We start from the raw sequence: 72,089 nt of genomic DNA, 5'->3' as shown, positions 1-72,089 counted from the left end.
AACAACTTTTGGAAGTCACAAGGCTTTCTTGAGGGGCCCACTATGGACGGTGGATGGATAGTAGCAACTAAAGACAAATTTTGTACCAAACTACACTACAAAAGATGAGATAATGACATCACTAGGAGGACACATGGCATGTACTCACTCATCCATGAGTTTCACCATGATGATGGAGTGATGTAGTTAGTTAACTATTGCTCGCACTATCACAATATCAAATGTTAATCTAAAAAATGCCCAAACTGCATGAAAAGCCTCATTTCATGCCATCACAAGGCTTGAATATAGTTAAGGAGAATGAGTTTCAATGATGTAAAATGGATTTAATCGCTAGGTTACTAGAGTTAAGTCATGGCTAAAGTTAAAGGTGAGAACTCACGAGGAGGTGACATGTGGTAGTGGCTCAAATGGTAGTGGTGATAGCTCCAACAAATTATGTGATGCCACATGGTAGTGATGTGGTGGGGCACCCATCAGGGTAGTGAGGTGCTCATGAAGGATTAGAGATGACCAATCATGTGATCACATGTAGCACTCAACAAATTGTCAACCAAGTTTGACCCAGTTTTAGAGATGAGGGAAAATATGAAATTTAGAATTAAAAAAAAAAAATTTCCTTAAAATTTTCACATGTATCCTTGAGTTGAAAAATTTAAACATATTTGAAATATTGTATATTTGAGACTATGTCAATTTTTAAATTTTAAATGTTTGAACATGGACTTGGGGATTGGATTTTCAAATGAGCACCAAAGGGGATATTTTTATCAAAAAGATAGAGTGTAGTATACCATTGTAATTAAGAGAAGACAATATTTCTAGATATATAGTCCAAAAATGCACAAGTATTCACTAGTAAGAGATACAAGAAGATTTGTAAAATGGGTGGATTCTCAATAGAATGAGCAATTTTCATGATGAAGCATCAAATTTGGTTAGAGAGAAGAAATGAGAGTTTGTTGGTTCCATATTTGGGGAAAATGTTTTGAAAGTCTCATTTTGCCTCTAAAAGTCATTTTGGTGGGTATTTTAGTATCAGATCTAGCATCTTATTGCTAATCAGTTACATATTTTTCCTCATTCAAGAGATATTTTCAAAGCATTCTTTAGCAACAAGGATAGAATTTGATTTTCAGTTATAGAAGGAAGGTAGAGAGATGTTTTTCATCAACAAGTGGAGGTTTTCCAAGTGGACAAATGGAAACATCAAATCTAATTTAAGAATTTTTTTTGTCTTCTTAATATCTTCTCTTCTCTTTCTGTAGGGTTGTTGATTGTTGATTGTTTCCATACTATTGACTAGAGCTCTAGCTATGATCCCACCATTCATGCCCAAAATATCTCTTGCAATGAACAATAGTTAATTAATTAAAAAGATAGTTTTAGTTTATTCAATTGTTTTTGAGTTGATTTCATGCATCCTTTATGTATTTATTTCAAGTAAACTACTTGTGTTGTTTGTAGTCTTTTATATTTTTTGAACAAAGAGCACAAAACTCAGTTGCAATATATTTTACGTTGTATGTGTTGATATTTTTTCTTGTGATTCAAGGAGTCATGTAAATGCTTAGTTTATTATTGTAGGGTTGTAGATTTCATGAAGGAATAGGTTGAGTATGAGATTCAGAATTGATATAGATGTCTAATTCACAAGGTGAAGGGATAGATCTAGAAGCCCTATTACATGAGATGTATCAATGATTTTCAAGGATGTGTGTTAGTGGTTTATGGGATTGCCCAATAGACAAGGCACTAATCAGCTACATGATTGATGTATTTTGCTGTTCATGTCTTGGTGATGCTGAAATCAATATTATAATCAAAATCCTTTTCCCTTGTTTGTTGAAGAGATGAAAAGAGTTTCCCTCACTTAGCTTATCTAGTTCAAAGCTCATGTTACTAGCTATTTCATGTCTATGTTGTTTTCATAAGAATAGAAGATTCAGGGGTTTATATCTTCTTTATAAGATTCACTTGTATGATTTTAAAATGGTACCATATGAAGAATCTATGGTTCACCCAGCCAAGTCTTATAGAGCCTGAAGAAGGAGGAGTATAACATCATAGTTGGTCCCGGTGTTTGAATGGGCATGCTGTAGATGGGAATTAGCTGTCCCTAGATGTATTATGTTCTCATAATTGGGTTTTTGGAACCTAACATTTTAAAACACCAATAGACCACACTCGAGGGTTATTCTAGTGCATATGCCTTGATAGAGGTGTAATATTGCTATACTAAACTTAGAGAATCTAATTGCATAGTCATCTTGAATTACATGTCTTTGATGCTTAGGTTGGATTCCCACATTTTTATCTAATATAGATCATATTCATATCCTCATAGTTATACTAGTGATGATTGCATGATCTTCCAATGTCCCTAACAAGGCTCGATGATAAAAACTAGGACCTGCTTATGTAACCCTTGTAATTGCACCTTTTCATACTAGCTTGCATTCTAGGGTTCATTCTAGCTTAGCTTTGAATTTTTCATGTTGAGAGAGCTCTCTTCCATATCTTTCATTGATGTGTTAGGTAACTGTGTACACATTCTCAATCTTATCTTATCTCTTCCTTCCTAATTCTTTCTTCTTTTCTCTCTTACCATCTTATCTATGCTTTTGACCTATCTTTTCTAATCCTGACATCCTAGATCCATTTTCAAGATCAAAATCCAAACTTTTATTCATCATGCTAATCAAGCATTAGATTTTATGTAGTCGGCTTACCTATTTAGGCTTAATCTTTGAATCTTGTTGGGCAATCATCATTTCTTCATTTCTTCATCATTTCTACTCTCTTCTACTCTTCACTTTCATTTGTATTTCATCTCATTTCTTCTTTCTTCTTTATTTGACCTAATTCTTATGCTTTATCTTTCTTGGTCAAAATTAGTCAAACTAGGGCATATCATAATTTCTTGTTGGTTACTCTTTGGTCTTAATCTCTTATCTATCATCATGAACTTTTCTTTGTTCTAATTTGAACAAATCTAGCTTATTTATGCATCTCCTCTATCTCATTTTGATTTTAATCACGAGGGGGTAGGAATATTCTATCATTGTTGCAAATTGCTTTCCACTACAACTATCTATTTTCTCTTGATCTATCTACTTTCTTTTCTTGAAATAACAATGCTTATCTTGAGTATTGATACTGTCTCCTCTCTCTCCAAATGTTTAGTGTTGCTTTTAATAGACTATGTAGTTAGGATCTTCTATCTCTATGTGCTTTGTTATTTAGAGTTAGACATCTCTATTATCTTGGCTTCTTCATTCTTTGATGTAATTTGTTCCTAGACCAATCACACATTAGTCAAATATGGAAAAATGCAATAACCCAAGAATGGTCATCTAGACTATGAGCCCTCTTTCTAGAATTTTACATAATTTATTTAATGCTTATCCTTGATCAAATCTTTGAAAATCTATTTATTTGATTTTATCCTATAGTTTGACCACTTTATTCTAAGTTCATATTTAATTAAAAGAATATGTCCCCCTTTTAATTAAATAAAATTCCCCACTCATCTCTTATCCTACGTTGCACACACATAAAGCATTATTCCTATTTTATAAATAAAAGAAAAGACATTTTTGTCTACACATGAATGCACAATATTTTGGGTGAGAGGAATCTTCTATTTTAAAAATAACTTTAATTCTCCTCCACACATTTCAAACCCTCTCAAAAGTCAACCATTAATTGTGATTGGTTGAGATGCTTGTGCACATGGATCACTCAAGATGCATTCTCCTCCCTTGATTATGTCTCTTTTGCCTCTTAATCTCTACCATCCATTTTTTCATTTTTATTTAAAAAGGAGGGCTCTCTCCTCATTCTAAAATCTTAGTCTCTCATGCGATTGTTATGTTGGAGGTTTTCTTGTTGATTTTAGAGACTTGGAGCATTCTTGAATTTTTGCATTTTTAGCTTAGCTCTTATTCTACTTACATTATGACATACATTTTAGCTTAGTTTCCTTTATTCTTTATCTTAGTTCTCTTTGTTAGCTTGCATTTTATTTAGAATAGCTTGCATTTGCATTGCATTTTATTCTAGATTCTTGGATATTGGTGCTCTTGCCTCTACTATTTGAATCTTCCATTCTATGGTGTACCTTGCAAGGGTTTTCATAGCTAAGTTCACTTGAGAGCCACTATCTCATAGATTTTACATGTCATAGATAGGAAGCTATAAGCCACCTCTTAAGATACTATCTTTCATGGGCATTCTTGAGAATAATAGTTTATAGAAGTATGAATTTTTTTGTACATGCACAAAAGAATTGGGAAATGTTTTATGTGACCTTTCTTAATAGTAACACCATTCTTGATATAATCATGCATGGCTTTGCAATCATACTACCAAGGTCTACCAAGAAATATGTGACAAGTATTTATGTCCACAATATCACACAACACTTGATCCTTATACTACCCAATCTAAAAATCAACAAGCTGTTGCTCCCTCACTTCCACAACATGATCATCTTGCAATCAATCAATCCTATAAGGACAAGAATGTCTCATTCTCTTCAAACCAAGTTTTTGAACCATTTTCTTAGCTACAAGGTTATCCACACTACCACCATCCACAATCACATTGTAGATTTTATTACTAGACTCACAATAAGTCCTAAAAAAATCACTCCTTCGACAAGGTTCTAGTGCCTTCTTACCATACAATACTCACCAAGTTAGTAAGTTCTTCCCTACTTTGGTTCAATGAATGAGCCTTCATTTACAACAATATCTCTCTTATCACCAGCCTTCTATGAACACTAATAAGCTCTATGACCTTCTTCACTATAGTAAAAATAATTACCTTTAAAGTTTACCTTACCCATCCTCTTCCTCAGCTTAACATTTTTTGGTTCATCTTCTCCACTCAATTTATCATTTTCTGGGTGATCTTGCTTCTCATTCCCTTGGAAATTCCTTGCTTTCTCCTCTTCAACTTATCTTCTTCCTTTAGAGCATACTGATAAGTATCTTCAGTTGAAGAAATATTCAATATACCAATCTAATCCTGAATATTTAATCTCAAATGATAAATTTATAGAGCTACCTTCTCCTTAGACAATTCTCTATATCTAGACTAAATATTCAGCTTGTAGAACTCCTTGGTATAATCTTTCATACACATATCCTTATGCTTCAGATTGTGCAACCTCTTAAACAACTCAAGTTCATAATCAACTAGAATGAACTTAACCTTTACTTTTTTCACCATCAATCACCAACGAGTGATCTTTATTTCATGTTCCTCTTCTCTATCTCTTTATAATTATGTCCACTAAAGAGTAGCATACCCTTTTAGCTTTTTCTATGTCAACCTCACTCTGAGTGGATCTCCAATATCCTCTAACTCAAAGTACTCTTCCAATTCACCTATCCAATCAATTAGGCCTTTAGGATTCAAAGTACCTTAGAAATTAGAAATCTCCATTATGTTTTAGCTTCAACTAAGATCCAAATCTATTTGGCTAACCAACTCTATCTTCCTTAGATCTCTCCACATGATCACTTTTGTCCTCACCACATGATCCAACAACCTCAAAGTCTTCAAAAAATTCCTTATAACTATCTTTACTACCCATATGTTGAGATACCCCAGAAATATCCCTCATGATCTTATTCTTCATTGATTCCATCTTAGATCTAAAATCTATTTTAACCTTCTCTTAGATCCTCACTTCCATAGAATCATAGAGGTCTTGAATATGTTAGAAATAAGAATTACTAAGGGGGGGGGTGGGATGAATCAGTATTCTACAAAATTTTATCACCAACTAGATACTATTAATTACTTTTTACCATGCATCAGAAAGAAAACAAGTAATGCTGAATAGAAATAATAAACAAGCATAAATAGAACTCACAACACCATATTTTGTTAACTGGGGAAACCCTAGCTAAGGGAAAACCTCGATGGGAATGATACCCACTAGATAATATACTAATATATATGTTCCTTGTTAGAGGATGGACCTTGTTAGGAGTCAATGAGAAAATTCAGTATAGAGAGTCCCTATTAGGAGACTTTGAATCCCTATTAGGAGATTTCAACCCTATTAGGAGTTGAAGTACAATAGATGCAAGAAGAACTCACTGCCCAAACATGCACTTCCAATTACAAGAAGAGCTCACTACCAAAACAAGTAATTAGTCTTCCAATATATAGGTGTTGTAACTTCTTTCTTGATTGATCTCTAACCTTGGCTTGGTCTCAGATCACAAAATTAGGTTCTCAAAACTTCACATAGATTGCTTCATAAAAAGTTCACATATCATTTATCACAATACAATTGCACACTTCTTTTCACAAGATGTCCTTTGCATAAATACCATGCTTTTTCACAAATTGTTTCTAGGTTAGCCAAGACCATAATATAATTTTCAAACTTAGAGTAAACATCTAGGATGTTGGCCCTAATTGGTTAAGTAATTATTTTGTAAACAAAATAATTCCTTTACCTTTGATTTTGTTGTTCTGTTTCACTGGTAAAATGCAAATATCTCTTTTCCATACTATCCGTACTGATGTCTAAGGTTATACACATTATTGTCAACATGTATACTATTTCCATATAGCTTTTCTAGTCATAATATGACATCAGTAACAAGTTTTGTACAAAATAATAGACTGTTGTAAACCAATTTTGTACGTAGACAATTTTTTGGGTACCAAAAACTAAGTATCTTTATTTTTGAGATTTTCTACAAGCATGTACATCATGGGTTTCCATAAATTCCAACAATTACATATCTTCATTAGCCAATTGTTAATAATATCCCCCTTTGGCATTGATGGCAACAAAATAGGGAAAATTGGATAAGTGTCAAAAACTTGTCCAAAACATTATAGTATCAATACATTAATCATCTTTTACAAACCTTACACATGCTCCACCTTTCTACATGATTTCATACCTTACCTTACTTAAAATTTTCTCATGTATCTTCTCCCCCTTTTTACATCATAGACAAAGGTTAGAATGTCAAAAACTATCAAAACTATTTATCTGTTGTCAAAAATTTTGTTCATCTGCCTTAACCTGATAACGTCTTCATGCAATCATCAAAACTTGCTTTGAGACTATTTATACATTTCACCCATGTGTCCTTGGTTGTTTTAGTAGAAGTGAGAATTGCACATAGGGCATATGATGCAATCTCAATTGCATTGAGATTAGACTATAAGAAATTTGAATAGGTGTCCTTGGCTTTGACACATTCCTCCAACTGTCTCTCAATAGTTGTTATCTTCAAAGCAAGACACTCTCCAAATTCTGATAATCTCTTCAAAATTTGTTCTTTCTCAAGTTCCAATTTCCTGATATCACTATGAACACTTTCCACTTGTCCTTAAAATTCATCAACTTTGTTGGAAGGTTTCTATATCTAGCTTGATAGAGCTTCTAGCTCACTCAACTTTCCTTCAATCTTACTATCAAAATCCTTGGTCAACTTATGAGATTAAGTACACTTAATTTACAATACCTTTCCATCTTGTTTACATCTCCAAAGTTTCTTGATACAAGTATCAAGACTTAGAAAATTATTCTTGATATTTTGACAAATGGTGCTAAATAGATTAGCATCATGAGAAATCTGGGCCTTAGACTCTGCAACATTCACCAAATTTGTAAATTCCTCATCAAAAGACTTTAACACTGCTTGTGCCCTCTATTTTGGATTTTCCTATGTATGCTTGACTTCTAGAGTACTATGTAATCTATTAGTTACCTCCATTAAGGTTCTTTGTAAGCTCTTTACTTTTATTCTTCTAAGTTAGTTTTTTCAAAGATGAGATCAAGTCGATTTGATCATCATCATCACTTGTTAGGCTAGCAAGTGAAAGTGGAGTAGATGAACTAGATGGTTTAGTTTCATCTTCCTTTTGTTTCTTCTCTTCTACCTCCTTAGTTCTTCTCTCCTCTTTCTCTTTCTCCTCCTTTTCTTTTTTTTCCTTCTCTTTATTTTCTTCCTCCCCTACTCTTTTCTTCTTTTCTTCCTCTACTCTTCTTTTCATTTCTTCTTCAAGCAATTCTACTTTGCTTCTTTGATCATTCTCTTTTTTGCCTCTAATTTCCTCTTTTCTTCTTCAATTTATTTTAATTGATCTTGAATGACCTCAACCTAAGATACAAGTTGTTTGAAACTTTCAAAAGGGTTAGTGTCATCAATGTTAATGGTAACATTGATATCGTCAATCTTCATATTATCACCACTTACTGACACTTTTAAAGTTTTAGGTACTAGTGTAGGTGCTACCTTTGACTTTGTCATCATCTGACTAATAGCTGTAGTTGTTTCACTACTTATTGTATCCTTCTCACCCACCATAAACAAAAATGGTCTTGTCATGTTCCTCAAATAGGGTGCTAGCCTGTTCAACAATTTCTTAACTTCTTCCTCATCATCTATTTTGCATATAGTCCTCAACATAGACTTTTGAAGTTGCATATCCTCTTTCCGAGTTGGTGCTTTCTTCTCTATAAGTCTTTCATAGACTTTCTAATTTACTGTGCCTTCAATATCCTCAAGTTTTAGATTATTAGCAATCATATATCTCATAGTAGGGATATCAATTTGATCTTTCTCAATATCTTTATATAAATTATAGAATTTTTTCATCTAAACAAAGTTCCCTTTATTTGCAATGGTTGAGTTGATCTTCTCAATTTTCAGCTTCCAAGGTTGCCTTGATTTTCTTACTACCTATTTTGAAATAGTAACTTTTTCTATCTATTTTACTTCATGTTCTTCTTCTTCTTCATTGGATTCCACAATTGTCAACAATGACTTATGTCTTTTTCCTGGACTAGTAGCTTGTTGCTTGACTCTTTTAGTCTTGGTAGTTACAACTTCTATTAATCTTTTAGATTTTCTCTTCGGTTCACATGGTTGTTCAACTAATACTACAACATATTGAATTCTTTGTTATGAAGGTGTTTTTGTGATTGACACACCATATGGTTGTCTAGATAATAATGGTTGCACATACATTATTCCTTGTTTCATTGTCTACCTAATTGCTTGTGACTCACTTTCTATCATACTGGCCTTAGTTAGAGCTTTTTTCATTCTTGTATCAATCCTTTTGTGACATGCTTTCTCTAAGTATTCTTGATAAGTTGACTAGGTAATCTCTTCATATGTCCCATATCTGTATTCAGCTTGGTCCTTTAAGGAGTTGAACAATAGATCAATATATCCAATTGCTACATCATCAGTTAACTCATAACCTAAGGGATCAAGGAATGTTTCCAAAGGTTCTACTACTTGAGTATGAGTTAAATATGTATCAACCATAATTTATATATCATTTTTGAATCTTTGTTTCATCCCATTCTAAAATTTTTTCATGATCAAATTTTTGTTGTCCAAGATTTTGTCTGCTAGATGTCTTCTACATACATCTGTAATATTTTCCATGGTACATCTCTCACTACTCATAATCTCTGTAACTGATAAGTATGGAAATCTCTTAAGTACATGGAAGAATATATGATTTATCAATGATTGGAATCTAAACACACCATTCTTGGTTCTCTTGATTTTCTCTAAGTTTTTAAGGAGTTACACTCTTAGAATTTTACTTAGGTTAACTTGTTCTTTCTCAACATAAATCTTATAAGCTGCTTACAAGGTAAACTTTAAGAAAGTCACCTCCAAAAAAAGATATAAAGTATTGGTGAATATTTCATTATTTTGAAAAAAAAAAATTATTTCTATTGGCAAATCTCTCAATTTTTTATTCTAAATATGATTAATATTGGCAATTATTTTCGAATCATAAATTTTCTATAAAAAATATTGATGAATCTCAATAATAATAGGAAGCTTATTAATCACTGTGGAATATTACAAATTAAAATTGAACAGTTCTTTTACCTCGTGGAATATTATGAGGATCGTTACATATACTTTAAATCAATAGTGAAAACTAAATATTGGTGATATAACCTTAAAGTAACTAATAATGATGTTAATTATTGGTCAATTCAATTTAATTTCTCAAATAATATATAATATTTAGGTGACTCAAATCTAATCATGTATAGAATACTATGGAAAATATTTGAGTTTAATTTTTATAATAAAATAAATTATTGAACAATTTTAAATATTCTAAAACTAAATTTTGTAAAACTATGGTGATTTGGGTTGTATCAAATCTTAAATTATTAGCCAAATTACTAGCCAATTTAAAAAAAATTATCCAATTTGCGAATATTAGCCACTAAAAAATACATTGGTTGCATAGATGAATGTTGCTGATAATTCATCAATCTCAGAACTTGCACAAATAGAATAAGCAATGATTCTACTTAGAAATATTATTTCATCTTGTTTAATGGTCCTAAACACCATGGCCTTCCCATTATAAACAACTTTAGTGTAGCTCTCAACCTTCTTCTTAACTAGTTTCTCACCTATAGGTACACTACCTTGTTTACTAAGACCAGTTACCTCATGATTAAGGTCGGCTGAAATGTCAACTACATTGTCTTCCATCCACAATTTTACATCATGAATTCTACTTAGTATGATCTGTATCCATTCCTTAGTATCAAGTTTGTGGTAGAAATGATATTTGAATAGGTCTAGTTCTTTTAAATGTTCAAATCTGGGACTTACAAACATATCATGGTTAAAGACAACTTCCATATCTTTGTTCATATACTTGCTCCCAATAGTTTCAAACTTACTATTAAGATAACTTCCTACATCTTCTAGATATACTACATTGTTCATAGTAATAGATAATGTTGAATTAGGGTTGCCTTCTATGGGTTTCATAGAAACAATGTTCAATTTTGGTCTCTCCTCATTCTCAACATTATAAACTACAAACATATCCATTATTTTATCAAATATAAACTTTATCAAAGAAATTTTGCAGAGAAATGACAAAATACCTCTTTCCAAAATAGGGTTTAGTTCAAAATTGAATTGTCAAGTCACTTCTGAGTGCTCTATGCTTCTGATGTGATCACAATGAAGTGGTAATCAATTTTGTACTCCATTTTATTCATTCAATTTGAACTTGCATTAAATTGCATACTTTGCAAATGCAAAAAAAGTTGTCAATTACATTCTAAAATCAAATATCTACTTGAAATCTTTGTTTGATCTTCAAATGTTACCTAAGGTTTACTATAGCTTCATTATATCATGAAAATGCTCCAAAGAGCTTCACTCCATGAGATTCACTATAAAAACATAGTTTTCATCTTCTGCTATATAATTAACTTTCTCTGTCATAACAGTAACTCTTAATTCCTTCGTAACAAGTTTGGATAAGCTCCAAATTGTAAGCAAGCTTAGCTACATTCTAAACTTATCTTGATACACCTTTTCCCAACTTTTCTACACATAGTTCGATCTCTAAATTAAGTTTCAAATTCTGGTGTTGCGAACAAGCTTAATTCAACTTGGTTTAATCAAACGCAATTACTGACTTTATCTAAATTTTCTTTAGAAATATCCAATCCCTTCACAAGTGCCTTATTAAGTTCTTCTTGAAGTTCATTGATTACATTTCTTTGATCTTCATTATCCTTGCTAGTTCTTGAGTTCCTTTCGTGGTTCCTTCTATTATTTTTGATGTTTCTTCCATCGTTCCTTCTATTTCTGAAGTTTCTTCCATTGTTCCTTCTACCTCAGAAGTCTTTGTCCACTCTACAATACTTTGGTGTATGTCTAAAGTTGTTGCATAACTGACATGTTGGGATTCTTCTTCTAGGATTCTATTAATCAATAGGTGCATTACAATTCTAGGCTATGTGTCCAAAGTTACACTTATAACACACAATCTTCCTTCTTTCTTCATAAGGTCTTCCTTCTTTTAGTGTCCTCTCATTATATATTCTTCTATCTATAGGGTTAGTATTTCCATACATTCTACTATTCCTTCTATCATTATCATATTTAGGTTTACTACAATCAATTGCTTTATGACCCATACCATGATAATTATGATAATAATAATCCATGACATGATTAAATAAATTATTTGTACAATTTCTTTTCATATGACCCATTTCATTACATGAAAAACACTCACCTCTAAATTCATACCTGGTTTCCCTAGGAGATTCAACTTGGTTTGGTTCATCCAATATCTCATCTTCTTTGTCTTGTCCAACTTCTTTAGGTTTATTAGAAGATTGACTGGATTCAATCTTATCATCAGATTTATCTTTCTCTTTTAGATCTGATTTACTTTCAACCTTCTGTGTAGACATGTTAAATAAATAACCAAGACTAGTCTTATTATAAGTAGGTTTTTGTATTAACATTGAGTCATCAAGATTTTATCTGCTAGAGTAAAGTTTTTCAAGTTGTTTCTTGTATTGAGTTAGTTCACATTTCACAGTAGTGTTGTACTTATGAAGTTCTTCACAATCTTCTTTCAATATTTCAAATTTAGATATCTTCTTCACTAGACTTTTTCTAAGATCTGTATTTTTAGTCTTCAAATTAGATTCAATTTTGCTAGGATCATTCTTCAAGGTCAGCTTTAGATTGGTAATCTTCAATTCATGCTTCAAGATCTTGTATTCTATCTTCAGTTTTAAATAACCATCATCACTAGTTTCAAATTCAGTAGATTTAGGCTTGGATTTGAGATGTTCAATGTTGTCCTTCAATTATGTCTTCATATCTTTCTTTCAACATATCTCTTTCTTTAGTAAGGAGATCAATTTGTTCAAGTGCCTCTTCAAGGTTTTTCATTAATAGGGTAAAAGTACAAAGCTATGTTACCTTTTAGGTTGACTTATTAGAATGACTGAATTTGAGTATTTCTATCTGAATTTTTTCTTTTTAAAACACATGATCTAGATAAATTTATTCTAGCTAAGTTATATATGGTCTCACACTTTTCCAATTGGAAATGTTTATTAAATGCATGTTTTATACTAGTTTGTATCCAATTACTAAAGTAATAAGTAGTGTTTCAATAACTCTTACTATTTTTTATGATATTTTTTTAATAACATATAAATACCATCTTATAGAGCTCAAAGTCAAGAATATTCTCATGTAGAGTTTATAGTGTTTTAATTAGATATAGTATGTTAAAATTAAAAAATTTCCAAAACCATGTATTTTAACACTCGAAAAGATGCTGATTTTGAGAAAGAAAAAAATATTAAATCATATCAAAAAAATCTAAAAATTATATGACATTCTAGAGAGAGTCCTCTTCTAGAATGTATAATTTTTCTCCACATTAGAATATATATTTTTTTGAAATATGTGGTGGGAGATGATAACTATCAATTTCAAGTAAGTTGAAATTTTAATACTTATAAAAGAGAAAATATAGTTCTAAAGCCAATTTTTATTTTTGATTGTTCTAGATATATATATGTTATCTATAACATCGTTTGAGATCAAAGGGAAATAAATTTATTTTCAAATAGTTTTGTGGTGGGAACTGAACCCATAATTTTTAGCATTTTTAGCACCTAAAAAAATCATCTATAAAAATTAAGAAAATATATCAATTCTTATTTCAAATAATTATTAAAAATTATAATCTTAAAATTCATCCATTTCTACACATTTCATTAGTTTACTTCATTGCCAAATTCAAAATAATAATACCAATTTTATGTCATTGAAGGTGAACAATTATACTTTTGATAAGTAGGACATGATTTCCACAGCTAGTCAAATTGTGATGTGAATATCAGGATTTAACTATGTGATTTTGAGTCAAACTCGATGACCCATGTTTCATGAGTAGTGATTCAACATGAATCCATCTCTCATGAGAATAAATGGAACACTTAGCACTCATTGGATCTAGGTGATGCTCACAAGGGTGAAGCACCGGGACTTCCCGGGAGGTCACCCATCCCAGTACTACTCTAGCCTGAGCGCGCTTAACTACAGAGTTTCTTCCATAGTTAAACCCAAAGCTTGCAACCCCATTTGCAAAACCTTCACCAAGTGTTGTGCCTTATGAACCATTCATTAGAAAGCCCCTTAAGCTCATCAATTGATAAGTAGGACATGATTTCCACAGCTAGTCAAATTGTGATGTGAATATCAGGATTTAACTGTGTGATTTTGAGTCAAACTCGATGACCCATGTTTCATGAGTAGTGATTCAACATGAATCCATATCTCATGAGAATAAATGGAACACTTAGCACTCATTGGATCTAGGTGATGCTCACAAGGGTGAAGCACCGGGACTTCCCGGGAGGTCACCCATCCCAGTACTACTCCAGCCTGAGCGCGCTTAACTACAGAGTTTCTTCCATAGTTAAACCCAAAGCTTGCAACCCCATTTGCAAAACCTTCACCAAGTGTTGTGCCTTATGAACCATTCATTAGAAAGCCCCTTAAGCTCATCAATTGATAAGTAGGACATGATTTCCACAGCTAGTCAAATTGTGATGTGAATATCAGGATTTAACTGTGTGATTTTGAGTCAAACTCGATGACCCATGTTTCATGAGTAGTGATTCAACATGAATCCATCTCTCATGAGAATAAATGGAACACTTAGCACTCATTGGATCTAGGTGATGCTCACAAGGGTGAAGCACCGGGACTTCCCGAGAGGTCACCCATCCCAGTACTACTCCAGCCTGAGCGCGCTTAACTACAGAGTTTCTTCCATAGTTAAACCCAAAGCTTGCAACCCCATTTGCAAAACCTTCACCAAGTGTTGTGCCTTATGAACCATTCATTAGAAAGCCCCTTAAGCTCATCAATTGATAAGTAGGACATGATTTCCACAGCTAGTCAAATTGTGATGTGAATATCAGGATTTAACTGTGTGATCTTGAGTCAAACTCGATGACCCATGTTTCATGAGTAGTGATTCAACATGAATCCATCTCTCATGAGAATAAATGGAACACTTAGCACTCATTGGATCTAGGTGATGCTCACAAGGGTGAAGCACCGGGACTTCCCGGGAGGTCACCCATCCCAGTACTACTCCAGCCTGAGCGCGCTTAACTACAGAGTTTCTTCCATAGTTAAACCCAAAGCTTGCAACCCCATTTGCAAAACTTTCACCAAGTGTTGTGCCTTATGAACCATTCATTAGAAAGCCCCTTAAGCTCATCAATTGATAAGTAGGACATGATTTCCACAGCTAGTCAAATTGTGATGTGAATATCAGGATTTAACTGTGTGATTTTGAGTCAAACTCGATGACCCATGTTTCATGAGTAGTGATTCAACATGAATCCATCTCTCATGAGAATAAATGGAACACTTAGCACTCATTGGATCTAGGTGATGCTCACAAGGGTGAAGCACCGGGACTTCCTGGGAGGTCACCCATCCCAGTACTACTCCAGCCTGAGCGCGCTTAACTACAGAGTTTCTTCCATAGTTAAACCCAAAGCTTGCAACCCCATTTGCAAAACCTTCACCAAGTGTTGTGCCTTATGAACCATTCATTAGAAAGCCCCTTAAGCTCATCAATTGATAAGTAGGACATGATTTCCACAGCTAGTCAAATTGTGATGTGAATATCAGGATTTAACTGTGTGATTTTGAGTCAAACTCGATGACCCATGTTTCATGAGTAGTGATTCAACATGAATCCATCTCTCATGAGAATAAATGGAACACTTAGCACTCATTGGATCTAGGTGATGCTCACAAGGGTGAAGCACCGGGACTTCCCGGGAGGTCACCCATCCCAGTACTACTCCAGCCTGAGCGCGCTTAACTACAGAGTTTCTTCCATAGTTGAACCCAAAGCTTGCAACCCCATTTGCAAAACCTTCACCAAGTGTTGTGCCTTATGAACCATTCATTAGAAAGCCCCTTAAGCTCATCAATTGATAAGTAGGACATGATTTCCACAGCTAGTCAAATTGTGATGTGAATATCAGGATTTAACTGTGTGATTTTGAGTCAAACTCGATGACCCATGTTTCATGAGTAGTGATTCAACATGAATCCATCTCTCATGAGAATAAATGGAACACTTAGCACTCATTGGATCTAGGTGATGCTCACAAGGGTGAAGCACCGGGACTTCCCGGGAGGTCACCCATCCCAGTACTACTCCAGCCTGAGCCTGAGCAAGCTTTGGGTTTAACTATGGAAGAAACTCTGTAGTTAAGCGCGCTCAGGCTGGAGTAGTACTGGGATGGGTGACCTCCCGGGAAGTCCCGGTGCTTCACCCTTGTGAGCATCACCTAGATCCAATGAGTGCTAAGTGTTCCATTTATTCTCATGAGAGATGGATTCATGTTGAATCTCTACTCATGAAACATGGGTCATCGAGTTTGACTCAAAATCACATAGTTAAATCCTGATATTCACATCACAATTTGACTAGCTGTGGAAATCATGTCCTACTTATCAATTGATGAGCTTAAGGGGCTTTCTAATGAATGGTTCATAAGGCACAACACTTGGTGAAGGTTTTGCAAATGGGGTTGCAAGCTTTGGGTTTAACTATGGAAGAAACTCTGTAGTTAAGCGCGCTCAGGCTGGAGTAGTACTGGGATGGGTGACCTCCCGGGAAGTCCCGGTGCTTCACCCTTGTGAGCATCACCTAGATCCAATGAGTGCTAAGTGTTCCATTTATTCTCATGAGAGATGGATTCATGTTGAATCACTACTCATGAAACATGGGTCATCGAGTTTGACTCAAAATCACACAGTTAAATCCTGATATTCACATCACAATTTGACTAGCTGTGGAAATCATGTCCTACTTATCAATTGATTAGCTTAAGGGGCTTTCTAATGAATGGTTCATAAGGCACAACACTTGGTGAAGGTTTTGCAAATGGGGTTGCAAGCTTTGGGTTTAACTATGGAAGAAACTCTGTAGTTAAGCGCGCTCAGGCTGGAGTAGTACTGGGATGGGTGACCTCCCGGGAAGTCCCGGTGCTTCACCCTTGTGAGCATCACCTAGATCCAATGAGTGCTAAGTGTTCCATTTATTCTCATGAGAGATGGATTCATGTTGAATCACTACTCATGAAACATGGGTCATCGAGTTTGACTCAAAATCACACAGTTAAATCCTGATATTCACATCACAATTATACTTTTGTTAGCCTTTTCCTTTACAAAAGGGTGACACAGGTTTGTGCTTTACCCATCAACTGTTATATATCCATAGGGATCTTACTCAAGCTATTAAGCCACTTTTGAGTAACTATGATTTGAGACCAATTGTTAGAAATAGGGAATACTGAGAAGAGCAAGTGAATCAATATTCTACAAACTTTTGTCACCAATTGGATACTATTAATTACTTTATACCATGCATAAGAAAGAAAACATGTAATACTAAATATAAATAATAACCAAGCATAAAGAGAACTCATAACACCATATTTTGTTAACTAGGGAAACTTTGGCTAGTAGAAAACCCCAGTAGGGATGATACCCACTAGATAATATACTGATATATATGTTTCTTGTTAGAGGATGGACCTTGTTAGGAGTCAATGAGAAAATTTATTATAGAGAGTCCCTGTTAGGAGACTTTGAATCCCTATTAGGAGATTCCAATCATGTTAGGAGTTGTTGTACAGTTGATGCAATAAGAGCTCACCTCAAAAACATGCACTTCCAATTACAAGAAGAGCTCACTACCCAAACAAGTAATTAGTCTTCCAATATATAGGTGTTTTAACTTTTTTCTTGATTGATCTTTGACCTCAGCTTGATCTTAGATCACAAAATTACGTTCTCAAAACTTCACATATATCACTTCATAAAAATTTCATATATCATTTATCATAATACAATTTCACACTTCTTTTCACAAGATGTCCTTTGCATAGTACCATGCCTTTTCATAGATTGCTACTAGGTTGGCTAATACCATAATATACTTTACCAACTTAGAGTAAACATCTAGGAAGTTGGCCCTAATTGGTCAAGTAATTATTTTGTAAACATAATAATTCTTTTACCTTTAATTTCACTATTCTATTGCACTGGTAAAATGCAAATATCTCTTTTTTGTATTGTCCATATTGATGTGTAAGGTTATACACATCATCATCTACATGTATACTATCTCCATCTAACTTTACTAGTCATAATATAATGTCAATAACAAGTTACATACAAAACAATACACTTCTATAAACTAATTTCATACTTAGACAACTTTTTGGGTACCAAAAACTAAGTATCTTTACTTCCGAGGTTTTCTACAAGCATGTACATCATGTGTTGCCATAAATGAAAAAAATCAAATATCTTCATTAGCCAATTGCCAATAGAATCACCCTAGGATCCAATCTTCTTGAAGAAATATTCCAAGATCTTCATAAACCCTCTAAAACAAATCCACTAGAAAGCTAGCAAGTAGCATGGGCAGCTAAGTGAGCAATTCTTTTGCAAGATAAGGAGAAAGTCAAATAAATATTCCAAGTGGCCATACAGGGATTGAAGGCAGCCTAGGACCAATCCATGGAGCAACACTTCTCCTGAAAGAGGTAGTGGAAGTTAACACATGGATGCAGAAAGATTTACGCATCCACACTGATCAAGTTTATGAGTTGTGCTAGTAGCAGAACACTTTAGGGATGCAACCTCCTCCCTAGTCTATATTGTTTCTATTTTTGTATGTTTTCTCCTAGTTTTGTTATTTTTTAGTCACTAGGAGACAACTTTTTTTTTTGGGGGGGATGATGTTGTCTGAAAAAATGGGTTGTTAGTCAGTTATTGGTTCGAACACGATTGTGTCATTTCATTAGTACCATATTAGATATTATAAATGTAGCTTTCACTTATGTATTTGGCATCAATAATTGTATGGAACATTATTTTTATGTACGGAAAGCATTTGATTAATGAATAGTATTTTACTTTGATAAGTTTTTGTTCACCTATAGGCTTAACAAACTTCTTTCTGTGTTGGTTTTTCTTTTCTTTTCTATTGTCATGATGTACTTCTTCCTCTTCACTTCTTCCCTTACAATGTGAACATTCAGCCACATAATGATCTATATCACCAAAATTAAACATTTAATAGTGTATTTTCTCTTGTGCATGTTGAATCCTTTATTGAGTTTCTTTAAAAAGTAGGGTTATTCCTGACTGACAAAACTTTCTCTTATTGTTGAAACTTCATTCTTCATCCTTCTTGATGCTTTAAAGGTGGCTTTTAGTTTTTATATTTATCAATTCTCGATATTCATTTTCTATGCTAAAGATGTAAATCCCATCCATTGTCATGTTATCTAGATCCTTCATTTCCTTGATGGCTAAAACCTTTGCATTAACTCTCATGGGGAGATATATTAATACTTTTTTACATAATAACCTCATCATCACTCTTTTCTCCAAGACCATGAATAGTCTTCACAATCTTATCCACACAAAGAAAATATGTAATAACATTTTTTTCCCTTTCTCCATCTTTAGGCTTTCAAATTGTCTCTTATGGTTTGGAGGTTTATTTTTTCCTCTTTTTAATTTTATCCCACATTTAATCCATTTAGGTGCAATGCATTAATTTGATCATTAAGATTCAATTAGGTCATTGAGAATTGCATTCATAGCTTTAGCATTGTTCTTAGTCCCCATTTTCTTGCTTTATTTTTAGGTTTGCTAGATGTGCCACATCATTTTCCAAAATTAATTGGCATATATCAATCCATGAGCCAAATCAGTGTGCATTCTAACACTCCAAAATGCATATTTGTTCTTACCAAAAAATGGTGCTTAGATTAGGCACAACCCTTCTTTACTTTTTATGTGTGTCCTTAAGATCATTACTTCAAGAGAAAAATAATTTGATACCAATAGAAGAAAAAACAAGAATAATTATACTAAAGGGGGGGATGAATTAATATAAGTACAACCTTTTTATCTTATAATTTTAGTAATCATAATAGCAACGAAAAAAGAATTTATGCAAATGAGATAATTAGAACACAACATGCATATGTGGTTTTATGTGGAAACTATTACAAGAGAAAACCATGGAAAAATATTGCACGTTATAAAGAAATCCATATAACTTTGTAGGCATCAACTCATGGAAGACACCAATCCCCTTAGATGAATGCCAACTTAATAAGAGAATTCAATCTCTTTAAGAGGCTACATCCTCCCCACTTCACCAAGACAAAGGCCACCCTTTGAGAAATATAAATATTATGATATTTTCAATATTCCCTAGATCCTTTAAAGGCATTCAAATCTACCTACAATTTGCCTCAAACTTCGATGATACATTATTTTTTTTTGATACTCATGACTCGATATGTCAGAACATTATTTGATGCACTAAACATTAGTATGCTATTTATGATGTGTAATGCTTTACTTCAGTTATTTGATTTCATCATTTAATGCTTTATGAACATGTTTAATAAAGAAGTAAATGAATGCAAAATTAACACTTTGATTTTCCAATTTTAATGAATAGAATGAGGTAAATAATTGAGTTGTAGAAAAATGGATGTTTTAATTTACATGAATTTCTTGATACATATTTTTACATATATACATGTGTTTCTTGAACTATTGATGTGTGCAATGAGTGTGTAGAAAATTTAGCTAGGAAATCCAATGGAAAGACAGAACTGAACCCGTTGTTAAATTATGTTGTCATTGTATTGTAATTCTTTAAAGGTTGTTAATTGGTCTTAATATTCTCCTAGCTTTTTTGGGTTCTATTAAGTCCTTAAGGCCTAAAAACATTAAATTTAAGTACCCTATGGGTAAGGATGTGGGTAAGGATGTGGGCTAGTGGTAGTTAGACAGGATGTCAGCTGGGAGGTAGAGTTACCCTTAGGAGCTAGAGTGTCAGTTAGTTCCATGGTGCATAGTTGCCCAATTCAAATTGAAGACATGGCCTCGATGTTTGATCTGCATATTACCCCCCTAGGTTCTTACAATGTTGTTCTTGGCATGGATTGGCTGTATGCCCATAGTGCCAAGATGGATTGTCGACAAAAGAGGGTGGAATGTGTGGATGACGATGGTATCTCTAAGGAGATCTTCGGAGTGAAGAGGCCAGTATCCCTTCGTATGATTTCCGCTATGCAGCTTAGACGGTGCATGCGAAAGGGATGTCAGTTGCTCACTATCACCATCAGTGACAGGGAGGGAGCCATCCCTTGATGATTTTCCTATATTGCAGGAGTTTGCAGATGTCTTTCCTTCAGAGCTTCCTGGTAGGCCTCCACCTAGAGCAGTGGATTTTCATATTGATCTTATGCCAGGAGTAGAGCCAGTATCAAAAGCACCGTACAGAATGACTACCCATGAGCTTAGTGAACTTAAGATTTAGTTGGAAGAACTCTTAGAGAAGGGGCATATTTGACCTAGTGTGTCACCTTGGGGCGCACCAGTCATCTTCGTTAAGAAGAAGGATGGATCACTTAGGTTGTGTATTGATTATCGACAATTGAACAAAGTAACCATCAAGAACTGATACCCTCTTCCTAGGATAGATGACCTCTTTGATCAGTTACAGGGCGCTCGGGTATTTTCAAAGATTGATCTCAAGTCAGGCTATCATCAGTTGATGATTATGGATAGTGATATTCCTAAGACTACATTTCGTACTAGGTACGACCACTACGAGTTCACTGTGGTACCATTTGGCCTCACAAATGCTCCAGCTATATTCATGAGCCTCATGAATGGAGTATTTCATACCTTTTTGGATAGGTTTGTGGTTGTTTTCTTGGATGACATCTTGATATATTCCCATAATGAGCAGGAGCACGAAGAGCAATTGAGAAAAGTATTGCAAAAATTGAGGGAGAACCAATTGTTTGGCAGCTTGTCGAAGTGTGCATTCTTTAGACCTTAGATACATTATTTGGGTCATGTCATATCAGGTGATGGTGTCTTAGTAGACCCATCGAAGATTAGGGCCATCATGGATTGGTTGGCACCCACCAGTGTCACTGAGGTGAGGAGCTTTATGGGGCTGGCAGGGTATTATCGACACTTCATTGCAGGATTCTCTAGATTGGCACACCCCATCACGTCTCTTCAAAGGAAGGGGAAGAAGTATGAGTGGAAAGAGAAGTGCGATAGAGCTTTTCAAGAGCTCAAGAGAGCCCTTACGAGTGCACCAATTCTTATAGTACCAGATCCATCCATAGACTTCGTGGTGTGCACTGATGCATCCTTGGAAGACATAGGGGCAGTTCTTATGCAGGATGGTCGACCCATTTCCTTTGAGTCTAGGAAGTTGAAGACTCATGAACTCAACTATCCTACTCACGACCTAGAGCTTGTGGCAGTAGTTCATGCCCTAGTAAGGTGGCGACACTTTCTACTGGGTCATAGATTTGAGCTTCATTCCGACCACCAGAGTTTACAGTATATATTCACACAGCCGAACCTCAATGCTAGGCAGAGAAGGTGGATGGAGTTCCTTTGTGAGTATGATTTTGATGTTCATTACATCAAGGGGAAGGAGAATGTGGTTGCAGATGCCTTAAGTAGACGGCGCCATGAGCTTTCATCTGTGACCACATGCACTGACTCGAGAGAGCGGATCTTGCAACACTTATCAGCTGATGAGTTTTATGCAGAAGTAAGTCAGTTAGTACATTCTCAGAAACCCTTGGAAGGGAAGTTTGCAGAGTATTCTTTGGAGTCCAATGGACTTTTGCGGCATAGGGGACATATGTATGTACCTTCTATTGTGGGTTTGCGAGAGTTCATTATACTTGAGGCTCACAGAGCACCTTATGCAGTGCACCCTGGTGTTAAGAAGTTGCATGCAGATATAAGGCAGTTATATCACTGGCCAGGCATGAGAGTGCAGATTGCTAACATAGTTGCGAGATGCCTTGAGTGTCAGAGGGTGAACGCAGAGCATCGGCATCCCGGTGGGCTCCTTCAGCCTCATGAGATCACGGAGTGGAAGTGGGATGTTATATCTATGGACTTTATCGTTGGTCTCCCCTTGTCATCTCATCGCCATGATGCCATTCTGGTGACAGTTGACACATTGACCAAAGTTGCCCACTTCTCCCCCATGCGTACTACATATACTGCATGAAACATAGCGCAGGTGTTCCTACAGGATATTGTTATGCTTCATGGTGTTCCCCGTAAGATCATCTCCGATAGGGACTCGTTGTTCACCTCATCTTTTTGGAGGGAATTGCAGTTGGCATTGGGCACTAAGTTCAATTTTAGTATGACGTACCATCCTCAGACCGATGGGCAGACCGAGTGAGTGAACCAAGTTTTGGAGGACATGTTGCATATGTACGTGATGGACCATCAGGTCAAGTGGGAGGAATACCTACATCTTGTTGAGTTTTCCTATAACAATGGGCACCATTCTTCCATAGGTATGCCGCCTTATGAGGTCTTGTATGGGAGACCTTGCAGGACGCCGTTGAGTTGGGACAGGATCGAGGACCGAGTATCTATTGGCCCTCAGTTGGTTAAGGAGATGGAGCAGCAGGTGGCTCTGATTAGACAACGCCTAAGAGAGGCACAAGATCGATAGAAGAAGTATGCAGATGCAAAGAGGATAGATCGGGAATATCAGGTGGGCGATAGAGTTTTCTTGAGGGTGCGGCCGCATAAGAGTTCGATTCAATTCGGAAAGGGCTCTAAGTTGGCACCCCAGTTCGTTGGACTGTTCGAGATCCTAGAGAGGATAGGACCAGTTGCCTACCATTTAGCCCTGCCACCTAGCCTGTCACGCATCCACGATGTGTTTCACATTTCCATACTCAGAGGTTATATTTATGATGAGTCTCATATCATAGATTGGGATGCTTTGCAGGTGGAGTCAGACGGCCAGCTAGTGCTACAGCCCATCCGTATTCTTGCTCGACGGACCCTAGCACTTCGAGGTCGAGAGCTAGACCAGGTTAGAGTCGAGTGGGATTGCTATGATGAGGTTATAGCTTCTTGGGAGGATGCAGCACAGATGCGAGCACAATAATCTTATCTTTTTGATGAACTCCAGGAGGAAGTTCATGCCTAGTGGGGGAGGGTGTGAAGCCTCACCCCGACCCATCCTAGCACCTATGATGCATTGTTATTTTTGATACTCATGATGACATGTTAGAAAATTATTGGATACACTGAAATTTGTATGCTATTTTGCGATGTGTGATTCTTACTTTAGTTAGTTGATTTTGTTATTTAATGCTTATAAATATGTATAATGATGAAAGAAAATGTATGCCAGCTAACACATGTGATTATGCAAGTCGAAAGGCTAGAAATATGAGTAGAATTAGATAAACAACTATTTATTAAGAAGTAGATGCTTTAAATTATGTATAAATTCCCTTAGCATATTAGTTCACATTATGCACGTGATTTTGGGCCTACTGATGTGTGCAATGAGTGTGTAGGAAAATCAGCCAAGATGACCAATGGAAGAAACAGAGTTAAATTTCTTGATAAAATTTGTGCTAAGTTTATATTGTAATTCTTTAAAAGTTGTAATTTGATCTTACTATGCTACTAACTTTTAATTATTCTTTATGAGCCCTTAAAGGCTTAACAACATTAAATTTAAGCACCCCTATGGGTAAGGGCATGGGTGGGGGTACTTTCCAACCCTCTAGCCTCCTAGGTTGGCTCTTAGGGTCTCTTAAAAACCCTATTATAGGCTGATTTCGAAAATGGGCTGTCCTTTACTTGGGTTAGTAAAACCAACCCCCATCTTGTGTTACTTGAACCCTAGTGGGGTTAAGGACCATACTTAGAGGCCATTTTGGGGGAGCTTTAGTTTTTTTTGGGGGACCCAATCCTCTAGTTTTGGAAGAAGCCTTGAAGATTGAAGGAAGAAAAAAGGAAAAAAGAAAAGGGAAGCTCTTCTCAAACCACCATTGCATAACTCTTGTATGAAGGTAGGAGTTCTACACTCCATGAATGGTTCCTTGTGTGTGTTCATATTTTGAATCTTGTTGCATCGTGTTGGAGATATTGTGTAGATATGCATTCCTTGTGTTTGTGTTGAGGGTGGTATTGGGAGGGATTTTACCTTGTTTTTCCTTGATGTTATTCATATGCCTTCTTGGTGTGTTGATTGTTTTTTTTTTGAGAGAGTTTTCATGGGGATGTATTTGGCAACACTCACCCTTGGATAGGGAAGAAGTGGCCATGCTTGGAGAAAGGGCATTAGTTGGACCTCAATGGTGTAGAGTCTCCTCTCATGGAGAGAGGAGGGAGAAAGGGTAGGGTGTATGGGCCCCTACTTGTTATCCCATACCTTGTTGCTATTGAGAATTCTTGAATGTGAAAAAAAAAGAATGAAAATCCTTGTGGATATAGCCTCGAAAGGGCCTTGTGAAAGAATGGAAATTCTTGAAGTTTTAAGCCCTGAAAGGGCTAAGTGAAGGTATGGTGATTGACTTCTCCCATTGAGAAAATCCACCTTTCCCCTATATTGGTTCATTGTTGGACCTATTGTGCAACCGGGTGGGAATGTATGTCATTTTTTCTTATCTCCTTGTGTTGTCATCTCCATGTTGTTCCTTATATCTCCCATGTTTACCCTTGAGGAAATGAAGATCTTTGATAAAAGCCTCTTGTGAAAGTCTTGAAGAAACTCAATGAAATGTAATATTATGTAAATTGAAGTGGAATTTTGATGTAGTGGCAAAGATATCGGGTTTTCTTACTGGTTCTTTCCCGATGGAGCCTTGAACCAGGATGAATAATAGAGGAAAGAAAAGAATAAGAAATTTTCCTTGAATTTCTCTCATGTGGTTCCAAATTTTGCATTATGTTGTGAGAAAATAGGTTGATAGATATTGTCACCAAATTATAGATCTCCAAGTTCTTCAATTATGTTATTACAATGCATTTGAGATGTGGGTGTTCAATATATGGTTAAGCAATTTGATGGATTAGAAATACTACATGGTGATCACCAAACTAATACATTCATTGTTATGCTCTATTAGTAATGCAATGGAATTTGAAATAATTGTTCACCACCTTTTGAATTCTGAATATATGATCATATCCCTTGTTAAGTTCACTTAGATCAAAACCAATTGATTAAGAGAATTTGGTATTTCATCAAGTTCAAATTAATTAGAACATGCATCTTGAGGTATGATAAATAGATAGCAACATGAATTATGAGATGAAAGTCAAAAGAAAAGATATTCTTATGTGCTTTTGTTAATGTGCTTGTTGATAAGAAATCAATGTGACAATAGAATTGATAAATTCCTATGTTGTTCCTCTTTAATAAATCCATATCTTGGCAACACTTAGTCAAATTGGCTTCAAAAAAAATTGCATCTCCAGGCTTAAAAGACCTCTTTGGAAAATGTATGGAACAACTTATTTTTCACTTTTGTGACATAGAGAATATTCCCTAAGATATTCTTCCTTGAATTGTAAAAAAAAAAAAAAAAAACATTGTTAATGCATTAAATAAAATGACTTCTGCAAAATTTAATATATATATAACACCTAAAGATATATATACTATACTTTTAAATTCTTCACCTCAACTATAAAACTTTTGGCATTTAATTCTTTGAAACTCATGATACAAGTCGAATCATGGGCGAATTTAAAATTTATATATAATATAACACTCTCCAACCACCTGTCAGCAAGTACAGGGGTTGGATCTCTTGAAGATGGCAAAGATAGTGTTCTTAATTAAAAATGTTTTTTTTAAATAGCATAGTATTTAAGGGGAGGATGGGAACTCAACCACCATCCCCCCTATTTCCCCCTCCTCCACGCTGGCGCTGACCTCGTTCATGAGGATGGGCGATTGAAGTGACGTTGACAGGAGGGACGTACGTCCTCCCCCGTCGCTGTCTTCTCCTCTCCCCTGCGCAGGACGTCCCTGCGCAACGTCCTTTCCACGCGGGATGGCAGGAACAGACCTGCCACGCGCAGGCTTGGACCCCGCAAGGAATCGGCCTAGGGTGGGCGGCGTAGCTTGGGTTAGGTGGGGTCGGGTTAGGTTTGGGTTTAGGTTAGTAGGTGTGTTAGTATGTTAATCTTGTTATTGTTAGTTGCTAGTTTATATTAAATAGAGTTAGGTTGTTTATACTTAGTGAATATTAGATTTAAATTTATGTTAGCATTGGATTTAGATATGTTAGAAATTGGTGTTGTAATTAGTAATTAATCTAGTTAAATCCTATCTTAGTTAATAGATATCTTTAATATAGTTTGAGTTTATTTTAAATTTAGTTAGTTAGACTAGTATTAATCGAAATATAATTTGATTTAACTTTGATATATCTTTAGTACTAAATTATGATAGTTTAAAATTTAATCTAAGCTAATTTGTTTTAGTAGTCATAGTTCGTTCGAGTTAATATTTATGTTTAGTTAGTTTGAGATGTATGTTAGTTTAAAATTAGGGCTAGTTGTTATTATTGTTAAGAAATGATATTAATGTTAAATTAGTTTATTTTAAAAGTTTTAATTGGAAATTGGAATACCTTAATTTGAATAACTTTGATGTTTTATTAATTAGTTAAATACTATGGTGAGCTTGATAGATTGATTTTTTTATGTGGATCCTATTAATGCTGAACTTCAATCTTGCAATAGTTATTTTAGAGTTTAGATTTAACTTATAGAATTATTGAATTAATTCCAGTCCTCAATTTTAAGCCCAAAAGGATAAATCAATGAACAACATTGTCATAGGTGTGTTTGGGGAGAATTGTAAAACTCAAATGTAGATAGTATCATCGCCAATAATGTCATCTCTATGGCATGTTACTTCAGGCTAGTTAGATTTTGATGAATGTAGTAAGCATAGTTAGCATGGTAGTATAGTTAAATTTCATTGACTTACTGGAGTTTTCAGAGCCACTTAATGTTAAATAAATTCGTCGTCTGAATTAAATAATTAAGTTACTAAGAAACTTAAGTTCATCCAACATCTATTTTATGTTATGAATCTAACCAAGTTGTCACTCCTCTAAAATTATTTGAACTTGCTTCTATCCTCTTATACTCTGTAGTCGTTCTGAGCTTCAAAACTACTTGATCAGTTAATTCCATTATAGTTAACCATCTGAACCTTTGTCGACCTTACTAACAAAAAAAAATTTGTGTGTGTTTTTGTCCTTATATTTTTGGGCATGACAGTTTGGTTGACTTTTAGGGTCACTCAAAAACCCTACTTTTGGTTGATTGCAAAAATTGATTGTCTCCTCCATGTGTTGGTGACTCAAACTCCATCTTGAGTTTGCTTGAAGTCTAATTGAGTTAAGTATCATACTTAGAGGCATTTTGGAGTAGTTTTGGGGTTGTTACCCAATCTCTAGTTTTGGAGAAAGTTTGAAGATTGAAGGAAGAAAAGGAAAAGCTCTTCTCAACCCACTATTTTTGCCATAAATTTTTGTGAAGGTAGGAGTTCTTCAATCCTTTTGAATTGTTTCTTCATGTTGTTCATGCTTGAATCTTTCTTGAACCATGCATAAGACATTTGTTGTTTTTTTATTGCTTGCTTGTGTGTTGGGGTTGTTTTGGAGGGATCTTAACTTGTTTTTCTTTTGATGTCATTCTTATGCTTTCCTTGATGTTTTGTTTGTTTTTGAGGGAATTTCATGGGGATTGTTTTGGTTTCACTCACCCTTGGATAGGGAAGAAGTGGCCATGTTTGGGGGAAGGGCCTTAGTTGGACCTCAATAGTGTAGAGTCTCCTCTCATGGTGAGAGGAGGGAAAGAGGGTAGGGTGTATGGGCTCCTACTTATCATCCCATACCTTGTATGAAAAGTTGGATTCTTGAATAAGGGAAGGAATGAACACCCTTGTTATATTGGCCCAGAAAGGGCATTTGTAGAAGAAAAAAAGTTCTTGAATTTTAGCCCTGAAAGGGCTATGTTATGGTATGGTGATTGACATCTCCTATTGAGAAAATCTACCTCCCCCCTATTTTGGTTCAATGTTGAATCTATTGTGGAAAATCGGGTTGGGAATGCATGCTTGAATTGTTCATCATTTTATGTTGTTTTACCTCCATGTCGGTTCTTGTCTTTCCATGGTTTCCCTTGATGCATTGAAGACATTCAAAAGAATCTCTTGTGAAAGCCCTTGAAGAGAACTCAATTGAATTGTAATATTTGTAAAAATGTATTTTAAATTTTGATGTATTGGCAAAGACATCGAGTTTTCTTACTGGTTCTTTCCCGATGGAGCCTTGAACCAGGTTAAATAATAGAGAAAGGAAAAGATTGTGAAAACCTCCTTGCATTGTTCTTATGTGCTTTCAAACTATGCATATGTATGTGAGAAAATAGATTAATGGATAATGTTATTGAATTATGAATTTCAAGTTTTCAAATATGTTAAGGAAGAGTAAATTGGATATGTTGATGTTTTCAATTCAATGTTATATGTATTAAGAGAAAATGAAAAATCCTACATTGCGAACAAAAAACTCATTCCTCTTCATGTTAAATTATATAATTGACAAAATCAAATTTGGTTAAAAATTATGCATCACCTTGAATTCTAAATAAAAGGAACATATACCTTGTTATATGATGATTAATAAAACATAAATTATAAATTATAGGGGGAAAGACAAAAAAATTTATAACCTTATACACACCCTTGTGTTAGTATGCTTGTTAAGAAGGAATCAATGTGATCACAATGATAGAGATCACTAATTTCATAACAACCAAACAATATAACTTAATGAGAAAAATTTTTTACAAAAAAAGGGAACACCGCCAGGAGAAAATTTGCTCTCTGGAGTTTGTATGAGAGTTGCAAAAATTTGACACAAAGACAACAGAGCATATTCTTGCTTGATGCCCTTCAGCTACAAATAAAAAATAAAAGAAAATTCTTTACAAATTTTGTTGATACAAATATACATTATAATATTAAAATATGGGTGGCAATAGTTATTTTTGTTAACACTTCCTATCAAAATCCACCTAATAAACTTTATGTCATTACTACCCTTACCATCTCCTAAATCCCCCACCTAAAACCTTATTCCTTTTACCTATCCTAAGCCCTGGTGCATCATTAGGACCCACTCACTTGCCACCTATGTGAGTACCCTCACTAATGAGTTGGTCATGTCAAAAGAAGTTATATATTAAACAAGGGGAAAAAAAAAACTTAAATATTTACCTACTAACTTCTTTTCCCCCTCCCATTCTCTTACCTTATTGTCTACTCCCCTTCCAAAGGCTAGGTGTGGACTTCACCCAACTACCTATTAGTATGTGTACTTTAACACTGACGACCTTGTCTTGTCAAGGGGAGCAAAAGAAAGTTTACAAACTTAATGCTCCAAACATTTACCCCTCATACCTTTACCCTATGCACTGTAATTTCGTGCATGACCATCACTGACGCAAGGGGGAGGACAAGTCTGCACTGACAGACCTGGGTCAACGCGCAGTTCTTGGGGGAGTGTGAGTAATGTTGAAGGGGAATCCAAGTGGTGGCTAGGCCACTTGGCTAGTAGGTGGGTCTAGGCTAGTTTTGTGTAGTTAGTTTATTATATTATTAAGTTAGTATGTCATTGTTTAGTTAGTAGATTATAGTGTTAAGTTAGTATTATATTTATTTTGTGGTGTAAGTTTGATAGTAATAATTAGTATGTAGTTTAGGTTAGTTTAGTAAATGTTTGTTAGAATTTAGATTTATGTTAATTTTAAATAAGATCAGCATTAACTTGATAGTTAGATAGTAGCTTTTTCTTTGACATTAGAAAGTAGTGTAATGTTTTCATGTGCTTGGTTAGTTTAGTGTTTATTGTTTTATATATGTATACTTAAGTTTGTTAGTTAAACTTTAGATCTAATGTTTAAAAATGATGTTAGTATAGAATAGTAACTTACTTGTTAGACAATTGATTAGTTCTAATTTAAAAGTTGCAAGTTGAAATTAGTATATTTTAATTAAAATAATTTTAGTGTTTTATTAATTAGTTTTATACTATTGTGAGATAGTTAGACTTACTTAATATTGGCATTGTTATTGTGAAGTTAAATTTATACTAATTTTAAATAAAGTTTAGATTAACTTGTAGATTTATTGAATTAAGTCTAGCCATCAATTTTAATTGTAAACAATAAATTAATAAATTAGATTGTTATAAGGATGTTAGAGAAAATTTTAAATTTGAACGTAGATAGTATAATCGATGATAAAGTTTACCTCTATTGTATGTGTATATCTAAGGTGAATTAGATTTTGGATTAAAGTTTTAAAGCGTAGTTAGCATGCGTCGAATAGCTAAATTTAATTGATCTTCTAGAGTTTCAAATTCTCTTAATGCTAAATGATTTAAATTGTAATGTCGATCAAGTCATTAAGTTAATAGAAGGGACTAGTTAATTAGTTCATTATGAGGTTAGTGACATATTGATCTTAATTAAATTGATGCTATACAAGGTTATGTACTTAAGAGATAGATGTCACTTTAGTTAGTAGGTCATTGTGATGTAGCGAATAAGTTGTTGTGTCAATCTATTGTCATCCTTAGGAGGTAATGTTTTAAGAATTATTAAAACAAATTGATGAATTAGGACTTTAGTTAAATGGAATTAGCCGTTTAATTTAATTAATTGATTTTTATAAGAAACATTAAGTACATCAAACTATCTCTTTTATGTTATGTTTCAAACCAAGTTGTCACATCTCTATATCAATGTGAACTTGCTTCTATCTTCTAGTACTATGGTTATCTGAATTTCAAACTACTTGAACAATTAGCTCCATCATAGTTAATCATATTAAATCTTTTACAACCATATTATCTTATTGAATCATAGTTCATATATATTTAAAAATAAAATAAAAAATTGTATGTGTTCTACCCATGTATTTTGGGCATAACAACTTCTTCTCCAATGAAATATGAAATATGATCGTTAAGTTAATCTTGCAAATCCACATGACATGTATGCCCTAATTCTTCCCAAAAAATACAAGTTAATGTCTGTCTAATATTTCTCATAAATACTTTAATTTCTACTCTAATATCCATGCTCTTAAACACCTGATTTTTTGATTTTATTATATTCTCTTTATTATAAATATATTTGATCAATGGATGCTAAAATATCCTTTAAAAAATATTTATTTTTATTTCCTCTCCAAATGAATGGTTGTCCCCTTTCTAAAAGGTCAGGCAAGACTATATTGATATAAAAAATTATCTTATAAAATTTGTATGTTTTTACCAAAAAATTTACCTCCTTAATTCTAGTCAGCCCAGATATTTATTCTAAATTTATAACTTCTTCCAAAATAGGTTTTTAATATGACAAGTTCAACCAACATAAGAAAAAAATAACTTTCATTTAACTCATTTTCTCTTCTAAGGGATTGCTTAAAATTACTAGGTCAACCAAGATAAGTATTATTTTTTAATTTATGCTAACCAGTCAACAAGCAACCAATCTCAAAATAAATATGAATTTGAATATTTTATAAAATTATTTGTATTAACCTTCCTAATATATTAGCTCCTTATTTTGTGACGGCCATAATATTACTAAATAATATTAAATTTTTATGTGGTTGACAATCAATGTTTTTATCTCTCGGTCCATTCTTTATTTTATTTTGTTGTCATTTGTCGATATTTTTTTTAATCCTTGGGGAAAATTCCCCAAAGCCCTTTCAGCTTGTAGCTTATTGTAGGCATGCAATTTGGATTATTTTCTTTGTACTGCTAATTCATCTTGGAGTTTAGTATTATTTGTCATATAGGAAGTGGAAGATCTTCCCTACTTGACTTTTCTCAGTTTTGGTGGGATTCAACCCTCACCTTATTTTGTTCTCTATATTACTTTGCTAAGATTTGGAAAATCACAACACCATCTTAGTTTACAACTATAATTACTATTCAACAATAAATTGCATGTATTGATGATCAATCTTTCTTTTATGGAAAATGGTTTGTGTAATTGATGTTCAATTTATCATCTACTAATTGACATTCCCATACTCTTCACTTGGAATTTCTAAAACACCCTCTTACTCTTAGTAATCAACAATTCATTTTTCTTGAAACATACATAGTACAACATACTTACAACCATATGACCTAATTGCTACATAATATGATCAATCTGCTACACCATATAACAAACTACCTTTATCATACCCACTCCATGCCATCTCAAACTCTTGTACAACAATCCAAAAAACCATTATGTGAACTCCTTGTATTGCCTATTGTAGGGCTCAGTATGCCCCATTGCATGACTCTGATTTATCTTCGCATACCATACAAGGGATCATCGATGACATATCATGTCCACAGGGCCTCCCCTCTTGATAATACTAGCTAGTATGCCAGGAATAGGGAAGCTCATAGGTGGAAACATTGCATATTCATAGTTGTTCATCATGTATATTTATAACTTTCTATTATTTAAACCTTATACTCTACTCCAACAAAATACTAATTATCCTTGAACATCAATGAAAGATAATCTAAAATAATTAAGTTAAACCATTACTTAGAGACAAGTAAAACCATTACTTAGAGTAGGGGTTATCATTTTAACAAAGTGGGGTTATCATCATACCTCATAAGGATAGGGTACATTGTAGGGGGTTTAGTTCCTCTTTTTACTATATTTAACTAGGTCCATGAAATGATAGAAACTTAATGGAAGATAAGATATCTATTAGGAAGCATAGTCCACTATGCATTTTAGAGAATGATTGATCACTATATGTATACACTCAATTTTTTATAAGTTAAACTATACATGACATCAAAATTCAAGTTTGAGCATAAATATATTGTTTCAAAATCAATATTCAATGTTCAAAAAGTATGAAAATAATAGAAGTAGACATAATAATTTCTATGCTTTCATTGCAACAAAAGGCCACAATACTATAAAATCATAAATGATAGGACATGCCCAAAATAGTAAATTAGTCATATGATTATCAATGATATAAATATAGTCGATGGTGCTTCAAGAGGAAATCCTAGTACTATTGGGATCAGGTGTATTTTTTATTTATAGGAAGGAAAGATCCAAGCAAAACTAGCTCAACCCTTTGGAAACACAACAAATACCATGGTAGAAATATAAGCTCTTATGGAAGGACTAATATTATGCAAAGACTTGGGGATAAATAGTCTAGAAATAGAAGGAGATTATCATATTATAATCAATTCCCTTAGTATAATCTTAACTCCAAACAAGAGAGAGAAATTGAACAAATTGGCTTATTTTCTCAAATAAACTTCAAACATGTTTATAGGGAAGAAAACAAAATGGAAAATGAGAAAGTAAGTATAATGGAAAAAGGAAAAGTTATTAGGTAGGCGGGATGAACCATTCATCTTGATAGACAATCAAGTTGGATGGAGTGGTTTTATACTTTCATAGCTACACTAAATTAGATTATTTATAGACACATATTCATATAAATTAATCTTTTTTTAATTCTCACTTATACATATTCACACATATATGAATTTTGTTAATACTAATGCTATTTATTATCTTGTTCATTGATCCTTTGTCTTCATTGCTTCTCTCCCCTTTTTGTTTCCTTTCCTTATATATATATAATTTTTTTATTATATAGAAACAACTATATATTAAAATGTATATATTCTTATATATACATTTTCATATTTACCTCTATGTGTGTGTGTATTTTTCCTTAATCCTTTTGTATATATTTTTAGATTGTATTCTTATAGAGAGAGGCCCATCATTTTGTCAAGGATAAATTTAGTCTTTGATGAAATCTAAAGTGAGATTGAGTGCAATATATATTTACTATTAAGGGGAGTATGAATTATCAATAAAGAGGATACTTGATGGCTCCATGACTATCTACACAATATGGGGTTTGATGTTCCTGAGTCTTATGCCAACAAAGATTTGGACTACTTTAAACCCATCTTGCCTAAACTTATTAAAAACTATTGGAAGAAGAACCTTGCTGGCCACAAGGTCTTGAAGGGCCTCAAAGGATCTAATAGTGGTTTCGATAAATAAATCAATGTCATATGGTGCATTCAACCTTTCTTCTTAGTCTAGTCATCTCATATTAATGTGGTTTAATTTTTTTCTTAGTAATGTAAATTATACGTCTTCTATACAAATATTAGCAATATATAGCTGACCTGAAGTGTTTTGATAATCTAGATTGTTGAGGCATTATGTCTTATATATTATTTGTTTACATATGGTGATGCTTCATGTTACTCGATATAATATTTTGATGGTACTTTTCTCTTGTCTGCAGCTACTAGTATGGCTTAACACTTCTATTTAGATGGATACTTTGTATGTACTTTATACTAATAATTAATATTAGTGTTTCATAAATCATTCTAATCTACAATGATTAATAGGTATCTCAACTGGCTATTTTGGCCCTTGAAGTCTTTCTTGAAGAAGCTATTGGGATTTTGTTAAGAACACTTCAACTCATACATGTTGTCTCTTCTAATAGACAAATAGTTGGACAAAATTTGTACACATATGTGTCTACATGTGTTATATATACAGTTAAATAGATGAAAAAAATTAAATAAACTGTCATATTTATATTGAATCTCTTATTAATATTGTTACTTTTGGATCTAAATATCTCATACAAACTTTAGTCACATTTTTTGGTTAATGCCTATCCCTTGTCTATTGGATGAGAAATGGTTTAGTTCAATTTAATGATAACAACATACCTATAGATATCAAATAAATTATTTTTGTAGTAATCTAATATCTTAGAGACCTTTTTCCTATTTAAATATCTAAAGAGCGATAGATTAAATTGACAATGTCAAAAGAGTAGAGATGATTTATATGATTGATTAACTATAACTTGAATGGAACCCTTTTGATTAATTCTTTATGTTATGTTTTGTTCGAGATGTCTAGTAATTTGATAGATTTCCTAGTATTGTTTGTTGTAGATGTATGAAGATTATTTTGATTTGATTAATCAAGACCTTTACACTCCTTAATAAAAATCCTATAATTAATTGTTGTTGTTTTAAACAAGTATAACCCTTTCCGCATAGAGGGTTCATAGTAAGGATATATAACAATTGAATAGCATGCTCTTATTTGGGTTATCTTGGTGGTCATTGACTCCTTCACCGAGTATGTTTCATATTAGTAGTTACTAACCTTTAATAATTAAGGACACCATTTAGCAGTAGCCTCATTTTGTTAGTAGTGGCTAGGGTTTATGTGTCATCAGTGTCTACTGGCCTATCTATTTGCTTGGATGGTGTTTTCAACGAGATTTATTATTCTACTTGTAGTATAGTGTGGTTGAGGGCCTGATTCCTTCCTTTACTTTTGTTAGTTTCTCTTCTCTACCTTTGCTGGCTCTGAGGGGTTTGAATCTTTAGGAAAGTTCCTTGTGGCTACAGGGGCCTCTTATGTTGATTATGTGGCTAAAGGTGGAGGTAAGGATCTGTCCATGTCTCTAATGTGGTGCATATTGATACAAAAACATTCCCATTTTTGGTTATCTTTCTCTTGACCTTAAGAAAGAGATAGTTTTGGCAATTGAGGTGTGTGCTTTTGACCTCTCTTCTACTATTGTCATATGTGGCCTACTCTCTTGTGGAACCATGAATGCATTACTAAGAAGTGGGAGCCTATATTTTAGATTCAATAGACTTTTCTTATGGATAAAGGCTTCCATGAAGTCAAATCTAATATTGAGGAGGATAGAAGAATAATTATTTTTTACTTGAGAGAATTGCTTCTTTTTGATACTCAAACCTTGACCTTCAAATTTTGATCCTTCCTTCTAAGTCTTTCAACATCTGGGTGAGACTCCCCTACCTTCCACTTCATCTTTGGGTGGACCCTATCCTTGATGAAGTGGGTGAGGATCTTAGAGATCTTTGATGGTGGATGTAGAGTCATCTGATATTCTTCACTCTACCTGTGCATACATTTTGGTGGATATTGATGCTTCTAAGGGAATGCCAACACAGATTAAACTATCTTCTCTTAAAGGTTTTTGGATTCAGCCTTTGAACTATGAAGGGGTCCCTTTAGGTATAGAAGTTATTCTCTTTAGGTATAAAAGTTATTTTAGTATAGGGCATGTGGTAGATAAGTATGATTTTAAGAAAGTGAAGTTGAAGAAGCCCTCTTCATGGTGGAAATGTACCTATTCAACACTATACAATTTTTAAAAGCTCCTCCCATGTGGCAAGAAAAGTTTATTTTACTATTTTTCAGAAGGGTTTGAGGTACTGGTTAATGATATTGTTGTTGGCTCTATGGGTTTTGATTTTAAGATTCTTGAGTCAATTCCAAGATTTGTCCCTATAGTTGTAGGTGTATTTGATGTTGATAGCTCTCATGGTGGTTCTAATTTTGGTTTTAATTCAATTTCTTTTGGATCTACTAGTGATTCAAAATTTGTCTTTGGTTGTTTATATTGGAGTTGGAACTTCTATTGAGTTTGATGTTATAACTCCAATTGCCATGTCTCCTAGTTTTGTTCAGATGTCAGTTGTTTATGGTGGAACTTCTTGGTGTAGGGGCACGTAAACATCAGGAGGTCAAAGCTCAAAAAATAGTTATTTTGATTATATTAAGCCATTATTTATGTATTTGAGATCATTTAAGATGTTACTAGGTCCTATAGGATCCACATCTAATGTATTTGCAATTTTTTTGTGAAAGTTGTCATGGTTGCACAACTAGGTCCTAGATTGGTCAATATGGTCAATTTTGTGTAAAAGACCCATAAATAGGTAAATATGTTGTAAAAGGTTTCAAATAGTTCATTTAGACATGTTACAAGTGTGTATACAAAGTTATAAAGTCATTTTAGTGCAAAATTTAAAAGTTGCAAAAAAATGCAACATTACAAAATGTAGTTTTGCAAAAGTTGCACAGAAATTGCAAATTAGGGAATTTGGTTGGTGTTTGGTAATTGAAAAAATAGAAGTTTTTAAACATACCATGAGATTTATAAAGAGTTAAAATCCAAGCATGGGGGGAAGTTGGAGGACAAGTTTTTGAGGTTACATATTTAATACCTCAAACTATCTCACAATTCTACAATCTTGTGGATGGTCATGGAGTTTCCATGCAAAAGAAAGTTTACAAATTAAATGTAATGGTAATGGAATGAATTAGAATAATATATATTTTGTGTAGATCACCTAACATGCATCTAGGTTGAAGGATCAAATGGTTAAATGTGTTAGTTTGTTCAAAGTTCTTATTGTATTTCTATAATTAGTCACATTTTTATATATTCTGATGCATATTTAACTTGTTAAATGGATTGGTTGCACTCTCTAAGTGATTGAAATGTGTACATATTAATAAGTTGACAAACTTTTCAAACAAATTTGAACATTTTGTTGGAATTATTTTAGAATAATTGAGAGGTGGGGTGAATCAGTTATTCAAGGTCCAGATGTACAAATAAAACTTTTCATAATTCAGTGAACCCATAAAACATTTTTAACTATGGATGCATTAATTGTGTATCAACTAAAACTTATATGTTACTGTCTAATCAACTTGCTGAAATGTAAAGCATGAAACACAACACATCCATCAACACATTTGACATAATGATTTAACGTGGAAACCCAATTTGGGAAAAACCACCAGTAACATGCTACTCCTCTTTCACTCTTCTAAAGTGATGTCCTATTAAAGGCCAACCTTGTTAAAGGTTACAATACACACTGTTAAATGTGACCTGGTTAAGGGATTTCAATCACTCTACTAAAAGTGAGCCTTGTTAGAGGACTTTAGGCCATTCACTTGAAATGCCACCCTATTAAAAGATTTTCCAATGATTGTTAAGTCAACCTTACTCCAAAGGATTTTCTCTAGGCTGATACAATTGTTAGAAAGTAACAGTAGAGCTTTGATCCAATACAACTTACAACCTTACTTGTAGATTACAAATATCTGTTGAGTCCTCAACTCTACTTGGCTTCCAATCTTTGCAGCTCTAACAACTTGTTCACCCTTCAAGCATTCATCCTCTTAAGCCTCCTAGCTCAGTATGCCATTGCAAACTTCTTCACTTGGATCACTTGATGAAGCAAAACCCCTTTCCTTCTCCTTATCAAATTTTTGCATCAAAACTCTCTAACTCTTTGCTTCATGACCAAACATTCCTATATATAGGAAATTGGAACATCTTCCCTTTGATTATCCATCATCAAAATTAGGGTTTTCGATGGATTAGGTTGTCATGCCCAAAATTCGAGCAAAAGCACACCAACAAATTTTTATTTTTTTTGAAGTTAAATAATCACTATGTTTAATACATGTTACCTTAGAGTTAGAGGAGGTTGACCATTTCATATATCACATTATTAAGTTTATATAATTTGATACGTTATGTTAGCATATCAAGTTATCTCACATTCATTCGGAGTGCTAACACAACTCCTAGGTGAGCTAGTTTGCATCTTCAAGGAGTTGACTTACCTCCTTGGCACTAAATTTTTGGTTATTAGAATAACCTAATAGAATTAATTGAAACATTAAATTTTCTTCATTAAGTCATATATGTCAACCAATTTATCCTAGAGCGTAATCCTAAAACAACAATCAAGACATCAAGCAATCCAACCTATAAAACCTGTGCACAATAACATAACACTTACTAACCTTAGATTCCTACATGGTAATTACAATAATAATAAGATCAAATAGATTTAATTCAATCTTCAAAGATAAAATATCTATAACTTAAAGTAATTTAATCTTAAACCAATACTAAAATCTATTTCAAGAACATTAACCATCTAATCTTAACATCTCATAAAATCGCTAAACTTTATTAACACTACTACCAATTATAATCCTGACACTCTAAACATACTAACAATTTTGACACAAACTAATTTCAAAACCAATATATAATACTATCTTGACACTTATCAAATAATTAACCTTTACTAGCTAACAAACGAACGTCCGACGTTTAACTTAACTCGTGATGAAATCACTTCAACTAAAACCAACTTATAGTATTTAAAATAACACTAACTATTCAACTTTATAAAGTACTAATTTAATTTCTTAATAAAATACCTAATTATGCTCAATTAACACAAAATCTAAAATAACAAATACTTAAAATACATTATAATATTTAGAATGTGACATTTGAAATATATAATCATAACTATCAAAAATAAAAATAAAATTAAAACTTTATTTGAAATACAATTTAAAAGCTAATAACTATGACTACACAAGCTTTATTACTAATTATACTAATTTCTATCCATTAACTTTACTACTTTAACAAACACATATTGCTAACTCACTTAAAACTAAAATTTATAACATATAAATTTAAATTTCCTAAAGTATAAATGAAGCTACTCATAACAACACCCTTAATAGCCCTTATCTCCAAACCCACTAACTCTAACCCTACTAACTTCTACCTAACTTAACACTACACAAAATAACAACTTTTAAAACAACTAATTTTAAACTAACTTATAAAAATATCTAAATTAACAATTAACTTTACTAGACAACATAACTACAGCCTAAACTCCAACATTCAACATAGCTCCTATACCTCTTACAATAAAAACTTCCTACAACCACCTAGCTGAATTTCATTGGCTCAAAACACTTAATGCATTCTGACATTCCTTTACCCCAAGTCAATGGGCATTTCCCCATGCCCCCTTTCTCTTTCCAAGGACTGCAAAACACAGCAAGCTAGTCTTCCAAGAAGTGGTACGAGCATTATGGGGGTGGGACAAGGAAACTCCATTAAAATACATTCAAACTCTCTTAAATAAATGTTCAAATTTTAACATCTCCTTACATCCTTTTTCCAAATCCTCCAATCATATCATGACTGACATGGGGCACATGATCCCAAGAAAATAGGAGGTTGAGTGCTTTGGAAGGAGGCGAGAAGGTCTAAAAAGGTGGGGGTACATACCACACAACATAGCTACAATTTTTTATTGGCTCATAACACTATCACCTAAGCTAATCCCCCTACTCCAGTCTTGGGCATTTTCTAATGCTACTACTCTTCCCAAGGGCTGTAAGATGTAGCATGAGGATATCCAAGAAGTGGTATGTAGCACTAGAATGAGGGATATAAAAGAACTCCAATGAACCACATTTAAGTTTCCCAATTTAAATGCTCACATATTAGCAATTTCTTCCCACTTTTTTTTGTCAAAATCTCTCATCATATCAGTTCTGACTTGGGGGTACGTGAAAGACTTAAGAGGTACATGGGGAAAGGGATTAAAAGTAATGGCTTAAAGTTTAGTTGGTGGTTAGCATAGGGTAAGGGTGGATAGGATGGGTAGTTATTATAAAAAGTTAAGTGGGTGAAATCTTAGGATATTTTAGGATATTTTTATGCATTTTTAAAATCTCTTTCCTTTTTAAAAATAAAATAAAATTTAAAGATGAGAACCTCATAGAGAATATTCTCTATTACCCTGTTTGAGCAAAATTTACTTGCCCATATGAATTCCAGAGGGCCTATTGGCCCCTGGGACATCTTTTTTTTTTTGAAATTTTATACACTATGACAAGAGGAAAATATTTTTAACATAATGGAATTCATATATATATATATATATATATATATATATATATATATATATATATATTCATTTCTAAATTTCTTTCTTTTGAGAATCAATAGAAATTATTAATTACTTGGCTTAAACAAGAAGTGAAGTAATTAGTTTTATCAACCACATAAGATTTAATTTGTTTCCCAAATCAACACAAATCAAATTTCAAATTTTAAACATAAAAAATTTATTTTCTTTAACATATTTGAAAATATCATCATTTATTCTATCCTTCGTTGCACATATCCATGAACCAAATTTAAAACAAAAGATACAATGCAAGGAAGTTACTCAATATTTTCTCTTTTATTAATCAACCTGGTTCAAGGCTCTGTCGGGAAAGAACCAGTAAGAAAACTTGACATCCTTGCCACTACATCAAATTTAAATACATTCTTACATAATGTTACAATTCAAATGAATTCTCTTACAGGTCCTTCACAAGAGATTCTTTCCAATAAATTCAATGCATCAAGGGAATCATGGAGAAGATGAGAACTGACCCGGAGGTAAAACAACATAATGAAAAGAACAATTCAAGCATGCATCCCAATCCCTTTTTTTTTTCATAATAGGTTCAACATTGAACCAGACTAGGGGGGAGGTGGATTTTCCAAATCAGATACGTCGATCACCATACCATAACATAGCCCTTTCGAGCCTAAAAACTCAAGAACTTCTATTCTTCCACAAATGCCCTTTTGAGGCCAATACAACAAGGATTTTCATTCCTTCTCTTCTTCAAGAATTCAAATTTTTAACACATGGTATGTGATGACAAGTAGGGGCCCATAACACCCTACCCTCTTTCCCTCTTCTCGTCATGAGAAGAGACTCTACACTATTTGGGCCCAACTAAAGCCCTTCCCCCACACATGGCCACTTCTTACCTATCCAAGGGTGAGTGATGCCAAAACAACCCAAAAAAAAAATCTTTTGAAATCAAGCAAAGCATGAAGGAAAAGCATTCAAGAAAACATATTTCAATCCCTCCCAAACATACCCAACATACATATAAGCATACCAAAGAAAAACACAATAGCATAAGCATGAACCAATCATGAACCACATGAACAATATGAACAAAAGGGATGAAGAAATCCTACCTCCACAACAAGGTTATGGTAACATGAACAAGTTGAGATGAGCTCTTCCTTTCCTCCTTCAATCTTCAAAACTTCTTTCTAAAACTAGAGATTGGGAAACAACCAAACTTCACAAAGATACCTCTAAATATCATCCTAACCCAACTAGACCTTAGGTAAACCTCAAGGTGGAGTCAAGGTTACCAACACAAGAAGGAAGCAAATCAATTTTCGCACTCAAGCAAAAATGGACTTTTTGAGTGACCATAAAAGTCAACTAGAGGGGCTAAGTGGGTGGAAAATGTCCCCAACCCATACCCATACCCCTTAGGTACTTAGATTTAATGATTTTAGGCTTTTAGGATTAATTAGAGACCTATCAAAAGCTAGGAATATTTTAGGATTTACTAACAAATTAAAAAAATAAGCAGATTACTCCCTAATCTTGATTAGGGTAATTAACCTCAATTACTCACTAATTAGCAAAAAGGTCACTAACCTAGTTTGACTTAGATCTTTAGGTTACATGGTTAATCCTAACTATCATTTGGAAATGCATAAAAAATTCACGAGTGTCAAGCGACACTATAAAAACATTGTTACGAAACATTAACATTTAAATATTATAGAATGATACATTCATTCAATCCACAACACAAATAAAATACGAACAACAGGGTTTGCATCTTTCATCAGATTCAACCCTGGTTTTCACAATTTGTACATAGGGTTCAGTTTTGTTCCTCCGTTAGATCTCCTGACTAAAATATCCTACACACTCATTGCACACATCAGTAGCTCAAGAAAATCACATACATATATTCAAAACTTATCTGTATAGTTACATACATCAAAACATAAATCTTTCATATAATTAACTATTTAATTCATTTCTTCTCACATTTAATCATCAGTACATACAAAATCAGTATAACATAGCTTATTCATTAATTCAAATTAGCATTCTATAATAATCATTGTTAGGAATGCATAAACCTAACATCACAAACATCACCAATTAAGAAATGTTGAACTATCTAAAAGCATAAAACTAAATCATTGAGGTACCAAAATCAACACCCTTATCATTAGGTGAAAGATGCCTCGTATCATCATTGGTACAATTTTAATATTTAAATAGTCAAGATATTGTAGTGGTTCTAGGATCATTGATCATTAAAACATGGATGAATTAATTGATCTTAATTTCATTAGGACATTCACAAAATAAAACATTACTTTATATTCATTTCAATCTCCTATCATGGTTTTAATAGAGAATTCATATTGATAATTACATACGAGGAGGGTCCTTACATAGGTAGGATACAATATATCTACCCCATATCTTATCTTTTCTAGAAACTTCTCTTAGAATCCATTTGAATTCACCTTCAAAACTATTTACATAAGATTTTGTGCCACCAACTCATCAATCTTATCTTCTTCCTGATTCACAAGTTCCAAGAAAACAAACTTGTTAGCTTTTATTTGGCAAATCTTTGATCTTTTTCATAATGCAATAGCTTGACATTATCAATCTTTTGATACTTGAAACATATTGTATTACTTGGAATCAATTTTAAAATCAATTGATGTCAACTAGATTTTACTGGTGCTCGACATCAACTTAAAACTACTCAACATCTACTAACTTTCTCAACATCCACTAGAATTTTCTTTCACTCGGCTCCAATTAACTTTTTGGTCAGCTTGAACTAACTTTTCTCGGCACCTATTATCTACTTGGTCAAGCTTGGCAAATGAAATTTTTTTAACATTATTCTTCTGAACTTTCTAAGTGTAGCTAGTTATTTTGTAACCTCAAGTAGATCATCAATAAATTATGTTATCACTATCTTAATTGATTCTTATAGTTCATTACATAATCATAACTCAACCTTTCCTCTAGCTACTTTTGTTACATGTTGTTGATTAAATCCTCCTCATCAGTCAAGTAAGTGATAGTACTTGAAACATATAAGCAATTGTCTTACTAGCAAATAGTAGGTTTGACATTAGTGAAAAAACAATGATTGAAACACACAATCTTCATCATAAATCTTTCTAATCAAATGATCTTTTCAATCAAATATAAATAATCTCCCTCTTTGGCATTGATGGCAAGCCAAACTAATCAACCAAGTCAAACTAATGATGAACATCTTGTTCCATCAAACTGACTAGGTTAAAATAGTAAGACAATACCAAAAAGAAAACTTGTATTCAAAATTTCTCCCTCTATCAACAACTTCTATCTTTTGATTAGCTTAAAAAATATAACTCCCTTTGAGTTCCTTCTATATCTTTTCTCTTTCATACTAAATTGATCAACAAAATATCTCCCTCTTTTTTTATGATCCTTCCCATTTTCATTGCTTTCTGCTTTCTCCCTCTTTCTTTCTTTTGGTCTTTTGATCTTTTGATGATGTACTCTCTCCATTGTTCCTCTTGCACTTAATTAGTTTAATGTACTTTATCCCTCTTTGAGAACAATGCCAAAGACATATATTCAACACTTGGCATCTTTAATATATACAGTTATAGGCTTTTGCACGTTCTTCAATGTTCTCCCTCTATCACCTTGCTTGTGACTAATTTGTAATTCCTGTTCTATAATTACTTTAGGCAATTTTTAAAGTAAGATCCACTGCATCAATTTTTATGAAATGAATGTCAGCTTGTTTGATGCAAGGCACTCCCTCTTTCTTTTACATAGCCTTTGATAGGGGTATCACCCCTAGTTTACCTCTCAAATACTCATAAGCATCCTTAGGTAATGCTTTTGTGAAGTTATTAGCAATTTGCTCCTTTGTGTTAATATATTCCATCTTCACCTCTTTATCTTGAACCAATTCTCTTACATAATGATACTTGATTGCAATGTGCTCTGTCTTTGTATGCATCATAGGATTCTTTGATAAATTGATAGCACTTGTATTATCACAATAAAATGTCACTAGTTTTGTGATTTCTTCCTTCATTCCCTTAAGTAGCTGTTTGATCCATACAATGTTTTTGTGGTTAGTAGTAGCAACAACATACTCTGCTTTAGTACTAGATTGGAAAGTGCAACTCTACTTCTTGCTAGTCCATGTAACAAGTCTTTTGCCTAATAAGAATACTCCTCCATTGGTGTTCTTTTTGTCATCATTATTTCCAGCCCAATCAACATCAGTGTAGGCTCTTAGTTCAAACTTTCATTCTTCTTATAGTATAAACCAAACTCTTATGTTCCTTTCAAGTATCTCATTATCCTTTTCATAGCCATCAAGTGATTCTCTCTAGGATTAGTAGATAATCTTGCAACTATCCCCATAGCTAATGCAATATTAGGTCTATTGTGTACTACATATTGCAAGTTGCCAATCATGGATCTATATACTGTTTGATTTACCTCAGTTGAATCATCATTCTTTGATAGCTTGAGTGTTGTCACCTTAGGTGTACTTACTAGTTTGGAATCCTCTAGTCCAAACGTCTTCAATATCTCTTTGACATATTTTGACCGAGTGATATATACATCATATTTTATCTGATATACTTGTAATCCCACAAAGAATTTGATCTCACCAAACATTGAAATTTCAGATTCTTGCTTCACCTGATTTGCAAAATCTTTACACAAAGCATCTTGTCCTCCAAATATGATATCATCAAAAAATATTTTAGATAAAAATATACCTTTTTCTTTATCTGTCTTCATGTACAAATTGTCATTATCATCTGTCCTTTCAAATCCAATCTTAACAAGATAAGTATGAAGTCTCTCATACCATGCTCTTGGTGCTTATTTCAATCTATATAAGGCTTTGTGAAGTCTACATACCATGTTCTTATTATTTTTATCAACAAAACCTTCTGACTTTTCTATGTAGACTTCTTCTTCTAATATGGCATTCAGAAATGTAGAATTGACATTCATCTGATAAACTTTGAAATCTTTGTATGCAACATAAGCAAGCAGAATTTTCACTCCTTCCATTCTTGCAATAGGAGTAAATGTTTCACCATAGTCAATTCCTTCTTCTTGTACATACCCTTTGCAAACTAGTCTTGCTTTATTTCTTGTCACTTCACCATTCTCATCTAACTTATTTATGAATACCCATTTTGTTCCATGTAATGCCCTGCCAAGGGATCCAAAGAATTAACCTAGAATTTCACTAAGTTTAGTAGCATTTTTTTTTTCTTCATAAAAGTAAACATCACATTTAACTTATGCACAATAATAGAAGTAATAGTAATGTTCATCTGAAAATAAACATAATATACATAACATATTACATCCTTTAAGATCCATTAACATTGAATTACATACATGAATCCATCTAGTACAACATCCATATGAAACAATAATGATAAGTCCAATGTTTTTACATTACATTTCAAATACTCAATCATCCACTGTACATGTCACAGGGTATGACAACCTCAAAGAATATACATACGTAGAATAAGGTACATCATCCTATTCTAATCCATGATACATCGAAGTAAAGATAATCACATGATACATCATCATAGAAAACATATACATCCATCATAAAGATCGAACATAATAAACTAAGTGCACTGTTCCTCCCAACCATTAATAGCATCATTAGACCATCATGGATCCTAGCCATCCCTCTGTGCGTAACATTCCAAATCACCAAAGAGATCATCAATATTACATAGTAGGAATGTCACCCCTAATATATACAACATCATATGTAGAAAGTAATCTAACATAAGATAACATCATCTAACATATGCTAATCATCAATGAAAAAGGATAAATATCCACCATCATGAAGGACGCATCAGCCATGATGTCACAATGAATCTCAAATGATAAGAGTGGAAAATACACTACCACCCGATCGCGTGGTACCTAAGTGGTCCACTCCCACCGTGCTAAGGAGATAATCTCAAGTCCCAAACAGGCTATCCAAAATCACATAGCACAAATCTCCATAAGTCCAGGAATCCTAGAAGTATACCAACTCAAAGGTTCCAAACAAAAAATCTGACATCTAATCCCAGAGGCACACAATGACATGTAGGAGCCTACTATGCAAGTGGGAAAGTGTCATCGCAATTATCACGTACAAGTTACCCTGGCATTTAGCTAAACTCCACGGGTCCATACTGATTTCATGCGGCCACTAGTATCCTGTCATACTGACGAGGCATACTACAGAATGCAAGGTCGCAACCATGCATCTCACTACTCCCATCCTAGTCTGTATAAGCACTCAAGGTATGGGCGAGAAAAAAACACTTATCTTTTTAGGTTCATTCAGTTAGTATTAGGTGTGAATGTTATCACTTATTAATCCAACTTACAATGAGTTACCCTAGTAGCCTCTTAGGGCCACGACCCCCATTGCAAGCCACTTCCCATCACTACATGCAGATATCCTACCCTAATACTCATGGACTCTTAAATCTCAAAATCACAAAAGATAATCCATAATAAAATCATCGAATATGCATAAAAGCATCAAATCTCCATGAGCAAACATCCATAGAAAATCATGAAAACAATAGCTCTCTATTGGCAACTGAAGTATCACTAATAATCAAAGTATCCAATGGTTCTGAATAACCAAAATATCTCAATCAAATTGATTGAAGACTCCAAAAATGGTTGAGTCAAACATGTCACATCATGACATCATCAAGAATAAATCCACATTTAAGTCCCATCATGGCGACTAGAAAATAATCAAGGATACCTGATCGATGACCAAAAATAATGGTTAAGTCAAATATCTCATACATAAGAATCTCAACTATAACAATCAGTAATTACAAACAATGCATAGAGCATTCCATCACATAACCATGGTTGGATTTATAAAGATCAAGATTAAAACATCATCATGTCACCACAATCACATAACTCCCAAGCCTCTAGTAGACTACCTATACTGGTCAACACTAGTCAACCCAAAACCCAAAACAATAGCATAAAGAATTCACAATGCGAACACATGCTTTGGTTTTACCAAGTTTACAACTTAAATTTAAATATAGAGATCTCAGTTTAGGTTTCCAAGTTTGAAGAATGAATGGAGGAACACATATATTGTTTCTGGATAAAAGTTTTCCTTAATAGAACTAAAAATCCATTTTCCAATTATAATATTTGTTTGATACATCCCCCACCAAACTATCAAGTTGAAAATTATTAAAAAGTCACCATAAACCTTCAATATATATCATTTATCAAATAATATTAACTTAAATTTATTAATAACATATTTTCATATTACATATATATACACACACACACACACACACACACACACACACACACACATATATATATATATATACATATATATATATATATACATACATACATACATATGTAAATATATAAATAGTTATTACATTTTAGAAAATCGATTTAACAATTTCGATCGACACCATATATATCATAAGAAATAACAATGAAAATCGATTTCATGTATATCAATTGTTTTAAACGTTTTAACATAAACGTTTTTGGTATAACATTATTATTAAATAACCCCCCCTTTCTCTTGCTATAGTACGCAGTACTTGCAGTTGCAGGCACTGCACCGACAGTGGGTACGTAGTACCCCTATCACCACAGACCTACGTCAGTAGGCCTCTGCCCTCCGTAGGCGTGGGGTACAATTCGTGCCCACGACATTCCATTATAAACATTTTCTTAAACATTGTTTCATGCGATACGAATCGCGATGTGATTTATTAAAATTTCCCACTGCGATTTATCAATCGCTCATTCGGTGCATTATATATAAATATACATATGTATATATATATATCAGTATATATATATATATATATATATATATATATATATATATATATATATATATATATATATATATATATATGTATATGTATATATGTATATGTATGCAGATCTGAGTATAGAACCATGTACGTTTTTTTTCCACAAATATTATATCTACAATTAAGAATAAAATATTTATAGAATGCATATAAATATGAAACTTCTCAGAAGACATATGGAAGACACGAAGAAGACAGGGAATGCCTGATGCGGAAATAGCATAAATAAAATTACAAGAATCTACTCGAATTCTGATGCTAAATTTCTCTTTCTCAGAGAATCTGCAAAGCAAGCTCCTCCCTTCTTTAGAATTCTTGAGTCCTCCAATGCTCCAATTGCACTCCCAACGCTATGTCTAAGCTTCTAAGAATGCCTGAATATAAAGAGCTTTCACGAACATCTAGAATGCTTCTAGAAATAGTTGGAAGGTGTCACCAACTAAGCATGGGTCTTTTTCAACCTTCAAGATGAGCCATAGGGTTGTAGACACCATGTGCTTAATTGATGCACTAATCCCCGTGTTGTTGACACACGAGAAATAGAGAAGTGCGTTAATTCCCATGCAAGCTTATAACTTCAATTTACTTTTTATATAATTTCTATTTAAATGTTTATAATTTCCATTTTAATCTTTATAACTTTCATTTTAATTTTTTTAACTTTTATTGTTTTATTAATTTCCTCAAATAATTAATTTATTAATTAAATCTATTTATTAAGACTTAATTAATAGAAAATTCACCATAGACCTCCAAGATAAAATATGAAAATCCATCATAGAGCAATTCACACAAAATTAGTCTAAAGTGTTAAAAATCATGAATCATGTCATCCGACACATTTGGTGGGTAAAATATCCAGATACTTGTCCTACCTCACTAGGACAATTGGTTTAAATGTTTGGGATTTGGACTTGAGAATTTATCTCCCTTCTCTTATCATTGAGATAGTATAATAGGGTACACTCATCCTAGCAATTCAGGGCAGTCGATACCCAATACCTGCAACCTGCAGAAAAATCATGCATGTACATACAATATATAATGCTAAGCTAAACAGACAATGGCAGGAAGTGGTGCATCGTGTAGATCCTGACTAAGTAGGTGACTATGACTCCCTTCCTTAACCACATCAGAAATTCCATACAATAAGAAAACATGCACACCATACACATGCAAGTATGGGGTAAGTATCCATATTAAAACACATAAGATAATAAACCATCCAACTAATCATCAATAATAACTGAAAATAGTATAATAATCATCATGTATGCATGAAATGTAAAGTCTAAATGATCTCATCATATAACCACTGAATCTATAACATAATGTCTAATAGTGTCAAAACAATACCACTAATTCATCAACATAAAAATAGTCCATCAAAGTCTGGTCTAGGAACTAGACTCCAAGTCTTGTTTTTCTCTATCTACTGAATTTCTTCTTCCATAGCCTTTACAAGTCATGATCTTCCAATGCATTTTTCACTGTCTTTGGTTCCTTCATGCTTAACAAACATGATTCACTTCTAAATCTATTTCTTATCATTGGTCTTGCATCTTTGTCTCCAATGATTTGATCTGTAGGATGATGTCTTTTGACATATTTGGATAGTCTATGTTTAGTTCTTATAACTACATTCTGTCTCTTATCTTCAGTGTCACTGTGTACATCTCTGTTAGGTGTTTCAATATCTCTTTCATGTGTGTTAATCTCATAGTTAGATTGTGCATTTTCCTCTTTCTACAACTCAACATTTGAATGCAACTCAACATTTATAGGTTGTGACTCAGAAGTTATTAAGACTTGCTATTGGTTTGTAACATGATTTATAGCATCTTCTTTATTAGGAATTCCTTTATAATAGTATACAAATTATTTGTATTCTTCTAGTTCCTTTGTAGGTTCAGCCTCATGTACTTCTATAAACTCATCAAAATTTACATTTGTACTTCCCACAATTTTTTTAGTGTTAGTATTTAAACACTTATAAGCTTTACTTCTTGTGGAGTAACCAAGGAATATACCTTCTTCACTTTTTGCATCAAACTTTCCACTCCTAACATCTTTAAGAAATAACATTTGCTTCCAAATACCTTAAAGTAGTTCACATTAGGTGGATATCCATACCATGGTTCAAAAGGTATTGAATGAGTACTTTTTTTGACTTGCACATAGTTCAAGGTATGTACAGTAGTACTTCTAGCTTCTCTCCAGTATTTTAGAGCAACATTCTTCTCCATCATGAGTGTTCTAGCAAAGTCCATTATAGACCTGTTTCCTCTTTCAGCAATACAATTTTGTGGAGGGGTCCTAGGTGCAGATGTCTATCTTTTGATTCCTCTATCATTATAGGACATTCAAAACTCATTTTAGGTGAATTCTCCTCCTCTGTTTGATCTCAAGCATTTTAGACTTTTACCTATTTCCTTTTCAACTCTTGTCAAGTACCACTTAAACATTTGAAAAACATCAATTTTTTTTTTTTGAAACATGATTGTCATCATTCTAGAGTAATCATCAACAAATACCATTATGTACTTATCTCCTTTGTGGCTTTTCACTTTAATAGGTCCACACAAGTCAATATGAACAATTTCAAGTATTTCTTTAGAGGTATAAGCTTTACTTTTAAAGCTTGACTTTGTCATCTTGCCTAGCTGACATTGTTTGCATATTATATCATTTGGTTTCTTCAACTTAGGAAAACCTCTAACTCATTTCATGTTACTAATACTAATTAGATTATCAAAATTAACATGACATAATCTCTTGTGCCAAAGCCATACATCATAAAATTTCACAATAAGATAAGTAGCATCTTCTATGTCTAGATAGAACAAATTATTTCTAGTTTGATCACCTTGTCCAATCAAGTTTCCATTTGTGTCATATATCTTGGAAGATTTATTTTCAAACTCAACTTTGCATCCCAAATTATTAAATTTTGAAACACTTAGCAAGTTATAATTCAATCCTTCAACATAATAAGCATTGTCACATGAAATCTTGTTTTTGAGTTTGATAAACCCTTTTCCTTTTATGAAACACGGTGCATCATTACCAAATCTTACAGTATTTCCATCATAACAAGTTAATGTAATGAACTTACTTTTGTCTCCAATCATGTAATGTGAGTATCCACTATTAATGATCCATTTGTCATTCTTGTTCACGCAAGTCATAAGTGTAATTGCCTCATCCTCATCATATTCATCCTTCATTGCAACATATACCACTTCATCATCATTTTCATCAGAGTCATGTTCATCAGAAATGTAGTATGACTTCTTTCCTTTGTCTCAGTAGTCTCTTCCATCATGTTCTCTTCTATTTTTGTGCTTGTTTCCTTCTTTGTAGTTCACCTTCTATGTACATCTTGTAGCAATATAACCAACTTTATTGCAATTGAAACAAATGATAGGTAACTTACCTTTGAACTTTCCTTTTCCTCTGTGAAATCTTCTAGCTACCAATGCTTCTAATTGGTCAATGTCTTCCTCATCTATGTTACTATCAGTAGATGCATACTTTATCTTTCTTTTCTTCTTCTTCTTTTGCTTTACCTCCTCAGAATCCTTCAATAACAATTTTTCTTTAAAAGATGATTCAATAATCTCTAGTTTGTAGTTGTCAAAATTAGATAGCTCAAAAGCAGTAAGTCTTCCTACCAAACCTTCAAGGGTTAGATCATCTCTTGGTATACATCTTAACCCTTGGATTGTAGATACTTTAATGTCATACATAGGCAACAATGTCCTCAAGGCTTTACTTAGCACAGTATCATCATCTATTTTACCAGTAGCACCTTTTATTGCACTAACAATTTCTTTTATCCTAACAATATATTGAGCACCTTCTTCCATTCTCATGTCATCAAACTTACCTCTGAGACTCTTTGACTTGGCTTTTTGAACATTTTTTCCTCCTCCATAGATGGTGTCTAGGGCATCCCACATCTTCTTTGCACTATTAAGGCCTTTGATATCATCAAATTCAGCATAGCTTAGGGTAGAGGCAATCTCCAACATCGCTTGATTGTGTTCTTTCTTTTTCTTCATAACTTCAGTAGTTAGGGCTCCTATTGGATCAACATGCTCTACTACAATGCAATACTATGCATAATCTCCAAGTCCTCCAATGTGTAGCTTCATCAAACTTTGTCATGCAGGAAAGTTATCTCTGTTGAGTTTGCGTACCTCTCTTTTTGACATCTTGATATTGTACCTTAAAACTAATCCTCTTAAGAAAATGGCTCTGATACCAATTGTTGGAATTCTTTTAGAATAACTGAGAAGGTGGGGTGAATCAATTATTCAAGTTCCAAATGTACAAATAAAACTTTTCACAGTTTAGTGAACCCATAAAACGTTCTTAACTATGCATGCATTCATTGTGCATCAACTAAAACTTATATGTTATTGTCTAATCAACTTGTTGAAATGTAAAGCATGAAAGACAACACATCCATCAACACATTTGACACAATGATTTAATGTGGAAACCCAATTTAGAAAAAACCTCCAATAACATGCTACTCCTTTTTCACTCTTCTAAAGTGACACCTTATTAAAGGTTACAATACACACTGTTAAATGCGACCTATTTAAGGGATTTTAGTCACCCTACTAAAAGTGAGCCTTGTTAGAGGACTTTAGGCCATTCACTTGGAATGCCACCCTATTAAAGGATTTTCTAATGACTGTTAAGTCAATCTTACTCCAAAGGATTTACTCTAGCCTTATACAATTGTTAGAAAGTAATAGCAGAGCTTTGATCTAATACAACTTACAACCTCAATTGTAGATTATAGATCTTTGGTTAGTCCTTAACTCTGCTTGGCTTCCAATCTTTGTAGCTTTGATAGCTTGTTCACCCTTCAAGCATTCATCCTCTTAAGCCCTCTAGCTTAGTATGCCATTACAGACTTCTTCACTTGGGTCACTTGATGAAGCAAAACCCCTTTCCTTCTCCTTATCAAATTTTCACATTAAAAATCTCTAACTCTTTGCTTCAAGAGTAGACATTCCTATGTATAGGAAATTAGAACATTTTTTTGCTCATTATCCATTATCAAAATTAGGGTTTTCAATGGATTAGGTAGGATACAATATATCTACCCCATATCTTGTCCTTTCTAGAAAATTCTCTTAGAATCCATTTGAATTCACCTTCAAAACTTTTTACATAAGCTTCTGTGCCACCAATTCATCAATCTTATCTTCCTCCTGATTGACAAGTTCTAAGAAAAAAAACTTGTCAGCTTTTATTTGGAAAATCTTTGATCGTTTTCATAATGCAACAACTTGGCATTATCAATCTTTTGATGCTCAGCACATATTGTATTACTTAACATCAACTATAAAATCACTCAGCGTCAATTGGATTTTACTAGTGCTTAGCATCAACTAAAAATTACTCTCCATCTACCAACTTGCTCGACATCCACTAGAATTTTCTTTCACTTAGCTCCAACTGACTTTTTGCTTAGCTTGAACTAACTTTGCTCGGCACCTACTATCTACTTGGTCAAGCTTGGCAAATGAACTTTGTTTAACTTTATTCTTTTGAACTTTCTAAGTGTAGCCATTCATTTTGTAACCTCAAGTAGATCATCAATACATTATGTTATCATTGTCTTAACTGATTCTTATACTTCATTATATAATCGTAACTCAACCTTTCCTCTAGGTACTTTTGTTACATCTTGTTGATCAAATCCTCCTCATCAATCAACTAAGTGATAGTACTTGAAACATATAAGCAATTGTCCTACCAAAAAATAATAGGTTTGACATCAGTGACAAAATAATGATTAAAACACATAGTCTTCTTCAACAATCTTTCTAATCAAATGATCTTTTCAATCAGATATCAACACATTTTTCATCATGTATGGTGAAAGATCCATTTGATTTTCTAAAATATATTGTAAAACCCTCTCTAATGAAGTCTCTAGTAAATGTTTAATGATGTCTCATGTTTCAACCAGTGGAAAGTTTTAGTTCTCAGATATTTTAATGTATATTAAGAGGTATTTAATATATGTTTAGTTTTGTATCTTTTGAGATAATAAAATTTATTTCTTGTTTTGGTTTAATGTATATATTATTTGGTGTCATTATTTTATGATAACAAAATTGGTCTCTGTATAGAAGTCATAAACCTTTACTTAACATTTGGATCTTAATGAGTTTTGAATGTTTTGCTAGAAACCTAGTTTTGCAAATTCTCACCGAAGTGACTTACAAAATGATCTCTAGAATAAAAGTTCTCAACTATAGAGTATGTAACTAGAAAACTATCATAAAAAGGCAATCACAAACATTTGGAAAATGATTCATTGAAATGGTTTGTTTGTCCATTCAGGAACCCAGATCAATATCGGATGTCAATATGCATTAAATACATGTGAGATCTTGTTGATAAGTACAATATGTGAGGTTAAGGACTGTTAGTGTTGTTAATAGCATTCTTATGGATTTTTTTAATGTCTAATGGTTTGGATATATGCAAAAGTTATTTGGTAGAATACTTGAATGTGAATGGACTAGTAAAGGACATAATCAAAGGATCAAATGTCTATGATTCTTGAATGTAAAAGGACTATTGTAATGGTTACTTCTTGTGTGAGTTATTATAATATACTCAAAATTTAGAAATTTTTGAGGTAAACATGTTATTAAAAAGGTATGTTGAGACCTTACAAATGAATAAGTTTAATGTATTGATATTGTTTCTATGGTTATGGATAGGAAAAGTTTGATGAAGTTTGCCAAAAGTATATTGATTTGATAGATATGGCATGCCTTAAGATGTGTTGATTGATACTTGTCTATGTTATTGAATAGTAGGAAATGGTGAATGGTTGAGAAGTTGTTTGGTTATTTGTGAACATGATGAATATTAATACCTCTTAAGTATTGACAATGTGATGAAAAGATTATTGGAACAACAAGATCTTAGAAGTTTGAGGAATTTGGTAGATGCTTTACATCACCTCTCCTATTTCTCCTTTGTTGGATGTCAGTGTTTATGTTGAGAATCCTAATAGCTCTTTGCAAAAGAATTTTTTTGTCTCAAGGCCTTAGTCTGACACTAGTTCTACGAGAACTACTCAACATGTTGGTCTCTCTAGGGTATGTGCAAGATCATGGTCAACCAAACTATGGCCTTAAGTGGTAATGAAAAACCAACAAATCAGCATTATGTTAACTTGACACATAATTTATAAGTAGTTATGGGCTTTATATCAAAAAGTTGTAAGAAATGAATATATAGGAAATTGAATGTAGTTTCTATGCTACTAGGCATTATTTAGAGAACAAATTATTTTATTTGTCAAAATTTTGGATTTTAATGTAGTACTACACAAATTTTAGGGCAAAAATAAATAGTGTCTAACCACCTTAATCAAAATCAAATGATGATATTTTTAAATATAATGATAGATATGGAAAGTAGACTCATGCTCGGATGTGACACATTTTTTTGGGTTTTTTTATTCCAAATAATAATTAAGTATGAATTTTCTGCTATAATTTTTCTAGAATAAAATAACTCCTGTGTTTGACCACCTTAACTAATTGAAAACTTTACAAAATTAAATTATTTTTTTCTTATACTAGGCAAAGCATAGAATGTGATACAACATTTGGATTTAAAAAACGTAATACTATTTGAAAGCTATAACTATTTTTCAATCAGTATATCAATCAGCAGTTTACATACATCTTCATTAAAAATTAACTGATAAATACTTATCAAACTCAAAATTTGACAGTAATTATATCGATGGAATCTTAAGAGTGTTATAAAAAAACCCTTTTCATTTCATTGAATTTCGATGAATTTTTTTTTGTTAGATGGCTACTCGAAGTCTAAATGTTAGTGAAACTTGTCTCAAATGCATTTTTTGAGTTGACCAAGGAGGTTTGGTAAATATCAAGCCAAAATTTGGTGGCAAATTTTTTTTCAAAAATTGATTTCCCAAATTTTGGAGGGAAATCAAAATTTGGGAAATCTAGGAAATCAATAATCATTATTATTATTGACTATTATTATTATTATATATGACTATTATTATGATGATGATTATTATTAAATATAATATAGTAATATATTATTATTATATTAAATATATAGTCATATATTATTATTATATAATATAATAATCTATTATTATTAATATAAAATATAATATAGTCGAATGTGTCGAAAGGGGTCTTGAGACCCCTTTTGACCCATTCAATCAAACAAAATAGGTCCCTAGGGGTCCATACATATGTTGTCATGAAATGCATCAATTTTGACCCATTCAATCAAACCAAATAGGTCGCTAAGGGTCCTAAGGGTGATCGCACGGACATATGTTGTCATGAAATGCGTTGAAATTTTGACTCATTTGAGCAAACCACATAGGTCTTTAGGGGTCCCTAGGGACATATATTGTCATGAAATGCGTCAAAAGGAGTTATAGGTTATCCTATGAACCCTTTTTCCCCATTCAATAAAACCAAATAGGTCCTAGGCCTAGGACCTTTAGGGACATATGTTGTTATGAAATGCATCAAAAGGGGTCATTGGTTATCCTACGACCCCTTTCAACCCATTCGATCAAACCAATTTTCATGAAATACATCAAAAGGGGTCATAGGTTATCCTATGACCCATTCAAACCCATTCGATCAAACCAAATAGGTCGTTAGGGGTCATAGGACCCCTAGCAACATATGATGGCATAAAAAATGCATCGAAAGGGGTCATAGGTTATCCTATGACCCCTTTCGACCCATTCAATCAAACCAAATAGGTCCATGATGTCATGAAATGCATTGAAGGGGGTCATAAGATAACTTATGACCCCTTTTAACCCATTAAATCAAACCATATAGGTCCCTAGGGGTCCTAGGATGCCTAGGGACATATGTTGTCATGAAATGCATCGAAAGGGATCATAGGTTATCTTATGACCCCTTTTGACCCACTAGATCAAACCAAACAGGTCCCTAAAGGTCGTAGGATCCCTAGGGACATATGTTGTCATGAAATACATCAAAAGGGGTCATAGGTTGTCCTATGAACCCTTTTGACCCATTTGATCAAACTAAATAGGTCCCTAGGGTTCGTAGGACCCCTAGGGACATATGTTGTCATAAAATGCATTGAAAGGCATCATAGGTTATTCTATGACCCCTTTCGACTCATTCAATCAAACCAAATAGGTCCCTAGGACCCCTAGGGACGTATGTTATCATAAAAAATGTTGAAAGGTGTCATAAGTTATCTTATGATCCCTTTCAACCCATTCAGACAAACCAAATAGGTCCCTAGGGGTCTTATGTTGTCATGAAATGCATCAAAAAGGGGTCATAGGTTATCCAATGACCCCTTTCAACCTATTCAATCAAACCAAGTAGGATATATGTTGTCATGAAATATGTCAAAAGGAGTCATAGGTTATCTTATGTCCCTTTCGACCCATGCATCACTACCTTTATTTTGCTGCATAAGAGAAGCACTAGAAAATATGAGAATTTTGGCAAACGTCTCACTATACATAACCCTTATGGGCTTATTAAATAATATTTTTGTTCTAAACAAAATCATACATTTCTCTATATTTTTAATGGTAACTTTTTCAATTATAGATGGAATAGCCTAGCCTACAACCCCATAACTATATTATAACAATAATATATTACTATATTTATATAATAATTGTAATATATGACTATTAAATATAATAATAATTATAATATATGACTATATCATAATAATAATCATAATAACACCTATATATTACTATATTATATTAATAAAATACTAATATATAATAGTATACAATTTTGTTCACATTTCCCACACGTGCCAAATTTTGACTTCCCTCCAAAATTTGGGCGACCATTTTGAGTATCCGATCTTGAATCAAATACCCTATAATATCAGATACCAGATATGGGATTGGGTAAACTAAATATTGGCATACTTTTTCCAAAATATTCTGTCACTGCATACTAGACAGTCATGTTTTTTGGGGCCATTTTGATGGATTTGGAGAAAATTGATTACTTGGAGCACATATGATCGAAAAAGTTGTTATAATGTATGATTAGGTGTCTACTATTGTTGTCAAAATGGGGAGCAATAGTCATCAAAAGGCTAAACACAAAAGGAAGGTGTCAAATGAAGACATTGTAGCATATAGAGAAATGGACAAGGTAAATCACTAAAGAAAGAGACAAGGTATGTTAAATGTGAATCATGTTGATGATGTATTGATTAGAGGTGAAATCCTAGAGTTAGATAATGAATATATATATTTGGAGAATGAAAATATACCAATTGATAATGATAATGCTAAGATTGAAAATTTGGAGAATGAAAATTTACCAGTTCATAATGCAAATACCATGATTGATCATGTCAAAAATGAAAATGCATGGGAATGTTACATATCTCCTAATCATAATGGACATGAAGGTCCGAGAACACCAAAATGGATAACTAAAATTTATGAAACAATTATTATCAATTTGGAAAGAAAAAAATTCACAAAGAACCATTCAATTATGGGTTTCAAGACTAGATAAGATATTTGTTGGTAACAAGACAGTGGTGGAGAAATGTCAACTTTTTATGCACTTATTAAAGATGAAAAAGATGAGACCTATACTTTCCAAATTGAAGATTCATGTCAATAAAAAATTGGAAAGAAATGCCATTATTGTGAAAAATCTTTTCAATGCTCTTAATAGCATTGGGAAAAATAGCAGGGAGAAAAATAAGAGAGCTACTCGAAGGGTTATTACAACCTCTTTGGTAAGTCATCATTTGAGAAGGTGTAGATACATGAGACAAACTTGTATTAACTTGAACCTAAATTGTACTACTTTAAGAAGAGCACTTAATAGATGAGAGAGAATTGATGATCCTCGACAAAATGAAACATGGGATTTTGGTGAGAGATTTTCACATTTTGATAAGAAGCTATCCGATGATGTGAAGCAAGAAATTACATAGTTTTGGCAATCTAGCTCAAGAGTATCACCCAATGCTAAAGACATGTTGAAGTTGAGAATTGGCATTAGAGACCGCACACCACATCCTAAACATTATTTGGAGGTAAGTCAAACTATGTTGTTCAAAGAATTTAGAGAGTTATCCAAGATTGAATATATATCACAAAGGGCTTTTGAATCTTTGAAGCCATTTTATTGTGTGCCACATAAAATTTGAAATACATGTTGCAAATATCATGTGATGTTTTCTATGCACCATGAACTATTACACACCATCTGTTCTATTTTTCATAGTAAATGTTGGAGAATTATGGTGCTAGTGGGCTTACAAAATCATCAAGAGACTCGCTACATCAATTTTTATGTCCTAGAGTTGATGATTATATCTTTTATAGAAATGCTTTCTTAAATGAGAAGTGTTCAGAATGTGGTGGCTTATCTAAGTTTCACACATGTTTTCATGAGGGGTGTGAACAAGATCTTGGGAGGAATATAGTTTTAATAAAATGGTATCTGAAATGGTGAAATACACATTGAAGAGTGGAGGTGGGGGATCTAGATGTGAATTGGTTGCAAAAGAAATTAGTGTGTCTAGTTTTATTTCAGATTTCAAGATAAATCTTTTCTACAAGTATGCAAGGCATAGTTACAGGTCTTGGTGGTTGGATCAACAATTTAGAATGTTTAAGGAGACTTTTTCCATTGGCACTATTATATCAGTTGTTGACTTTGAAGAGAAATACACATTGCATCTCCAAAATGAGACACAATCTTAGTATTACAACTCCATTCAGATTGCTATTTTTGTCCACATAACATATAAACATGCCCCTAATAGTGTAGAAGATAATTAGAAGATTATTAGATAGTACCATTTTACACGAGTGGTGATAGATCTCACTCTCACAAGTTTATGCAACATTATTTCAAGAATTATTTTGATTTCTTACAAGAGCATGACATTTCTATGGATAGAAATATCATTTGGTCAGATAATTGCATAGGTCAATTCAAGAATGCTCGCATGTTTTATTTATTGTGTAGGGTGCACAAGAGAGAAGGGTATCTCATATTTGGATTTTTTTTGAATCTAGTCATGGGAAAGGGGAACATGATGGAGCAGGGGCATGTGTAAAGAGAGATCTAGTTAAGGAGCAATGGAAGATTTTAGGAGCAGAGCTTCTTGATGCACATAGCATTGTTGATTGGTGTAGTTCAAAATTATCACAAGGGGGCTCTTAATTCAGTAGCATGTAGGTTCTTTTGGTTGGTTGAGGAAGGGTCTATAGGTGGTAGATCAGATTGTGCTACTGTTAGAGACTCATAAAAAATGCATTCATTCAAGAGCTTTGATTTTAGTACATGGACCATTTGGACACGAAAACTAGCTTGCTTTTGTCCTAGTTATTTTTAGTTTGATTGGGATCACTATGAGTCAAGTGAGTGGGTGGACACATGGGCTCCATATTATCTTACTCCATTGTCTATCATACCCTCTATCATAAATGGTGACATGGAAATTTCATGTGAGCATAACCATCTATTGAATTTTCTTCAACCAGGACATGCCTTTCCATTGATTACACCATAGGAGAATGATGAGAAATCAGATTATTGGTTATCATGTTGTGAAAGAGTAAACAAAAGCTTGCACAACTGATCACAAATGATGATTGATTCACATATCCTACTGGTTCTGTTGTTGTTATTTAAACATGATTGTAGACATACATGCTTAGGAGTGGAGTTCCTACATTCAAAGACTATTAGAAGCACAAAACAACTCTCATGTATTCAAATCTTATCATAGCAATAGATGTGAATTTGTTGAAGCATCAAGAAAAACCAAAAGTAAAAGAACCTTTTAATATTACTAATGATGATCATGAAGCCCTATTGGAGACCCAAAAATAGAGAGAGGATCCTATAGGAACAAATGACTAGGTATATTTACTTCTTATGTTCTTTTATTCATAAAAATTCAATGAACCAATGATTATCTTGTTTAATACAATTATTTACTAATATTTTTTTATGATATTGGAATGTAGGTACATCATGAAGAGTAGCCATGTATGAAGATAAAAAACTAAACAAGGAGCATAATGAAGAAAAATCTATTCTATTTTTAACACAATGATTTTTGATAGTTGTGTATTGATGTAATAATTATGAAACACTTGTGATATTGTAAATGTAAATTTGTTGATTTAATGTAAGAAACAAAGATGTTTTTACTTAATGTAATTTATGTGGAGGGACCTAAAAAATGATGATTTTAATACATACTAACACCAAACTTGCACTAGTCCAATGCTAAAAATTGAGGGAGGTAAAAAATAATGTTTTTACTTAATAATAACCCTAGTGTCACCCTTTTCCCAACTATGGAGAGCCTCCATAATTCGCAGCCACCTCATACCAAAGAATCTCCAAGGTGCTCTACGTGCATTTTGAAGTCAATCTTTTGAGCGTCATAACTCAGAGCTCATGGGGGCTATCGATAAAATTTCAAATGCTTCAAGAAGGTAATGCATAGGCCTACAATAACCTATCTCATTTCAAAGAGATCACAATCTATTTGGATTTCACACAATGATCTCACTCAATGCCAGAACTTGTAGTGTGCCTCAGTTCATAGGTGCATCACTACATAACTTTGAAAATGTTGATCTTGGCATCAAATCATCAGTGCTAATGAGACCAAAATTTGCCTTTATTTTATAATGTTTAAGATAATTTTTTGATACTCTATTTATCTTTGTTAAAACATTTGTGGACCTATGTTTACCGAACCTATGATAAACCTATGGGGTAGAAACTATGCCATCTTTTGCTAATATTATATATAGTATGCAGTATTTCATATAGTTATCAAAATGTGCATTCTTATATTTGAATTTAATTTGATAAATGTTTATTTGAAAACATGTTTTGTGTTATAACTAACCTATTAATGAAGATTGAAAGACAATTGGAGGAATTCAAAAGTTAAGCATCAATAGCATTTAAGGAGAAGAGAATGCCAAGGAGCAACCATGGTGGAGGAAGTTGTAATGGTTCTAGAAGACATGACAGTGAGTAAGGAGGAACTATGAAGACTTATTACTTTCTTTGCATTTACTCTATGGCGAGCAAATGTTTAGATTTTATTATTCCCACCTTAAGCCATTATTCCCTCTTCCTGCCTTCAGTTGTTATCTTCTTATTTTCTTTCTTGCGGATTTTAAGCTAGGTCATTTACTTTTTTGTTATAGAATAAATGGTGATTTCCTATATATATATATAGGAATCGACCCAAGTGTGTTAAGTTTTAGAACTAGTTAGAAGAAATAGTTTAAGAGAACAGACTATTAACTTTTATAGTTGTGTTTTTGCAAGTTCTATGTTATGAAATGAATTTTTGAAATACAATGAAATAGTTTTTGGCTTCTATCTTGTGTTATTAGTTTAGAGAAGCTAACCAAGGGGGCCCACTTGGAAGGTGGATTAGATTAGGATAGAATAGATTTATTTCCAAGCATTCTTAGTTTCATAATTAGAAGTTGTGAGTTCCTTCCTGTAGCATCACACTTTGTGAATGTTCCTATAGCATATGTGAGAACAATTTTAGTGGATGAGCCAAGTTGGAATATTTGTTATCTTTTTATTATATTTTAAGTATTCATAGAGTTAAGTGTGATAGTTTCCTACAGTAATAGTGTAAGTTCTTTTCCTTGCATTTTTACTTTCCTGCAACATAAGCTTAGTGACTCATTAAGAGACCTAGTGCACATATTGTACCAACCATTTCAAGTATACATCCCTGGGTTGATACGATTAAATGCACATCATAGTGGGATAAATAGTCCTTAGTTTGAATATATTATTTCTAAGCAAGGCCTAGAGCATGACTATGATACACCTATTGTGAGGCAGGAAATTTTTGGCGCTGTTGCCGAGGATGGTGTCAAGCTAGGAGAATTTTTGAGTTATAGTTCCTAGATAAAGTTTTTTTAGAAATCTCCAGTTTGAATTTTGTTTCACTAGTGTGAAAAGTTTAATTTCATGCATCAAAGAGGAAGACAACGAGATGAATATGGAAATTTTTTTCCATGGGGATCTGTTAATTTGAACAAAGAAGTTAAAGAAGAAGAAGTTGAGTTACCTTTTAAAGATGCAAGCCCTATTTTTTCCTATGGAATCATCATCAAGAACAAAACCAATAGATATATCTGGTCTTTAACCTTTCACTGAAGTATTAGCCAATTTTCTTGATAACACTACTCTAAATCCACCAGTTGTTAACCATCCAGTTCCCAATGTCCCTTTTCAGAAGCAACCTCATAATCTGATACCTCCAGTCATGGTACAACCTAATTTTCCATTTCCTCTTCCAAGTCTTGTAACCAATGCTAATCTTAAGAACATACCTCCCAATACTCTTCCAAAGTTCTATGGCCTTGCAACTGAAGACCTTGATACTTTCCTGTTTGAATTTGATATCCTCTGTCATAGTTTTGACTACAACACTGATGCCCATAAGCTTAAATTGTTTCCAGCAACATTGAAAGAATTAGGTCTACGATGGTTCATGGGCTTAGGAGCCAATGTAGTAGGAAGTTGGGATGAAATGCAAGCTCTGTTTCTGGATAAATATAAAGAATATTGTAAAGCATCTAGTTCAAGAGGGGATGATATCTTTAGGATATCACAAAAGGAGGAAGAAACATTGGAAGATTATGTTTTTCATTTCTTATACATTGTCTGAAGATTCACAAAAGCTAGTCTTTTTGAGAGGTGTGAATGACGACTGTCTAGAAGCATTGGACTTGATGGCTAGTGGTGACATATATCAAGCTTCTTGGGATGATCTCAAGAAGATTTGTTAGAACTATTCAAGGTCAACCATGAAGAAAGGTCAAGGATCTCATTCCATAGTCACTAAAGGAATCACTCAAGGCATTTCAAAGCTTGAGATATCTAACCTATTGTCAGATTTCAAAAAAGATATCATCAATGATATTGCTACACATCTGGATACAATGACTGCAAAGAAGAAATAAGTAGTAGAATTACAACTAGCTAAGCACTGTCCTCATTGTCGAAAGCAAAAGAAGGATTGCTAATGTAAACTGGTCGCAAGCATGGAGAACCAACATCTTCCAACTGAGTACGTCAAGATAGATGGAGATGATGAGCAAGTATTTTTTGTTGCTCAACACCAACCATGGGCCCAACATCAACCTATGCCTCAAGACCCCTTGCAAAGTTCAAATTCATTTGGTAATCAATGGAAAAATCATAATTCCCAAGGTCCTCCATAAAATTAATCCAATTGGAACAATGTTCAGCAAAATAACCCACAACAATCCCAATGGCCTCAAAATTCACAACCACCCTGGCCTAATCAACAGAGTAACCAATGGCCATAGAACCAACAGAACTACTAGCAAAACTAGCAAAACCAATGGCAACCACCCCAAGGGAATTGACAATTCACGAACCAATGGAAGGGATCTCAACAATGGCCTAACCAAAATACCGGTGCTCCACAATTACCCCCTCTAGTTCAACAATCTACTTTAATGCCACCACCTACAAATCCTGGAGCTCAAAAGAAAACACAATTACCAAAACAAACTCAACCAAATCTAAATAGCCAACAACCAAAGTAGCCCATGTATAGTGCTGATGCTCAACAGTATCCTGCTTACACCTTGAATATTTCTGATATACATCTGAGATTTGGTACAACTTTACCAACACCTAAACCTCCTCTTATGACTAATACCAGATTCTCTTGCAGCATTAGAACCTACAATTGCTGAACCTATTGACTCACCTAATGTCACCATGTCAACCCCAACTCATCTAGTAGTAGAACCTCCTTTTTCAAAAAATCTGATACAAAAGAAGCCTAAACAAACCAAGGAATAACTTTTTGACATCGTTGATCAGTTGAAAAATATACATGTCCAAATACCACTCTTTCAAGCTATTAAGGACATTCCAGTCTATGGAAAAGCTATTAGGAAAGCTTTCTTGAGGAAACCTAGAAGGAAGAAGAAGGACCCCACCATAGTCCATGTTGTAGGACAATTGGCTAACATCATGCTAGGGAAATTGATTACACCAAAGTATTCTGATCCAGGAAGTCCAATAGTGAATGTCAGTACAAATAATCAGTTTGTTAAAAATGCTTTAATAGACCTTGGAGTTGTTATAAATGTGATGACTAAGGATACTATGAAGAAGTTGAAAATAGAAGGACTAAGGGCTACACCAAAAATTCTACAAATTGCAGATAGTTCTACTGTCACCCTTGATGGGATGATAGAAAACATAGTTATAACCTTAGATTCTCTAGAGTATCCTACAAACTTCACAATTTTGTCCCCTAAAGTTAATCTATCTAGTTATCAGGTCATCTTAGGTAGACCATGGTTAGCCACAACCAATACAAATATAAGTTGCAGATAAGGGAATATGACCATATCAAATGGCCAAGCAACAAAGCAATTTGATTTATATCCTCCAGTCCAACCATTACCAGATTTGATTACATCTATTTGGCAAAATTTAGGAGATGAAGAAGAAGAGTTAAATTCTATAGTACAACTCATGATGTTGCATAAACAATCTTTTCTAAAATTGCAAGAGGAAGATTCAATACTTCAAAGTATCCTCATTAACACCTATGTGGTAGAAAAAGATGTATCTAAAAGTTCCATGTTAGAATTGATCAGATATGAGGAATGTGATAAGAATTGTACTTTGTTCAAAGAACTTGAAATTATTTTTTCACTCCTACCTTGTGAATTAGAAGCAAGCCCAATCTTTGAAGCTGTTATGATAGACTCCACTACTACTATTGAATTGGCTAAAGATCATAAAATTCATGTTAACCCTAAATTAACACCCACACAGATGGAACAGTTAAAAGGATTACTTCAAAGGCATGAAAAGGCCTTTGAATGGGATTATAGTGATATGAAAGGGTTGAGCCCTACACTATGCACTCATAAGATATACATTAATTAAGGTTGTCTACCACTCCGTCAACCCTAGAGAAGGATAAATCCAAGCCTTAGAGAAATAGTTAAAATTGAATTGCAAAAATTGCTTGATGCTAGTTTCATTTATCCTATATCTGATAGTAAATAGGTATCACCTCTAGTCATAGTGCCTAAGAAAGGAGAAAAATGGAGAATCTGTGTAGATTATAGAGAATTGAACAAGACTACTAAAAAGGATCACTTTCCTTTACCATTCATAGACCAGGTTTTTGACACACTAGCTGGAAAGAAGTATTTCTCTTTTCTAGATGGATATAGTAGTTATAACCAAATCAGTATTGCTCCTAAAGATCAAGATAAAACCACATTTACATGTCCATGGGTTACTTTTTCATATTCTATTTTACCATTTGGTCTATGCAATGCTACTGCAACATTTCAATGAGCAGTTATTAGTATCTTTGCTGATATATCACATGACTGTATGGAAATCTACATGGATGATTTCACAACATTTGGAGTCACTTTTGATGAAGCAATGGTGAATCTTGAAAAGGTTTTGGTAAGATGTCAAGAATATAATTTTTCACTTAATAGTGAAAAGTGTTTCATGCTCATGTAGGAGGGTGTGGTACTTGGTCATTTCATATCCGTTGTAGGAATACAAGTGGACCCAACTAAGATAGAGGTAATTCAAACATTTCCCATACCTACAAAATCAAAAGATGTAAGATCCTTTCTAGGTCATGCTAGATATTATAGACATTTCATAAAATATTTCAGCAACATAGCTAGTCCTTTATATAATTTACTCAAAAAAGAAGCTGAATTTAGTTGGACATTCAAAAGTGATGAAACCTTCCTATAGCTTAAGAAAATTCTGACCATAGCCATAGTTCTACAAGGCCTTGATTGGATTTTACCTTTTCACATATATATAGATGCCTCTGATTATTCCATAGGTGCACTCATAGCATAACAATACCAAAATCTTGAAAATGCAATCTATTATATCAGTAAGAGCCTTCATGGCCCAGAGCTGAACTGCATTGTGACTAAAAAAGAATTGCTAGTAGTAGTTTATGCCCTGAACAAATGTTGGCATTACATAATTGGCTATTCCATATTTGTTCATATTGACCATGTAGTAATTAAATATCTCATAAACAAACTTGCTATAACAGGCAGGTTAGCAAGATGGTTACTATTGTTGCAAGAATTTGATATAACTATTGTTGATAAGCCTAGAAAAGCCAATGTTGTAGCTGATCATTTATCAAGAATCTATAATGATGATACTGACACTACTTTGGTAGATAATTCATTTCTGGATGAGCATTTGTTTCATATTTCTATTCAAACTCTATGGTATCCAGACATTGATAACTACAATACAACCAATAAAATACTAGCACATTTTTTGTACAAGGAAAAGAATCTACTTGTAGAGAAAAGTTTTTGTTTCTCCTAGATAGATAATCTCTTGTTTTAAACTAGACCTGATCAAGTTATGAGAAGATGTGTGAGAGAAGATGAGACATATGACATTATAAATGCATGTCATAATGAAGCATGCAAATGACACTTTGTAGCAAAAAGAACAACTTTCAAAATCATGACAACTGGTTATTATTGGCCTACACTTCATAAGGATGCAGTCAACTATACAAGAAAGTGTGACTAGTGTTAAAGGATGGATCGACCAACCAGAATAGATGAAATACCTCTTAATCCCTAGATGGCATTAGCACCATTTGACAAATGGAGAATGGAATTCATTGGTCCAATTGATCCTCCATCTAATGGGAAGTTCTATATTTTGGTGTGCACTAACTACCTGAAAAAATGGGTTGAAGTTAAGGCTATGACGCATGCCCATGATGAAAAAGTTGTTGAATTCCTATATGAAGAGATTTTTACTTGCTATGGTGTACCCAAAGAGCTAGTCACTGATCAAGGTGCACAATTTACCTCTAATCTAATCTCAGAATTGATGAAACAGTATAACATCAGGCACCAAAAATCTAGTCCTTATCATCCACAAGCTAATGGACAAGCAGAGGTTACAAACTGGGAGCTGGAAAATATTCTAACAAAAATAGTCCATTTGCATCGTTGGGATTGGACTAAAAGATTACAAGAAGTTGTTTGGGCTTACAGAACAATCTAGAAGACTACTATAGGATTCACACCATTTGAGCTCCTGTATGGAAAGGTAGCAATGCTTCCAATTGAATTTGAACAATAAACTTTAAGGACAACCTTGACATTGGATATTGAACTTCCTAGAGCACAAAGAGAACATCTTCTGCATCTTAACTCTTTAGATGAGATGCGCAAAGTTTCTTTGGAACATATTGAATTGGTACAAAGAGAAAGGAAACACTGGCATGATTCTCATATTATCAGTAAACAATTTCAAATTGGTGATTGGGCATTATTATATGATTCCCAATTCAAGGATATGCTAGGGAAGCTGTAGAAAAGATGGCTAGGACCATATGAAATTAGTTATGTCTTTGATAATGGAACTATTTAAATAACTACCATTGATCCAGTACCTTTCAAATTGTTAGTCAATGATCACAAACTCAAGTTATATAAATGACCACAAAAAAAAGTAGAATTCTTGCAATAGTTCCAACAACTGGATTTAAATACAACTCAAGTTACTCTTCCTACATTCGAAGGTGTCAACCTTCCAACTGCTGCTCTTCAACATTAGTTTTCTTGTGCATGCTCATAATATCAAATTTATATTGGCATAAAGTTCATTTTTCTATTCACCTTTTTTCTTTCCATCTCATCTCTTTATCTTCCACCCATCCACCTCATCTCATTTCTTTATCTTCCATCCACCCACTTTCCACATCATCAAATTTTCCATGTTTTCAGTAAAATTCTAAAAAATGCTGATGGATGCTGCCACTAATATTATTTCTAACACCTTTTGGTACTTGCAACAATCAAATTGATAGGTATAACATTTTCAAATTATATTTCATTTATAGTCCATAGATTTTGTTAATTATATTTAATACTGCATAATCTATATAATGATAGCATTATTCTAGTTCCTTACCTATACTAGGTCTGACAAGTGAGGAAACTTGTCTAAATTTAGCAGGGGGTAGGTAAGGTCATAATATCCAAAGGCCTATCTATTTATCCGTGATGATTTTCTAAATCTTCACATTACCCTTCATTAATCAAAATTTATTGCCATAAGTATGAAAAGTGAGGTATTGTACTTCCTATTTTTGAATGATTTTTTGTGTCAAGCTATGATGTGGCCTATGTTTAATTTTTTTTCATCATCCAAACCCTATTTCCAGATGATTCTCACACAAATTTATGATTTACCTTCATTTAAAACTTAATTATTGTACATAAAAATTTGTTATGACAATTAATTGCTTCCTAAAACAAAGAAGTGTGATGAGTCTGAAGAATAGTGCAACAATTTGAAGCTTGAATCCAAAAAGGGAGAAAATAGAGTAAATAAAGGAAGTGTTAAGGAAATGGGTGAGTACTTGCAAAAAAGAGAGTCAGTAGAGCACACTGTGTTGCTCTCAGATGTAGAAGCTATAAGAAGGTTTAATGCATGTGGATGGCTAGGGTATTTCTTGCGCTTAACTACATATGATGAAGAGGCGACTGTGGAATTTGCAAGGACATTCGACAAGGGTAAAGCTTCTATTTGGTGCTTAATATAGTTGCAATACAGGAGTGCATCTTTGAGGTAACTAGGTTACCTACAATTGGAGAACACTATCCCAACATGCATGATGCTAGGTCAGCAAGAGCCCAATTTACCAAGTTGCCTTATCCTCAATTGAATGTCACAAAACAAGGTTGTAAGAGAATGTCGCTACCACCACCATACAATGAATTAGCCATGCACATAATTAGTTATTTTACATGCGAAGGAAAATTTTCATACCTACATGCACATCATTTCAAGCTACTTAGTTGTGTAAGGCATAATCTTGTTGTGAATATTCCAAATTTCTTGTATAATATGCTTTGCATTAGTGTAGAGGAGACTCAAAAAGGAAAAGAGAATTATGTTACTCATCATGCTTTAATTAAGTTGTTAATAGAGAGGTCACTTAGGAATGTATCCCCCTTAAGATGGGATGAATTTTTGACACTTAAAACCCTGCAACCCCAAGTTGGCCCTAGTGAACAACATAGTGAGAGAAATGTAGCTCCCACTAGTGAGCCTACCAAACAAAACATTCAAGAGGCTAAAACTGTAAAGACTCAAGGAAATGAACAAGAAACTACCCCTATTCAAGAAAATGTGCTTCCACCTATACAAGAAATTTCTAAACCTACTACCAACAAAGCTAAGAGGAAACAAAAACTCTGAGAAGAAATTTATGTTCAACGAGAACCGAGCCCTACAATTGCAAAAAAAAAGAGAACAAAGAAGGGTCCTATATCAACTGATCCTATAGTAGAAGCACCCAAAAGGAAAAGTAGGGAAAAGGTTGTAACACAGGAAGAAACCCCTGTAAGGAGAAGCCCTAGAATGAGAGGGCAATTTTTGAAGGATCCTATTCTATCTAAAACATCCACTAGGGAATCCCCTGTGCAAATTGTTTCCAATCATTCTCCTCCT

This window comes from Cupressus sempervirens, chromosome 2 (genome assembly GCF_028749045.1).
Source record: "Cupressus sempervirens isolate cs-2001-9-10 chromosome 2, ASM2874904v1, whole genome shotgun sequence".
In the NCBI taxonomy this organism is placed as follows: Eukaryota; Viridiplantae; Streptophyta; class Pinopsida; order Cupressales; family Cupressaceae; genus Cupressus; species Cupressus sempervirens.
This window is presented reverse-complemented; position numbering follows the sequence as displayed.